This window comes from Dama dama, chromosome 24, assembly GCF_033118175.1.
Source record: "Dama dama isolate Ldn47 chromosome 24, ASM3311817v1, whole genome shotgun sequence".
Lineage (NCBI taxonomy): Eukaryota > Metazoa > Chordata > Mammalia > Artiodactyla > Cervidae > Dama > Dama dama.
The window spans coordinates 62,979,459-63,046,812 of record NC_083704.1 but is presented as its reverse complement, the minus strand read 5'-3'; the positions used below and the strand labels follow the sequence as shown (position 1 = coordinate 63,046,812).

Sequence of the window (67,354 nt, the reverse complement as noted above, 5' to 3'; positions counted from 1 at the left end):
GAAACATAGCTAGTTAATTTCTGCCTCAGTGAGTTAACCTTAATTTAAATTAGCAACTTTTTATTCTTTTGCTCAACCCCTATTAGTTGAAGGTAAGGTTTTGAGGGTCTTAAAGAGATGAATTAAGAGGTTGTTCCTACCTCTAAGACTTTTTCCCTCTCTGCAAAGCAATTACTTTCAAATACTTCTTAATAATTACTGTGGTCATGGCTTAATCAAACACCTACATCAATCATGGATTGATGCTGTTGTAGTTTGTTGAGCCTGATTCTTGTTTAGGAGGAGCTCTTTGTACTGGAATGTAAAAGGGATTTATTATATTCCCAAGGGCTGAATAAAGAACTTAAAGTTTTTTCCAAGTTGTAACTCTTGGCAACAATTAAAAAAAAAAAAAACAAGGTATATATTTATGTAGTTATCTAATGTGTCACAGAGAACTTGGATAAGTTTTTCTTAGCAACCAAAGGTCCACAGTCCTTTTCCTCTTGACAACAAACTAGGTATTTTAAATGTGCAGTTTAAGGGACATTTATTACACTTATATTTGAACATCTGTAACAGGCAGAATATCTCTTTTAAGGTACTATAAATGAGGATTCTTTTTGAAATCTTAAAGTATATGGCATCTACGTGGAAAGCTTAAAGACAAGAGAACCACAGTTTTAACTACTTGAGGTGATTGGTCTCTTGTCTAAATGCTTGACCATGAGAGAGATTCTGCTTCCCTTCTGTGCCTGCAGGAATGAGTTTCTTTTTTAAAAAGTTGTTGGCTTCTTTCCTTTTCTAGCCTTCTGACAGTAAGTGGAGAGCGAAAGGCTGGTGCCAAGGCCTCCTGGCCTGCTCTGTGGAGGGCACCCTTTCTGTTCTGGCCGGTTTCATAGAACTCCTCTGCTGGCAGTGTCAGATGCTCCTGCAGTCAAGGCCTGGTCCTGAGAGATTCCAGGAAAGTGTGCACCGTTTTCATGTTAAAAAGACGCTGGTCTAATTCAGTAAAGATTGTAGCCACCAGCATTCACTTTGTGAGTGGGTGGGCTCTGTTAAAGGGGACTGAAGATGCAGTATGGTGTTCACTTGGAGTGGCTTGTTAATTACAGATAAGGGTGTTAACCGGAGAGGTCAGGTTGCCAGTCTTTGCCACTCCTAAATTCTGCCTTGAGGAAGGTTAAAATCTAAGATGACTTTAAATTCTTTCATGGGTGTGGGTTTTTCAAAAAACGTGTCAGTTCTGTTCTTTTATTTTGACTTATCTAATTTGGTATACTTTTCTGATAGCATTTTCATGAACTTTATCACTTAACCCTAACAAAAACCTCTGCAGAGAACTTGGATCGCACTGTTGAAATCCTGACTCGAACTTTCTAGTTGTGTGGCTTTGGGTGAGTTACTTGTTCTCAGATCCTCAGTTTCCTTATCAGTGAAATGGGAACAAGGTTACAGAACTTGCACAGTTGCAGGGATTATAGATAATATGTATGTTAACCCTTGACTCATGGTGGATATTTAGCTACTAATTAAAGCCTTTCCAGATATGCAGAAATGGATGTAAGTAACAAGACCGCACAGTAGATGCAGGATGAGAAGCCAGAACTGCTCCTGGTGTTGCAGTCTGTTCTTCATCCTTCTGAGCAGAATGCGGTAGTACACAATGTCACTCACTGAAGTGTTTGGGCCCCACGCTGGCGCTCCGACCTGACGTAGGCGTAAACTGACTCACCTTAGTAGAGGGTGAGCGCCTTCGGAGGGCAGAGGCCCCTCTGGGCTCGGGGACAGGAGTGGCGAGGCAGCAGTCTCGCGTGCCCCCAGCCTCTGAGCCCGCTCTCGCCTCCCCCTTGGCTGCTGCTTATTTTAGATGTGTTTATAGACTGTTACTGGCTCCTGCTCATTGGAACTCAGTGTTAGTGTTGACCAGGTACTGTTAAGGCTTAGTCAAAGCAGTTTACTGGCTTGGTTGTTAGTATCAAAAATGCAGTAGATTTACTTCAATGAAGACAAATTTGTGTGACCATTAGTGTTTTGTTACTAGTTCCAGGCGTTAAGCCTCACAGCCTGGATGAGTGCAGAACCGGAATAGTTGGACCTCCCAGTTCAGCTCACGTGGCCGCTGACAGTAGCCCTTCTCAGGTCGCATCTTGACTGCACCAGGCGTGCTCTGGGCCCTGCCACATCTTAAGTGTGACTTGTGTCATAAAAATTGAGTTCACTGTGGTCGAAGGGAAACATACTGCTTCCTGGGGTTGGAAATGTGAGCTCATTTGGAATCGACCCTTTTGCTTCTCAAGAAGGAGACGTTATAGACCGGGAAACTGGAGTGTAAGCGGAGTTAGGCCCACTCTAAGCCTGCTGTGTAGATTGGCTGTGTTGCAAGGCTCGTGGGCTAAATCCCCGACCGGAGAAAGAACCGGGGCCCTGGCAGTGAAGGCCCGGAATCCTGACCAGCAGGCTGCCAGGGAACTCCTCGGAGTGAGTTCTGCCTGTCTGCACTTTAACCTCAGCAGGGGAGGAGTGGAAAGGAAAGAGGAACTGTGAGCAGTAGACAGAAATACTTAGAAGTTTAATTGAGCGTGTGTGAAGCACGAGGTACCTGGTAACAATTACGGTTACAGATCAGACAGGAGACGCGTCAGGTGTCCTGAGGTAACACAGCAAGCAGTTCCGTGGTTAACCGTGTGGCTCCCAGATCTTTCCTCGTCGTGAGAATACAAGGGTGTAGATCGCAGCGAGGAGAAAAACATGCTCTTACTGCCAAATGACAGTGAAAATACAGTATTTGCTTTTTAAATTAGTATGTATATGTTTTGCAGCATTCCGTAAAAGATTCCTGGGGTCCCGTTGAATTCTTGGAGTAATAAGAGTCTGGGTGGCAAGCAGAGGTCCTGGCTTGGCTACTGACTTTAGTGACCTGGGGTGAAAATTCCTCAGTTACATGTGGGAGTTGTAATAGACAATCTGAAATGCATACTGAATCGAGACTGTAGTCAGTCCTTAATGAGGATGTAAAATTCACTGTTACTGTTTGTTTTTTGGCCGTTCTGCATTGCTTGTGAGATCTTAGTCCCTTGACCAGGGACTGAACCTGGGCCCTGGCAGTGAAAGGATGAGTCCTAGCTGCTGGACCATCAGGGAATTTCCAGCATCGGTCTTTTAAATGAATAGTGCAGCCACTCATCTGATAGCAGAAATTTAGGTGGTTTTTTTTTTTTTTTTTTTTGGTCAGGACTTACTGGATTGGGTTGGGTCTGTACAAGAAACACAAGTTTATTTCATTCAGCAAATGACTGTTGGTCACCCCCCCCCCCCAAAAAAAAAAAAACCTCAGCAGTTAAAATCCTGAGTTATATAACTGCTACTAAAAGGGTGATTGTATGGGGTATTATTCAAAGGTAAATAACTTGGTCTGTACCATCAAGGAGTATGATAAAAAGCAAAATGGTAGAGCAGGCAAAGTGCCCTGAGTCTTAGTAGGAAAAAGGAGAGTTCCAGGCTGGTGATGTGGTTAGGTTCTTTTATAGAGCTGGCATTTATCTGAGTTGGCCCTTGAAGGTTGGAGAACGTTGTGACAGGTGCGAGAGGCGGAGGCAGACAGTGCAGCAAGACTCCCAGCCAAGAGTGGTGGGAATCGTAGAGCCGTAATTAACTCAGCTCCGGCTTCCCTTACTGCCTCTAGTTTTCCTAAGGAACGGCATGAGACTCTCTAAAGACCTTGTGGCTTAATGTGTTCACATGTAAGATCAGTACTAGGAGAGCGGCCTGTCCCCTAGGATGGGTAGCGGCCTTTAAAACAGCAGGAGGCTGTTGGAATAATGTTCATTACCTAAGAGCACTCAGTAAAAATGTAGAACAGCTCACTGAGATTAGCTTGGCCAAACAGAAAGAAACAGTTCATGAAAAATCCGCACAAGGGTTAATCACTTTTTAGGAAGCTAAATTTTTTAAACTATTTTTTGTAGGCTGAAAGTGAACCTAAAGGTTTCACTGTTAACTTTCTTCCACTGATAAACATCTGATGATTCATTATAATGTATTTCCCTTGTACTTTACCATTATGAAGTAATAAGCAAGAGGTCTTATTAAAGCAGCGGCGTAAAAGTGAGATTGCCCAGAACTGTCATGTACTTTAGCTTTGAAAATGCATGTTGAATGTTGGGTTGTCATTTTTCTAGAAGATGAATATCTCATTGAAATAAAAAATTATAAAATGCTTAGAGCCTGTCAAATTGCCTGGATTGCCTTGTGAAAAAAAAGAACTCCTTGGGACCAAGAGTTAAAGTGCTCAAATTTGCATGCGTGCTCAGTAGTGTCTGACCTACTGACTGTAGGACACAGTAGCCCCCCAGGCTCCTCTGTCCATGGGACTTTGAGGCAAGAATACTAGAGTGGGTTGCTATTTCCTACTCCAGGGCATCTTCCCAACCCAGGGAGTGAACCTGTGTCTCTTGAATCTCCTGCATTGGCAGGCAGATTTTTTTACCATTGGGCCGCCTGGGTACACCCATCTGTGCTCAGATTGGTCCTCAGTAAACCAGAGAAGACGCAGGATGGAAGTGGGATTGAGGGGAGGATGAAGTGCTGTAAGCTGCGTTTTCCTGTGATGGTTTTATGTGCTGTTCAGTTTTTAATCTCGAGTATTTTCTCTGGAAACCAGCCCTCCACTTGACTTAAAATGCCAGCACCCGTATAGGAAAGCAGATGTAATTTTGCCAGATGCCTTTTTACTCTTCACAGCCTGGTTTCTTCTGACTGGAAATGTGCACTGGGATGCCGCGGAGTATGAGGGCCTGTTAGGTGCGCTGTCCTCCCCGCTGTTGGTGATCAGTGCACAGGGCGAGCATGCGAGTTGGTAGAAAGCGTCCTCTGAAGGTTTATCCCGGCTCTGATTTCAGACGCCTGGGACAGCTATGGGTTCTTTCGGATATATGACTGTGGAAACTTTTGAAACTAAACTTCAGCATAATTTTAGTCACTAGGTTTTGCTCCATCAAGTTTAAAAAACTTTGTGCACCATTCTCTGACACTGGAATTAAGGACAAAACATGTTTAGATACAGGGAAGTGTGGAAATGGAAAGGTCACATTGTTTTTAGCTAGTTTTTTAAAGGCCAGTTTAATGGGAGTTTGTCCTGCAACATTCCATTCTGTTCTATTCCATTCTTTTCTAGGAATAGCCCCTACTTATTTTTAGATTGTTAGGTAATAAGTATAAAATGCATTTGCTTTAGTGGAGTTTCGCTTTTATTTTGAAACAATACCCAATAAAGCAAGGAATTCCAAGTAACCTTGTTTTAGATGTAAAATTACAGAAGAAAATTTGGAAGCAGGAGAATAGAAGAGGGGAAATGGCCCCAGTGCTACCGGGACTGTCCTTCGGAGTTTCTCTGTCATTTTCCTACTGTTTTTAACAAACCTGCTGCCCCTGGTGTGGCGGCAGGGCTACAGGGTCATCAGGTGCCCGCTAGGTGCTCTGCTGCGGGGAGGGGGGCGTCCCTCTGCTCTGTCGGTGCTACAGATCACGGGCTCCTTCCGGGTGTATAACCAGTATGTGACCTCCAGTTGCGCACAATCAAGTTTTATTTCTAATGATGGATATTCACTTACACTAGCCCTGTAAGTCCCCTTAGTAACTGGGTTAACACATATGCATAATCTTAATGATTATGCAAAGTGTTTCTGTTTCATTTTTTAATATATTTCATAATCATAATGCCTAAGTATATAGGCATCTGACTGTTTTTCTAAGCAATATATTGGTTGGCTTTTGTTCCTCAAGAATAATTATCCAGAAATACACTAATAGGGAATAAAAGCTGTAAGTAGTGCTGAGTGGTTTCATGTTGTCGTTTTTAATGTTTTGAAGATCTGACTGCAGCCATGAGCAGCAATGAGTGCTTCAAGTGTGGACGGTCTGGCCACTGGGCCCGGGAGTGCCCCGCTGGCGGGGGCCGCGGTCGTGGGATGAGAAGCCGCGGCAGAGGTGGTTTTACCTCGGATAGAGGTATTTTTGTCGAATAAAAAATTCTTAAGTACTTCAGTATTCATGAGTATCAAGACTGGTCTAATTAGCCACGTATGTTTTGTTTTTGTTCAAAATAGGTTTCCAGTTTGTTTCCTCGTCTCTTCCAGACATCTGTTACCGCTGTGGTGAGTCTGGTCACCTTGCCAAGGACTGTGACCTTCAGGAGGATGGTAAGTGTTTAACCCTTCCTGTCCCGCCTTCCAGAGCCGGGCGAGGGGAGCGTGCTGGAGGCGGCCCCCCGGGTGCGGCGCGCAGCGGGCCGGCACCTGTGAGGTGTTACAGTCTGGCTCTGCCCTTTGCCTACCGCTGAAGCCTGCTATAACTGCGGCCGAGGCGGCCACATCGCCAAGGACTGCAAGGAGCCCAAGCGGGAGCGGGAGCAGTGCTGCTACAACTGCGGCAAGCCCGGCCACCTGGCCCGCGACTGCGACCACGCGGACGAGCAGAAGTGCTACTCCTGCGGCGAGTTCGGGCACATTCAGAAAGACTGCACCAAAGTGAAGTGCTACAGGTGAGCGGCCGGGGGCTGCAGGAGCCCGGCGTGGCCGTCGGGAAGGGCCCGGGGGCCGCTGCGGCCCCGACCACACAGGGGTTTGCGTGCATGAAAGAACGTTAGGGTGTAATAATTTGGCACCTTCAGAGACTTTGTAGAAAACGACAAAGTGTATGTTTTGTGTGTGTAGTTCATACACAGATGTTTTGTCATGAAATTAGAAGTCTCTGCTTGTGAATGTGACATCATATGTACATGTTAAAGCATAAAATTTCATAAGTATCGATATGTACGTACTTGTGAAATCTTAGGGGTTAATTTGGCCAGTGCTTTGGTGGTGGTGATGGATGATCTCCTATGGCACAATCTTTTATTCGACGCTGTGGATTGCTCAGTTGAGTAGCTTTGCTGTCAGGCTCCTCCTCCTTGGTCTCAGTGTAGGGTTAATAAGACTTACTGTCTGAAAACACAAATGTACACTTCACTCATCATTGCCTTTTGTGTTGCAGTGACTAATCCTTCAGTACATTGACGTTTTCTGAGCGCTGTTGTGAAAGCTGTTTTAATTTCCTCTCTTAGGTGTGGCGAGACTGGTCACGTAGCCATCAACTGCAGCAAGACGAGTGAAGTCAACTGTTACCGCTGTGGCGAGTCGGGGCACCTGGCGCGGGAATGCACGATCGAGGCCACGGCTTAATTACTTTCCTTTGTCGCCCCTCCTTTTCTGATTGATGGTTGTATTATTTTCTCTGAATCCTCTTCACTGGCCAAAGGTTGGCAGATAGAGGCTACTCCCAGGCCAGTGAGCTTTACTTGCCGTGTAAAAGGAGGAAAGGGGTGGAAAAAAAATCGACTTTCTGCATTTAACTACAAAAAAAAGTTTATGTTTAGTTTGGTAGAGGTGTTAATGTATAATGCTTTGTTAAAGAACCCCCTTTCCACGCCACTGGTGAATAGGGATTGATGAATGGGAAGAGTTGAGTCAGACCAGGAAGCCCGTTCTGGGTTTCTCGAATATGTTCCCATGTAGGAGGTAAAACCAATCCTGGAAGTGTCTGTGAGCTTCCATAAATAACTTTAATTTTAGCATAATGACTGCCTTGGATTGTCTGACCTCAGTAGCTATTAAATAACATCAAGTAACATCTGTATCAGGCCCTACATAGAACATACAGTTGAGTGGGAGTAAACAAAATAAAAAGATAAACATGCGTGTTAATGGTTGTGCGAGAACACTCGGGATAAAAGCCTGAGCAGGAACAACCTCACCACAGCGTCGATGCTGGGTAAATATGGTGATGGCAATGGTGTAGAACACACGTTTTCAAAGACTAAATCTAAAACCCAGAGTAAAACATCTATGCTCAGAGTTAGCATAATTTGGAGCTATTCAGGAATTGCAGAGAAATGCATTTTCACAGAAATCAAGATGTTATTTTTGTATACTATATCACTTAGACAACTGTGTTTCATTTGCTGTAATCAGTTTTTAAAAGTCAGATGGAAAAAGCAACTGAAGTCCTAGAAAATAGAAATGTAATTTTAAACTATCCAATAAAGCTGGAGGAGGAAGGGGAGTTTGACTAAAGTTCTTTTTGTTTGTTTCAACTTTTCATTAATGTATATAGTGCAAAATGCCATATTAAAGAGGGGAGTGGAGGACTGGAAGCTGACAGTTTGGAGTTTTCTTTTTGTACTGACTCAGTCTCGTCTTCCGTAAGGAAACATAGCTGTTAGAGGGAGCACAGGCTTCAGATGCTTTGTCAGATGCTTTTTTTTTTCCCCTTCAGGGTTTTGAGGATTCTGGTAAATAATGAGTATCATCTACTAAGGAAGAGTTGATTTTTTTAGATAGAAATAGATTTCTGTTGCAGTTGTAGGGAAAACAGTGCCTTGAAGGATTTTGTCTGGGATGTTGGTAGCTGTTGTGCTTGAGTTATTTTGACTATTTTATATGTTATATTATTCATGGAACAGGCTGTCCTTAACTTACGGCAGTTCCACAGTCAGTAGGTGAGGTACCTGACTTGTAATGAGACATTGTTGTCTACTCAAGTGTCAGAGGCAAGATCTTGAGAATTCGGGGCTGTCAGAGAAGACAGTAGCATATACTTGTACCATCTGTTCTCTGTTCCCTGTTTCGGGATCCGTTTCCCTTAATTACGTATTAGTACTGGTTGTGACAATCCTTGTTAACCTTAACTCATTTTTAAAACCTGATAGAAATTCTAGTTGTCCAAAAGATTTTGAGCACATTGTTCATTGGGCTCATGTAACTGCTGCAGCCATTTAAAACATTTAACAACAGTTTGCTGCTGCTGCTGCTAAGTCACTTCAGTCCAACTCTGTGCGACCCCACAGACGTCAGCCCACCAGGCTCCCCTGTCCCTGGGATTCTCCAGGCAAGAACACTGGAGTGGGTTGCCATTTCCTTCTCCAGTTTTATAGAGTAGGTGTTAAAGAACATCTCTGTTAGAATTAAAGAGGCTAGCGTTTAGCATGACTTTCTCAGGGTGGGTACTGAGCAGTATTTTGTAAGCTGCTCGGTGACTCTAGGGCCCCGCCGGATTGCAAACTCCTGGGATAAGGAGGCAGGGTCACGGCCCCAGTGGTGTGGTTATAATTTGAGAACTCAGTCCAGAGCTTGTGCTCTGAATTACAAAGGTTCATGTACATTTAATTATCCTTATTACTTGCCTTAGAATTGAAAGATTACATTGAACATAACAGCTTCCCATCTGTTCATTTCCACCTCTGCTACGAACCTTGGCAATGAACTTGACTACTAGTAATCTCGGTAAAGGTTTGGTAGCAAGCTGTGGTGTCAGGCCAGTCTCCTGAGCAGGCTGATGATGTACGTGATGGTAATGAGGGTCGGAGTGGTGTCTCCAATGTCACAAGCGTGCTGTTTTCACACTTGGGTTTCTGCTCTTGTGCTCGTGAAAACACACCTTCCTAGACGGGCCTGAGTGACTGAGGCAGCTGCAGTGAGTGAAACGCGTGCACTTCAGCTGGTTGGGGTGCTTTTGTGTTCCTCATCTCCTTTTCCATGGAGGGTACTTTGCGGTATGAACCACGAACCCTGGCCTGGAACCTGACCGCTCTGGTCTCCCCCGGAGAACACTGCTGTGTGACCGCCGTTGGGCAAAGAGCATTTGGTGGCCGAGGTATCAACTTCAGTGCCTCCTTGGTAGGTGCCCCCCAGTTCACCGAGACTGGCTTCTCTCACAAGCAGGGCTACCTGCACTTGTCACCACCCTCCCTCGCGGCCCTTCCTTCCCAGCCGCGACCTTCACTTCCTGCAGGTTGTGAAGCAGCTGCGGTTTGCTTGCCCTCTCGTGCCCTGTCACAATAGTTGCCGCAGCAAGATGAACCCAGGTCTCCTGCGTTGCAGGCAGATTCTTTACCATCTGAGGCTTGTCACAGTCTGGGAGATGGGAACGACGTCTGTATTTCCTGGTCAGGCCACAGGTGTGTGCATTAGGCCCGGTTTTTTCAGCACTCCCAAGTCTGAGGCAGCCTTATTTAATCACTGGAGCTTTAGGGAGCCTTCCAACCAAGGATTGATTATAGCCAGATGAGTGTGTCATGGTCTAGAGAAGACTTGCAGCTGATTTATTAGAGGGATGGGCATTTCTTTTCGGGGGTGCTGTGCTGGGCCTTCGTTATGTGAAGCAGAGGCCCCTCCATAGCTGTGGGGTGTGGGCTGTTCGTTGCAGGGGCTTCTGTTTGGAAGCAACGGCTCTAGGGTGTGTGAACTTCAGCAGTTTGGGCTCCCGGGCACTCCAGCACAGGCTCAGTAGTTGAGGCGCATGGGCTTCGTTGCTCCGAGGCGTGAGGGATCCCAGCTCAGGAATCAAACTCGACTGGGAGACTGACTCTGCAGCTGAGCCACCAGGGGAGCCTGGGATGGGCCTTTCTTTCAGTGCCTCCTTGTGTTATTTTCAGTTTGGGTAAGTGAAACTGTGCAAATGATGTGGTCTGTGTAAACGCAGATGAGGTGACACTTGTCCAAGCTGAGGCCATTTGCTTATTCACTAATACTCTGGGCGAGATATTCGACAACAGGAACCTGGACAGATACAGCAGAGGTCAGAGCTGGCGGTCACTGACGGTGAGAGTTGTGTGTGTGACTTCTAAAACCTAGCTAAGTCAGTTCTCACCTCCCCCAAGGGCCATCTCAGTACCTCTGTACCCGGATCTCCAAAACTCTCCTGGTTTTAGCAGCAGAGCCCTGCTGTGTCTGAAGCTGTGTAGTACCATGCAGGCAGCAGACCACACTGAAGTGTCTGCCCAGGCTCAGCCAGTAGCTCTGAGCTCGATCTGTAAAGTGAAGAAAAGCTATCTTGCAGAATCACTGTATAGTGATTGGGTGACGAGACATCGTTGGTAAAGGGTCGAATAATCAATTGTTTTCAAACTTCCTGCAGTGCCACCACACTGCATCCTGCTGAGAGGAACACCTCTCAGTGTTTGGCAACCCTGAAATGGGGCGGGATGAGCCAGTTATCAAATGCTTAAGTGTCTGGCCACTAACTCCAGACTCCGGGAGGCAGCGGGTCATGCGGGTGAAGCTGGTCAGCTGGCAGACGAAGGAGCTGGTGCTGCAGGAAACAGGTTGAGGGCCCTGCCCCTCTGGGGACGACAGCAGAAGCACTACCAGTGTAATGGACTAAAGTCTTACTAATAACTGAAATTTTTCTTAAAATGTTGGGATGCTCCAATCACCCCTTCCCAAGGATTCTGCATGCGCGAAAGTTGCTCAGTTGTGTCCGACTTTTTGTAACCCACGGACTATAGTGATTGGGTGACAAGACATCGTTGGTAAAGGGTCGAATAATCCCATGGAATTCTCCAGGCCAGAATACTTAAGTGGGTAGCCTTTCCCTTCTCCAGGGGACCTTCCCAACCCAGGTCTCCCACATTGCAGGCGGATTCTTTACCAGCTGAGCTACCAGGGAAGCCCCCCAAGGATTCTACCGTAACTCATTTTTACTCTTTTCTTGGGTGTTAATTCTATTAGACCCAACAGAATACCATCCCCTCAACGAGCATGGGAGTTTCTGGTCTATTCGGCTAGTTAACTGTAATTTGGACCAAAGAAGCCCAAAGTTGATTAAAAGCTGCAACACGACCTGTGAGATGCAATCCTCTTTCGGGAGAGTTGTTATTTTAGTCTCATACTGGCATATCTTTATTGTCCACTGAGAACACAATGCTCCAGGATCCATTCAGATCACAAGGAGTCTGTATTAACCTCCAGGTCTTGGGGGACCAGGACATGTACATGAAGGGAGGGTATGCTTCTGCCTCGGATGGACCCTGTCACCATCTCATCCTAACATCACTAAAAGCGTCATCCCATTAAAGATACAAGTCTGCTCTAAGTTTGGTCGGCTACAGAGGCCCCAGTCTGTCCTAAATCAGGTATGGGTGAGATCTCGGTATGATCCAGCCTGGGGCATCACTCCTATCAGTAGCTTTGTGACTTGCTCCCCAAGATGAGTGGGAGAGGTATAGGGCCCCAGTAAAAAGACATAGGACACTGCCTGTCAGGATGGGAGACTGGAAGGAAGAGGCCTCACTGGTTTCAACCAGTCACAGGGCAAGTGTGTTAGGTTTCAGGGCCTGAAACCTCAAGCCTCAAGCCCACATCCTTTGGGCTTGAGCTGCCTCCCCAGGAGCCATCGGCTCCTCTCCATGAAGGGTAGCACCTGTGCATGGCTACACGTTGATCAGCCCACGTCCTGCCCCTAGAATTTTTGGGGGTTAACAGCCCTCTTTTGTACCCTCTGTCCCATGCCGTCCAAGCTGGCAGTGGTTCTGCTGGTGTGAAATATTCAACCTTGCGGGTCTCCTGTGTGTGTCATGGGAATTCACTCCATCTGACAAGAGGTTTCTCTGCACATCTCTCCTGGATGACCCATCTGTATTCCTGGCTTCTGCTGAGATGGTTGAAAGCGGGCATCAGCCTGGGAGAGCGCCCCCTAAGGCTCACAGTACTAAAGCAGCTAAGGGGAAAGGGCAAGGTACATCCACACTTCTCAGGGCACCACCTAAGTGGCACACATTCCTTCCATTCCATTCTCATGGGCCAGGGTTTCCTGGCAAGCCCACGCCTAGCTGTCAGGGAGGCGGACGATGGACTGTGGCAGGACAGCCTGAACTTTTTAAGAGAAAACTTGTCACGGTTCAGGCCCGAGCCCCTCGTGTCTGTCCCAAGCACTCGTAGGTCCTGTCTGAACCACAAACGTTGGCTGCGTCCCCCGATGGCCTGTGCTTCCCGGCTACAGCCGGAGCACCCAGCAAAGATTAGGCCCCGTGTCGCAGGAAGTCGCTTCCGCAAAGCACCATGCTGGCCGAAGCGGTCACCGGGGCCCTGCGGGAGGAGTCAACAGCTCCATCCCTAGCGGCGGCCTCTTCCCTGACTCCCTGGTCCTGGGCTAAGGCCCTTCTGATGCCCGCGACGTGCCCAGTACCCACCGACTGAGCTCCTGCAGTAACGGTCCTTTTCTCCCCCGGGCCTTACGTTTACTTTTAAAGGGTGATCTCAAGCCTGGGTCAAGCTCGAACAGACCCCGCAATTCCAGGAGAAAATCTCAGAAGCACAGACCCGAAATAAACGACTGAGAGGGGAGGGGGAACTGGCGAGGCGAGGCAACCTCCCGCCCCTGACGAGCACGCGGGCCGCGGGAGGGCCCCCCGTCCACTCAGAGGGCTGAGGACGAGAAATTTCCAACGGCGTGTCTCTGCTCCCAGGACCTGATGGGGTAGCACGGACGCGAACCTCCAGGAGCAGCCACGGCCCAAGCAGACTCACCGCGAGTTATCACGGGAAATCTCGCCGTTGTTATCGCGAGAGCAATACCAGCACCAGCACCACCCCACCTCCCCGGTCCTAGTCGAAGACGCTTCCGTTCCATTGCGCAAGCGCAGTTCTGCCACGCCCCTAATTTTCGTGCGCACACGTCTGTGCGACGTCCTGACGCCCAGGGAAGGCTGCCAACGGGAGCGCGCCTGCACTTCCTTCCCGTCCCCAGGTCAATTCTGAGTTTCGCTTCCGGTTTCTCACTTCCGGTTCCCGTAGTTATCCTTCCGACTGGGAAGCCGGTGGTTCCGGAAGGCTAAAACCTTCAGTTCCCGTCCGGATTGGCCGCTCCCGGGGCGGCAGAAGTCCGTAGGCTGGTGCCGCGCGGCCTGAGGGCGGCGCGCTCCCTCTCAGCATGGTGAGCGGGGCGGGGAGCGAGGGAGGAGAGTGGCGGGCCGGGGCCGGGGAGCCCGGGGGCTCGGGCGCCCGCGTTCGGGACATAGGGCCTTCCCGCCGCGTGAGGCCGGAGGAGGCGAGCGCAGCCCCCCGAGGGCAGGGTCCAGGGACGGGAGGATGCGCGGGTCCGTTGGTGACCGTGACGTTCTCACCAAGCGAAGCGCCGGTGGGAGGCGCGAGGCGCCGTAGCGAGTTATCGAAGGCGTCATGGAAGTCCGTCGGTTGATGAGAAACCAGGGTGCAGAAAGCAGCCTTCTCCGCTCTCCAGCCCTCGGAGAATATGCCCCTCGCCCCCCATTACTCCTTCACACTGGCCGCCTCAGCCCGCAGGCTCTCGTTTCCGAACTCTGACAAGCGTAGGGGTCTCCTCTCTCCATTCCCTAGCAGAGGAGAAGCTTTGGATGTTTCTGGCAAACTGTGGCCATCACACACACTCCTTTTTGTGGGTTTCCATAACCCTGGATTTCGTTGTTGTTCGCTTGCTCAGTCGTGTCCAACTCTTTGCACACCCGTGGACCGCAGCACTCCGGGCTACCCTGTCCTCCACTCTCTCCCTGAGTTTGCCCGAATTCATGTCCCTTGAAAGTGTTGGCCTCTCAGCCCTATCCTACCCTTTGTGTCCCTGCGGACTGTAGTCCGCCGTGGGATTCTCTAGGCAAGAATACCGCAGTGGGTAGCTATTCCCTTCTCCAGGGCATCTCCCCGACTCAGGGAAGGAACCTAGGTCTCCTGCATTGCAGGCAGATTCTCTACTGTCTGAGCTACAGGGAAGCTCTGAAAGATTGAGGGTAGGAGGAGAAGGGGCGACCGGGGATGAGATGGTTGGATGGCATCGCAGACTCAATGGGCATGAGTTAGAGCAAACTCTGAGATAGTGAAGGACAGGGAAGCCTGGCGTGCTGCAGTCGATGGAATCGCAGAGTCGCACACGACTGGGTGACCAAACAGCAGCAACAGATGTCCACTGCGTTGTAATCCTGTTTACCTGCCCTTGTCACATGACTCACTGTGCTGGGGACTGAAGTTCCTCTGACTTCCCTCAAAAGGAAGGACCATGGCCAGATCCGTAGTACCCAGCATGGTGTTTCACGAATTACATTAAATACTGAGAATCTATAGGCTTTAATGAAGTAGGTAGGACACAACCTCAGCCTTCAAGAAGATGGCTTCTTCTGGGAGAGCCTCTGTTTCCTTCCTTAGTAGATATCGTGTCCATTTATCTACCGAGCACTTAGCAAGCTTATTTCTGTGTCAGTTGGAAGAAAGAGTCAGAAAGACATAAGTGGAGCTCACTCTTGCTGAGCACCTGTAAACTGCATCACTGACGTCTTCACATATTTATCTGATTGCACCATCCTGACGCCTATGTGAGGTAAAAAGTGCGGTCCTTGCCTAGAGATGGGGAAGCCGAGCCTGAGAGAGAGTTTCTCAGGGATGCTAAGTGGGAGAGTGGAGAGTAACGCTCAGATCCTGGACTCAACAAGTACTCTGCTTACACTGCAACCCAGAAAACGTGTTCCCTGCCTGAAGCTGTGTTTCAGGGATAAGTGACTTGCCCTCAGTGCAACAATCTTTCCATAAAACTCACTTGTAAAAGCCAGTCTTTCCTTCCTCAAGTTCTACTGGCACAGAACAGACAGTTGTGATGCTGGGTGGAAAGTGCCTGGTAGGTATAGACCCAGACAAAGGGGAGCAGCCTAGCTGGGAAGAAGGGGTGACGGAAGAATTGTCTGGGATGATGATGACACAGGTGGATTCTGAAGGAGGAGTGGCCAGATCCAAGGGAGTGGTCACGGGGAGGAGTAGAGCTTAGGGAGAGCTGCTAAGTCAAGTCACAGGATTTGGACAAGTCAAGTCACAGGATTTGGACATCTTTTGATTTTTGTTGTCATTGCTGTGCCCATGCTTCTGACTGTGTCCTAGTGAAGCTTTTCTTCAAATAAAACCTTTTTCTAAAAAGTAAAAGAAAAAGCTCTTTTAAACATGGACATTTTTCTTCCCCTCTTTTCCTTTTAGGCCCGGAATGCAGAAAAGGCCATGTGAGTATCAAGTCCCTTTTGCCTGTAAATTTTATGCTGCTTAATTGCCACCTGGGAGCTTTTTTTCTGTTTGGTCTTTGGGTACCCGTTTCTTCCTCTCCCTGTGTTGAAGTAGTGTGCTTATATCTGCCCATGTAGTTATCTCCCCCGAAGTGTTTTCTCACTGCTCCCAGAACTTAACTGCGGCCGGCAGGGGGTGGGGGGGGAGGTGGCGGGGCTGTGAGAGTGGCGGCCCATCACATCAGTATCTTTAACACTGCAGCAGGTTGCTGAGTTTCCCACAGTCCTTAGCTGCCATGTGGGTAGAGGGGGTACGGGGGTGTTCACAAACACAAGTCCTCATGAGCCCTGCTCTTGGGAACATGGAAACCCATGATGTCTCTGGTTTCTTGACAGCAGTGTGTGTGTGTGTATATGAGTGAGGAGTGACAGCTAACGTGCTCATGAGCAGATTCACCCATCCAGGAACGTGGGTGATGAGAGACCTGTAAGTGGGATCTAACGGTCTTCTCTCTTCCCGGTAGGACGGCCTTAGCAAGATTTCGCCAGGCTCAGCTGGAAGAGGGGAAAGTAAAGGTTGGTTTAAACCTTCCTCGTGAGTTTTCCAGTAGGAAGGACGAGCGCCGGCAGGCTCCAGACTCCAGACCCTCCTCCTCTTGCTGGCGCTTCCCTGTGTCCTGAGGGTCTGTTCACCTGCAGCACGGGTGAAGCTCCCTGTCTCGGGGGCCGGGTGATGATCTGTCACCTCGGTGATGTGACGCTGGGGTCTCCCTGTCATGCCAGCCCGGGCTCATGCTCAGTACTAGAAAGTGGGGTGTGCTCTGGGAAGCAGCTCTAACCTGAGACCAGCGGATGACCTCCACTCATGGAGACTCAGCCAGGTTAGGGCTAATACATGCTGTTCTTTGAGTATTTTTGTTTTGTTTTTTAAAAGTATCCACTCACCCTGCACCTGCACCCATACATACACCTGTGTACACACAGACACACATTTGTTCTCAACACTGATCGCTGTCGTCGCTTACGGTAGCATGAATATGCCGTGCAGTGGGTACAGCCAGCTGCACTTTCCCTTTCTCTTTGACACTTGACCCTGAACAGCACAAGTTTGAACTCTGTGGATTCACTCATACACAGATGCTTTTCAACAATAACTACCATGGAGCTACATGGTTGTGGTCGGTTGAATCTGTGGCTGCAGAGGAACCACGGATCCTGGGGGCTGACACAGTTAGACTCGGATTAACCCCCGCATTGCTCATGGCCAGGTGCAGTGGATGTTTCCGTTGTGTGTTGGCTCCCGTCCCAGGTACGATGCAGTGAGCGTTTCTGCCTGTGCGGTTATTTCCTGAGGAGAGATTGCAGAGTGAGCCTTAAGGCTTGGCGAAGCCTGTCGGGAGCTGGAGCTGCAGGTGTCTGTAGACTGTTAGACACTTGAGGCTTCAGGCCTGAGTCAATTGTGACTGTTGCACGAAGCTTGTAATTTCGTACAAGATGGTGGCAACGTGTGTATTTTGCTTTTCCTTAGGAGCGAAGACCCTTCCTTGCCTCAGAATGTACTGAACTGCCTAAAGCCGAGAAGTGGAGACGACAGGTGCGGTTGGGCAAATTCGATCTTAGCAGAAATAGCGAGTCTCTGATTTTCATTGTCTGCATGACCCTTAAACCATGTTTCTAAGAATTTTTAATTAGATATTTCTTATGCTCTAAGACTTATTCAAAGTCATAAAAATGTATTACCTTTTTTTTTTTTTTTAATAGATCATTGGAGAGATCTCAAAAAAAGTGGCTCAGATTCAGAATGGTAAGCTAGCCCCTCTTTAAAGTGCTTGATTCTCACATCCACAGCTAGGCATGGGGACGTCAGCCCCTCTCAGTGGTCAGTAGAACCGAAAGGTAGAACTTGAGTAAGGACAGAGAAGAACTGAGACTACTGTCCATCGCACATGGAATATTCACCAAAATAGAGCGCATTTTGGATTGTAAAATAAATGCTAGCAAACAGAAAATAATTAAAATTTTACAAAGTATAATTCACTGATTAAAACACAGTTAATGTAGAAATCGGTAACAGATACCTGGAAACGTCCTAATTATTTAGAAATTAAACATACTTCTAAACAACCCATATACCTAAAGGAAGACCTCAAGAAAATCAGAAAATATTTTTAATCGAATGATAATGAAAATGTAATGTCAGAATTCAGGGTATGGAAACAGCAGTGCTTAGACTAAAATTTATAGCATTAAAGTAAAATAAAAAAAGAAAGGTCTCAAGTCAGTGATCCAAGCTTCTCCCCTAAGAAACCAAAAAGGAAGACGAGCAAATTAATTCCAAACTAAGCAGAAGGAAGGAAATAAACAGAAGATGAGTAGAGAAAATAGATCAAAAGTGGGTTCAGTAAAATCGATTAACTTCTAGTCCAGTTAGACTGATCAAGAGAAAAAGACACAGATTAGTAACAGCAGGAATGAAATTGGGAATGTCGCTACATTCTCACCATTGAAAGGACCAGGGAATATTAGACGCAAGCTTAGGGCTGTCACTCAGCAACTTGGATGAAACGGGCCGCTCCTTAGAAGACACACGGTCACAAAGGAGTGGTTCCTGACCGTTGGCGGCGTTCCTCCCTCCAACCCCACCCCCTGGACATTTCATGGTATCTGGAGGGGGCTTTATTTATTAGAGAAATTGAATTCATAGTTTAAAACTTCCCAGCAAAGAAGATTCCAGACCACTGGCCAGTTCAGATATTTAAGGAGTACAACTCTACAGTTTCTTCCGGAAGATCGAAGAAGGAACACTTCCCAGTTTGCTTTTTGTATATTTTAGTATGTGTTCCCTTGATCCTGAAATCAGAAAAAGACAGTACAAGAAAAGAAAAAAGCTACAGGCCAATATTCCTTACTGAATTTGGCCATAAAAATCTCAACAAAGGATTGCATGGTTGATTCAGCATTCAAAAATTGATTCACTGTGTCATCATTTTAAAGAAGAAAAACCATATCATCTCAGTAGATGCAGAAGTATTTGACAGAGTTTCTCATGCATTCATAAAAACTCAGGTAGCTAACTGGGAATAAACAGGAACTTTTTTCTTTCCCTGATGAAACAGTTCTACCAAAAAGCCTATAGTGAACATCATGCTTAATGCTGCAAGATTGGATGCTGTCCTCCCAAGATCGGGAACAAGGTGAAGAGATCCAGTCTCACCTGGTCCATTCAACATTGTACTGGAACTCCTGGCTAGTACTGTAAAGTGAGGAAAGGAAATAAAGACCCAAAGACTGGAAGGGAAGAAAAATGCTCTGTTCCGAGATGACCTAGTTTTCTGTGTAGTTTTCCCAAGGAATCCACAGAAGGATTTCCACAGTGAATAACTGGGTTTAGCCAGATGACAGACTAGAGAGTCCATACAAAGAAAGTAAGTCCGATTTCTGTGTACTAGCAGTAACGTTTGGAACTAGAGCATTTTTAAAAGTGTTATTTACAGAAGCATCAAAAGGCAAGAGATACTTAGATATAAATTTAGTAAGATACGCACATGGTCTGTATCGTGAAAACTATGAAGCAGTGATGCCAGGTAGTAAAGAACCAGTGAAATAGAGACCTAGTATTTGTGAAGGGGAAGACTCAACATCGGAAAGAGGTCAGTTCTTTTCCTTTTTAAAATCTATCACAGAAACCCAGCATGGTATTTCAGTTTATGTTGACGAACTGTAAAATTTATAACTTTGCCTTTCCGTGTGAAATTGTTTGTAGCCAAAAGAACTTTGAAGAACAAAATTGGAGTATCCATAATCCCTAATTTCAAGATTCAGTGTAAGGCGAAAGGCATCAGGATAACATGGTGGTGAGAGGCAGACAGACCGACCAGGGGAGCAGAGCAAGGGGTCCAGACATAGGGGCACAGGCGAGTGGTCCAGCGACCTGACGCGGGAACAGAAGCGATTCAGTGGGGGAAAGGAGGGCTTCTCCCTCTCAGTGGGCACAGGGCGCTTCCCTTGAGCACGTCAGGGATCCCTGACCGTCTTCCCGCCTCTGGTGGGAGGCCCCTGTCGCCAGTGACAGCGCCGCAGCAGACTCCTGTGCTGTCCCCTTAAATCCGCCCCGGGGGCTCCCTGGCAGAGGTGTCCCCGGGACCGGCAGCCTGCTTTCCCGGAAGGACAGAGCCGTCACAGGCCGCCCGCCCCGGGGCTGACGCTGCCTCCCTGCGTCCTGGCCGACACTGGACGCCGAGTGCCCCGCGGCTGGGCTGTGGCGTGTTGGAGCTGGTGTGAGTGGAGCCGCAGGGCAGCTTCAGTCTGTGTCTCTGGCTGCTGAGGAGGGAGGTTTTCCCAGAGCTTTTCTGCTGCTGCTGGAGCTCTGTTCACGGTCGCCACCCTCCCGTGATTTCGGTGCGGATGGTTTTTCTCGTGAGCTGAAGTAGTGTTTCTGCGTTGCCCACCTCTGTCGGTGTTGACACTCACTCTTACGGGTATGACGTGAAGCGGTATCTTCAGGAAATGATACGACATTACTGTTTTCTTAGCTGGCTTAGGTGAATTCCGGATTCGCGACCTGAATGATGAAATTAACAAGCTGCTGCGAGAGAAAGGACACTGGGAGGTCCGGATCAAGGAGCTGGGCGGTCCTGACTACGGGGTAAGTAAGCAGCGGCCCAGGGTCAGCTCAGGAGCTTTGTGCAGGCAGCGTGGGTCTGTCTCACTGCAGCCCCCGCAGGCCGGCCATAGACGAGGCCCTAGAGAAAGGAAAGGAGCCTTGAAAGGGCCTGGGGTGTGCACGGGAACCGTGAAAGCGCAGGGCCAGTGGGGTAGAAGGTCCCCGCGCGGGCTCCTGAGTGTGCACCGGCCAGGCGTCCAGTGAGCCGCTCGGTCTCCCCGGGCCCCTGGTGGAGACGACCTTGGCACCGCACGTGCGTCTCTGAGCCTCCTGAGGACTGGGACAGCCCTTCCACCGCGGCTTCTGTGCTCGAGGGGGCCTGGAGACAGGCTGCTCTGTGCTTCCTTTGGATTATTTTATTCCCTCTGGATTCCTTAAGGCAGTATTTTAGAACGGTAACTTTCAGGCTTTTAGGACTGTGACCGGCTGTATAAAACACACGCAGTCACTGTGTCACAACGCAGTACCCACGAAGATGTGCTGAAAAGATACCTGGTGTATCAAACTGCATTGTTGCTGCAGTTTGATATTTCCTACTCTGTTCTATTTTGATTTTTAAAAAGTTGGTAATTGTGACCCATGTAGTGGAGTTCATGACCCAGACCTGCCCCATTTGCCCAGGTCTTTGAACCAATTGTATCTGGTCTGGTCAGTGGCCTGTCTTGTAGTTATGTAAGAAACATGGGCAGTGTTTCTGTGTGTTAGTCTGGCCCCCTCTTAACACAGAGCCAAAATTCTCGGGTCAGTGCCTGGCCTAAACCGAGGCATTTATCTTCACATTCCTTGAGCACGTGTGCTGGGAACATTGCCTCCGCATCCTCGTTATTTCTGTGACACTGGTTTTGCTCCCTGTCGGATGGCGGGAGTGCCCCTTGTTACCCATCCTGGAAGGGTTGCAAAAGCGCCCAAAGTCAGTAGTGATGTTTCTGTCTATTTCCTTCTGGAGTTTTTTAATGTTAAAGAAATTGATATTTATTTCCTGGGTGTAATAGTAACACACTTAGGGGCGTTCACCTTTGGTTCGGTCATCTGGCTGTTTCACCGTGTTCCATGCTTCATGGCCTCTCCCCTGCAGTACAGAGCCTCGTCCAGACTCACATCCTGTGGCCTGCAGGTGTTACCATCATCGCTTTTAATGGAGAGAATTCCATCTTCTGGATATTTCATTTGTCCTCTTCTACTAGTTGTCATGTAGATTTTTTGCAACTTTTTAAAGCTTTTTTTTCTTCACTTAACATTGTGTTACAAGCGGTTTCTAAGCCAGTATAAGTTGTCCTACGAACTGTCATTTGTCAGCTATAGAATATGTTCCACTCGTGAACATGCTATAATTTACTTAAATCATCCATTTAGGTTGATTTTTAAAAGGATTAAAGAAAGTACTGAAGTGTATTTCTGTGTCCATTAATGTTTGCTACTTTTAGCATCCCTGTCTTCAACTATGTCTGGAAACATGGAAATAGTGGGTTTACGGATCAGATCCATTTTCTCTTCTTCCTTCCCCCTAAGAAAGTTGGCCCTAAAATGCTGGACCACGAAGGGAAGGAAGTCCCAGGAAATCGAGGTTACAAGTACTTCGGAGCAGCAAAAGACCTGCCTGGCGTCAGAGAGCTGTTTGAGAAAGAGCGTGAGTAGCCAGTGTTTGCGAGGGCGTCAGCCTAGGTCGTGGTTCTGGTTGTAAGCGGCCCCCGCTGCGCGGCAGCCCCGTGTCGTCGGCGGGTCACCGCTCCCAGGTGTGAATGGGAACCTCCCAGGCGTGTTGGGCCTTGGAGGGGCAAGCTCGGGGCACACCTTGGGCGGGAGCGGGAACCAGAGCTGCGGGGCGCCGGGTTGCAGGCCCCGCACAGACTTGTCTCTGAGTGAACACACAGACGCTGTGAACGCAGAGTCTCCCAGTTGGCGTTTGTCGGGGCAGCTCTGAGGTCCATCGCTCACGTTCATGTTTCAGTTACTTGTTGGGCTGAAAAACCTCTTAACTGAAGGACAGAAGACACCTCGGGCCCACCCCGCTGTGCACCAGTGGAGACGCGCGGTTCCGAGCCGGACACCTGGCTCTGGGCACCTCCAGAATGCCACCGGTCTGGAGTTTGCCTGCATCTTAATTTTCACTTTTCGAAACGCAGTCCAAGCATTACATAGGAAAGTGTGGAAAGCAGAGAAGGGCGAGACCAGGATTCCTCCCCCTGCTGACGTTCTGCTGACCCCTTCCGATTCCGCCTTCATGAAACCCCACTTGTTCTCTTTTTTGGCCTCCCTGGGAGGCTTTTGGGATCTCAGTTCCCTTACCAGGAATTGAACCCGGGCCCTGTCAGTGATAGCCTGGAATCCTAACCACTGGACCAGCAGGGAACTCCCAAGCCCTGCTTCTTCTTAAATTCATTATGTGTGCAAACTAGTTTTGCATGTGTCATTGACATTGCTTAAAATAATTCATAATGTAAATATCATATCATTTGTTATGAAAGCAATAAAATTCTATTATAGACATGTAAAATACAGAAAATCAGAAAAAACACCCGCATTTTCACATCCTACAGTTGATGGTTGTTGACATGTTGGGGTGTATTCCCTTTCTGATTTTTAAGGCTCCTAAAGTGAGGTGGTGCTATGTTTGTGTTTTTGTTTTTGCATTTACTTTGACTTTAGATTTATTCTTATGTTTTCCAGGCATCAATTTTTTTCTTTTTTAAGAAGAAAGTGCCCAAGTTAGTCTTCAGGGTGTAATTTAAATGCCAGCACAGCCCCCTCTCCCGCCGTCCCGGTGCTCTGCGAGGGCTGCCCCGTCGCCATTACTGTCTGTCTGGAGTGCTCCCTTCCAGGCCTCCCCTGCTCTTCGCTGCCTGTCTCATCAACTGAGTCACGTCCAGCCCGGCTCCCTTGAGGCAGAGAAGCCCGTTTCCTGGCTCCTGTGACTGACGCGTTTGTCCTCAGGCATGGCTGGTCCCAGAGCCCTTGCCCCTGCTGCCGTTGTGGCTTCCGTCCTGCGAGCGCTTCTCTGTCTCCTTTGGGGTGGCGGGCTGTCCGTTATCCACTTAGAGCTTGTCCTCTCTCAGCGACAGTTTACCACCATCCCGCACCCCAAAGACGCTTCAAGCATGGGCCCCAGGGCGAGCCCCGGCGGCATTGGTTGGATCCCAGCTCCCTCCTGCGGCCGGAGTGCACGCAGAGCTCCGAGCCCGTCCTGGGCGCGGCCCTCGGAGCGCAGGGCTGGGCAGGGTCGCTGGCACTTGCATGGCCGATGGAAGGGGGCTTCCCCGTACCTTCGCCCGTCGTGTGTGGGCCGTCCGTGTGCCCCCCAGTTCTCTTTACAAAGACGAGCGACGCGAAGGATGAGAGTCTCAGGGGTGGCCCATGCTGGCTGTGACCACCCCTCCTGTGTAGACTTTTAGTTACTTCCGCATCTTCACAACTATAACATCGTTGCTGTTACTTGAAACAGTATGTTACTTCTATTTTTTGTTTCCCTGATTACTGATGAAATTGACAGTTGGATTCAGTTACTACTAATCATTGAAACTTTCATACCTACGGGTTTCTTCTCCTTCAGTTAATCAGCTTTTATTCTTCAGCCAGTCAGCTGGACTTTCATTTCCCTTTTGATTTTCCAGAATTACTACATATTCTGAACAGTAATACTTAGTCTGAATGTATTTTCTTCAGGAATTTCTCATGGATCTTTTTTGCTTGTAGTTTCTTTTGTCTTCATTAGCCATTATGGCATTTCCTGTGAAAACACCCCGTGAAGCCGTGGTCGGGGGGTCACAGGACACCCTCCCCCTGCCGGGGCAGTTCATAGTCCTCGGTGGGGGGGGGTCCAAGTTTTCACTGTTGTATAAACAACGCCGTGTCGCTCATCTCCATAAAGCTTTGCTAGCGTTTGTTTTTGGTTTTTAAGTTACGATAGATTCCTTCTAAGCGCTGGTTTAAAAGGGGTGTCGTGTGTGGCCCCGTTCCTAGTGGGGCGGAGTGCCTGTCTCCTGGCGTTTTCAGGAACACGCATGCTCTGTTCCTGCGTAGCGCTGTGTGGGGTGGAGGCGTGAGTGTGACTGAGGGGAACCCGGCTAAGCTGATGAATTCTTTCTTCCAGCACTTCCTCCTCCACGAAAGACACGCGCCGAGCTCATGAAGGCAATCGACTTTGAGTACTACGGGTACCTCGATGAGGACGACGGCGTCATTGTGCCCTTGGAGCAGGAGTATGAGAAGAAGTGTAGGTGTGCGGGCATCGCTGCGTGACTGCTGGCGGCTGGTTTCTGCTCTCGCCTTTGAAAAAGGAGGTTTTATTTTTCTGAGGAATTTATTTTCTATTAGGACTTTGGAAAGAATTGAAGTATAGTTGATGTACAACATTATATACAGGTGCTCCGTATGATGATTCACAATTTTTAAAGGTATATTCCACTAGCAAGTTATTGGAAGAATATTTTCTATATTCCCTGTGTTGCACAATATATCCCGTTGTATTCTTTAGATTCCACAAGTAAGTGATAGCTTTCAGTGTCTGTCTTTCTCTGGCTTGCGTCACTTAGTACGATAATCTCTAGGCCCGTCCTCGTTGCTGCGAGTGGCACAGCGTCATTCCTTGTTGAGCAGGGTTCCCTGATGCGTCTATCTTCATTCATCTGTTGGTGGACCCTTCTGTTGCTTCCACACCTTGGCTGTTGTAAATGGTGCTGCTCGGGACGTTGGGATGCTGTATCTTTTCTAATTAGTACCTCTGTTTATTTCGTGTGTGAACTCAGGAATGGAATTGCTGGATCATGTGTTAGTCCTGATTTTGTTTTTTTGAGGAACCTCAGGGTGTTGAACCAGGGATGATCTGGGCGTGTCCCCCTGCCAGCCTCCCTGGAGCTCCCGTGGGACCCTGCCCTTCCGTCTGATGCCTGCCTGCTGGGGCCGGAGCAGGGTCACCCTTTGCAGGGGGGCAGGCGTTGGTCACCTTTGCCCCGCGTGGCATGTAGCTTTCTCGGAGGCCAGAGTGACTGACGCCTGCTGTCCCTCGTCTGCAGACAGAGCCGAACTAGTGGAGAAGTGGAAAGCGGAGCGAGAGGCCCGCCTGGCCAGAGGAGAGAAGGAGGAGGAGGAGGAGGAGGAGGAGGTGAACATCTACGCCGTGGCTGAGGAGGAGGTACGGGCGGCCACCGCTGCGCCGTGGGGGGCGGTGGGGGAGGGCGCCCAGGCCGGGGTCGGGGTCAAGGTCTGGTCTGCCCCGGACGGAGGGTGAAGGTCCCCTCGGGGTCCCAGTGAGGACCGCTGAGGGCACTCGGGGGCCTGCGCTCCACGTCGGGGTGGCTTACCTGCGCTTCAGAGCTGGGCCCTCTGGACCTGCTGGGCCTGGATTTGTAGGCACCTTTGAAGCCCCTGACCTCACTGAGCTTCAGCGGCGGAGCCGGTAACGCGTCTGTGGGTCCTAACCCCCCACGCCCACCTTACCGTGGGAAACCGGAGCAGAGGCTCCCTCGGGAGTCCCCGGGGGGGTGGAGCTGCGGCCCCGCAGGCAGAGCCCCCTGCTCCCAGCTCCCCCGTCGGGCCGGCCCAGGGTGAAGTGGATTTCTGGACTGGGCCGAGGGAGGGCGGTCAGCCAGGCCGGGGCGACGGGTGAGTCCCCGCGAGATGCCGCGTGGCATGCCCGCACAGCAGCGGCAAGGACGGGGCTCAGAGGAGCTTGGCGACTCGGGCACGGTTGCACGGGATCCGGCAGAGCTGCGGGGCGTTCCCTCGGGCAGGCGTTTGAAGCAGGATGGCAGCGTGCCCTGCCAGGATTTCTCTGGGTGCAAACGACCCGTTCACTTTTTCAAGGGACGTTGGCTTACTTGGTGGCCAGTAATGAGTGAGTGAGGCCCACTCGAGGGGCCTCGCAGCGACACGCTCCGTCGGTAGCTCAAGATCCCAGGGCCAGCCAGGTCAGCAGGCCCTGTAGGAAAACGGCAGGTGTGACAGGAACTCTGGGGAGTGACACGGGGCGGGCGGGGCCGTGAGCGCTTGCTGGGGAGGTGGCCCTCCAGTGGAGCTCAGAAGCCGGGGCAGCGGCAGGGGACAGCGCGTCCGGACGGCCCGGGGGAGCGTCGGGCGGAGGACCGGCTGCGGCTAGAGCCCAGAGCGGCTCGGCGTGAGCAGGGACTGCGGGAGGCGAGCTGGGGCCAGCAGGGGCCCCGACCCCCGGGGACTGCCCGCTGTGACCGGTGTGTGCGGGGCTGCGTCTGCCATCACTGGTGTGGATCCCGGGGCCACAGCGGCCTTTCTTGTTTGCGTCCACCCACTGGTGGGGTGGGGGTGGATGGGACAGTCCGGCCCTGAGACTGGTGGCCAGCGGACCCAGCTCTGCATGGGCCTCCTCTGCCCTCGGGCCCCCAGGGCCGTTCCTTAGTCGTGAGTGAGCGCTGCTGACTCAGGCAGCTTCTGAGTGATGCTTCTGTGCATGTGGTCTGTTTTTACGAGTTTAGTTTTAAAAATAGATAATATATTCGGGGCTTCCCTGGTGACTCAGATGGTAAAGAATCTACCTGCAAGTTGGATCCCTGGGTCAGGAAGATCCCCTGGAGAAGGAAATGGCAACCCACTCCAGTATTCTGGCCTGGAGAATCCCACAGACAGAGGAGCCTGGAGGGCTACAGTCCACGGGGTCACAAAGATAATATGTTCACATGACTCACAACCCGAGAAACACATAAAGGTTTCACACAGCTCCCCGTTCGCAGCCTCGGCCTCCGGGCCCGGCTCTCGCTGAGGTTGCCGGCCTCTGTGCTGCTTTTCCTCCTCGGGCGGGAGGCCGCACGGCCCACGGTGCTGTGTTTGCTCTTGCACTTGGCGCTGCTGAGGAGAGCGCGTCCCGGGCCTGTTTCCCCTGTTACACGGCTGCCGGCGGGGGCCTCTCGCAGTCCCCTCCGCACAGCCTCTGGTTGCCGCCTCTTGCAGTCTGATGAGGAGGGCGGCCCGGAGAACGGCGGGGAGGACGGGCAGCAGAAGTTCATCGCGCACGTGCCGGTGCCGTCGCAGCAGGAGGTAGGACGCCGGGCCGCCACGTGCTTTTCTGGGTTTTTCCCGTCCCTGCGGGCAGCTCTGACTTGGGGAGGAGGGGGCCGGGGCCGTGGACGCAGGGCCGGCCGCTGCCCCAGCCCACCCCTGCCGCCCGCAGATCGAGGAGGCGCTGGTGCGCAGAAAGAAGATGGAGCTGCTGCAGAAGTACGCCAGCGAGACGCTGCAGGCCCAGAGCGAGGAGGCCCGGCGGCTCCTGGGCTGCTAGGCGCCCTGCCGCGGCCTCCCCGCCCTGCTCACTCACACCTGCGCCCCCGAGGGCCGCTGGCTGGACCCCTTGGCGTCGCCCCGGCCACGTGCAGCTGACATGAGAGCCCGCGCACGCGTGTCCTGAGCATGTAGGACAGGCTGCTCCCGCGGCCTGCGAGTGTCAGTGGCCGCCCCCCTGTTGGTAGTGGGGGTGGCCAGCCGGGGATGCCCCTGAGAGCACAGATGTCTGTGACGCCTCCTGCGCGCTGGGAAGATGCCCCCGCCACCCTCGGGCCACCCTGCCACCCGTCTCGCCCCCAGCCGGCAGGAGGGCGCGTTTGCTGCTTCCGTCTGGGAGTGGTTTTGCACAGAGCTATTTTTATTAAAGACTTTTGTACGAAAGGCAGCCTCGGGTTTCGGGCTTTCTGTGTGAGTCCTCGTCCACGGTAGGAGCTGAGGGGGCTCGCCGGGTGGGGACCATGTGGGGGGCTGGGCACGTCTGGGTGTTGAGGGTGCGGGGCGTCCGGCCCAGCCCGAGCCTACGGCCCTGGGTCAGCGCTGAGGTGGGGCCCACGTTTCCGGCCCGTGGGAGCGCCGAGGGTGCCCCAGGGTGGTCCAGATCTGTCGATCCCGCCTAGTCTCTCCTTCCCAGTGGGGAGAACCCACCACAAGGGCCCCAGCTTGCGGCAGGTGAACCTGGGGGGGGTCCCCACCCTCAGGAGGGGTCCTGGGCATGTCGGCAGAGCCCTGTGGGCCTCGTGAAGCAGGCTGTGCCAGCCTGAGTGAGGGGCGGCCTTCAGCCTGGGACCTGCCTGACAGAAGTTCTGAGCCGGGGACGGGGGACGGAGGGCGTTGGGCGGGTGGGCAGCGACCATAGGGAGACTGCCCAGGGCTTCAGGGCTGTGAGGAGGTGGGGAGGGACCGCCCTGGGAGCCCCTCAGCCGAGCCCCTGGACAGGTGTGTGCGGAGAGCTGGGAGGGGTCGAGGCCGGAGGGCTGGGGGCCGGGGGATGTACAAGGCCAGACCTGGCCCCGGGGACCCAGCTCCCACCCGGGCCTGGCCCGGACGGGGCTCAGAAGCGAACGCGGGGTGCTTGGAACAGGCCTTTCTGGGCCCGGGGTTCCGCGTCCCCATCTGAAAGGCTGGACTGGACCTGCTGCCTGTGCGTTCACCCCACGACGGGCAGCCCCACGGGGCAGGCAGAGGGGCAGCAAGCCCCAAGACCGCCTGGCCTGGGTCCCAGCCAGGCGGCAGGTGGGGCCCAGCACAGATGGCCCAGCGAGGGGTTTCCCTCCCCACCCCTGGATGCCCAGGGCCTCGCAGTGGCTCCCAGGACGGGTGCAGACAGCGTGGGCACCAGCGTCCCTGGTGAGAGCACCGGGCCCTGATGTGGATGCGGCTTGCCGAGGACCCACAGGCATCCCCGGTGGAGACGGGCCCAGCCCAGGTTTCTTCCTGCCCCGCGGGCCCTGGCGCTTTTGTCCGGGAGCACTCCGCAGGGGTCCCCCCAGGCCTGGACCTTCGGGGCGTGGTCACTGTGGTCACGGAAGCTCATGCCCAGAGGCAGCAGAACCCGTCCCAGGAAACGTTGGTTGATGAAATCTCTCTTGTGGCTCAGACAAGCTTTGGCTCTGCCCGCAATTTCCAAAACAGATGTGTCCACCTTGCTCTCCGCTCTCCCCTCCTCCCCACGCCCGCCCCAGCCACCCGCCCAGTGCCCTCCCCCCCGAGCCGCTGCCCCCGACACCGTGGGCCAGCCTGCAGTGAGCAGGCACTGGGGTCAGCCTTGTTTGCCCGAGAAGGCCGCACCCCATTTCTGCCGGCATCAGCGTCTCGCTGCTTCCTCCTAGAGCCCTGCAAGAGGACGGTGGGGATGCCCCTCACTCTCTTCGAAGCTCTGACAGCAGCATCCACCTGGGGCTTGGGCGGTGTCAGGGCCCCCAAAGAGCAGATGGTCCACAGCGGGGGTCACAGCTGCCCCACCCACTGCCTCACCATCTGGTTCCCTCCCTCACAAATAGAGCAGCCTGTGGAGGGAAGGTCCCCTGAGGGCTGCCTGGCTCTTCTCTGCACCAAGCCTGGGCTTCCGTCCTGGAAGGATGAACTATTCCCCCCGCCCCCGGTCCCCCTGTGGGGCCAGACAGCCGTGAGGGGCCTCAGGGCAGGGGAGCAGGGCAGGGGGAGAGGTGCGTGGGGGTCCCCAGCGTCTAGCTTGTCCTGGCATCTGTCTGGCAGGCCCGCTAGGCGGGGACTGGGGGCGGTGAGAAGCTGCGAGGGGAGGAAGCCAGGGCGGTTCTCCCCGGGGGGCACAGCCTGGGGTGGGGCCGCAGCGGCTGTCCTGAAGTTGCCCTGGCCACCAGGGGCTGCCCTGAGGGGCCCTCCCAGCCCTCAGCCAGCACCAGCCCAGGGCTCCTCGGTCAGCAGCTGCTGCTGCTGCAGCATATTATTGCGTTCTTGCAGCTCTTATTTTCTGGTGTTCTGCAGCAGGCACGCTTCGGCATTAGGAGGACGGTGTCATGGCTGGTGTCGGGTCTTCGTGGTGTTTTTCCACCTTTATTTCTGATCCGGGGCACATTTTCAACCCTAGCCTGGTCTCTGCCCATGAAAGAAAACTCGGATGGTGTTGTTCGAGGCTGTATATTTTAACAGCGGTGACTGTAAACGGGAAAAGGTGGGAAAAGAAGGGAGGAAGGAAGGGGAGAAAGGCTGCCTCTCCTCTTGGCGGAGTTCTGAACCCGGGGACGCGGGGGTCACAACAGATGCTTCCGTCTGCCGGCGAGCCTGGCGCCCCCGTGTGGCAGGGCACACACAGTGCCGGTTCATCCCGCCAACCCTCCGCTCGCTTGTAAGAATATTAAATTCTTTTCGGCTCTGCGGGTCTTCGTTGCTGCCGCGGCTTGTCTGCAGTCGCGGTGCACGAGCTTCTCATCGCGGTGGGGAGCAGAGGCTGTGCGGTTGAGGCACGTGTGCTGAGTGGCTGTGGAGCACACGCCTAGTTGCTCCACAGCACGTGGGATCTTCCTGGACCAGGGATCAAACCCGTGTCTCCTGCATTGACAGGCAGACTCTTTACCGCTGAGCCACCATGGAAGCCCAAGAATGTTAAATTCCTGACACATTTTTAAAAAATACATTTTTATTGATTGATTTGCTGCATTGAGTCTTAGCTGCGTCACGTGAGGGCTTTCATTACTGTACATGGGCCCTCTAGCATGGCGCAGTAGTTGGAGCAGGCAGACTTAGTTGCTCCGTGGCATGTGGAATCTTAGTTCCTGGACCAGCCTCCCCTGCATTGCAAGATGGATTCTTAACTACTGAACCACCAGCGAAGTCTCTCGACACATTGTGAAAAATTTGGGGGATGTGCGTTACTTATCTAAGATTTGGGGCATTAGGTGAGATCAAGATTTTTGCATTACTGCAGTTCAAAGGAGTATAATTCAGATAAAATGCCACTCAGGAATTTGCCTCCAAAGAGAGGAAATGCAGGCATTTTTTTTAACAACATGACTGAGATACACTTGACAGACCTTAAAAAACCTATTGCTAGCGTACAACTGAATGATTTTAATAAACCTGGGTCATGCAGCCCTCTCGACAGTCCAGTTTTACAACCGCCTCATCACACCACAAATGCAAATGGTGGCTGGGTTTTCTGGCAAAATCCATACCCTGGTCAGCGTTCCTCCCCCTGCAAACCAGTTCCAGGAAAGGCCAGTTCAGCTAGCCAGCCGCGTGTCCAGGGCACCCACAGCTGTCCAGCTTCCTTCCTTCCTCTCCCCCTGCCTCCAGTGGCAGGACCTTGGCCTGGCCTGTCTCCTGGACACACCTTTCCCTCTCCTCTCTCCACCTGGTGCTGTGGGAGGCCACTCAGCTGAAGGCAGATGTTGCTTTCTGGGGCCCGGGGCTGTGAGTGTCCCAGAGCTAGCCGGAGCTAGCCCAGTGCGTGGAAGCCTTCTGTCCCAGGCCCTTCAGTCTGCTTCTGCCCTGGGTAGAGGCTGTGTCCTGTGGCCCCAACCTGATGCACCAGAGCCGGGCCCCCAGACCTGCTCTCCCTGGCACCTGGGGGGCCTGCCTGGTGCCGCTGGGCGTCTCCCATGGGACTGGAGCGTGTAGCTCTTGCCCCTCCTCTGTGGGCCTGCCTCGTCTCCTGGCCTGGGCCCTTTTACCAGCTCAGCCAGTGAAGGTGGTCCGGGCGTCCTGGTGGACTTCCTCTCTGTGGTCTCCGTAAGCTACAGGAAGTCCCTCTTCCTTTGTCTGCTGGGGAGGGCATGGATGTTTCTCTGCCTTCTTCACTTAAATATTCCAAAGTCTTAGAAGCATACCTGACCCATAACAGGCATTAACCAAAATGTAAAATTCCATGGATTTGGAGTTCTGTAGGAGGCCCTGACAAAGGCCAGGAGTGTTCTCAGTTCCTTTCCATCCGGATGACTGTGGAGACTCTGGGGGAATGGGTCCCACTTGATCTAGGAGCCCCATGGACAGCAAAGACATCCAACCAGTCAATCCTAAAGGAAATCAGTCCTGGGTGTTCATTGGAAGGACTGATGCTGAAGCTGAAGCTCCAATACTTTGGCCATCTGATGCAAAGAACTGACTCATTGGAAAAGACCCTGATGCTGGGAAAGATTGAAGGCAGGAGGAGAAGGGGACAGGGATGAGATGGGTGGATGGCATCACCGACTCAATGGACATGAGTTTGAGCAAACTCTGGGAGATAGTGAAGGACAGGGAGGCCTGGTATGTTGCAGTCCATGGGGTTGCAGAGTCAGAAACGACTGGGCAACTAACAACAAAGCCCCTTATAGACAATTGGGTCTCATTTCTCTGAAGAGCCCTGTTGGACCAGACCATCTGAGGAGCTGGTCCGCCCTTCCACAGAACTCCCCACAACCCTCCCTCGTTCCTCAGCTCAGGTAAGTCTTATCAGGTGGGTCAGTTCCCTCAACTGGACTCAAGTTCCCAACTGAGCCAGCCCATTTGGGCAGCTGCTTCCACCACTGTAAAGCATCTGCCTACAATGTGGGAGACCCGAGTTCAATCCCTGGGTCGGGAAGCTCTCCTGGAGAAGGAAACAGCAACCCACTCCAGTATTCTTGCCTGGAAAATCCCACGGACGGAGGAGCCTGGTGGGCTACAGTCCACTGGGTCGCAAAGAGTCGGACACGACTGAGCAACTTTCACTTTTCACTTTCCACCACTGCTACGCAGCCTTTTGCGCTGGGATCACCCAGCCCTTTGGCTCCCCCAAAACTAGCCCCCACCAAACAGGCCTCCCCAATCCCACTGTCCCAGCTTTCTGGGGCTCACCTTGAGCACATGTTCCCACAAGTTCTCCTCTCAGTTCTGTAGCCAGCTTGGATTTGGGGCCCTTTTCTCTCTCCCTCCTCGCAGCGTGTCGCAGGCCTCTCCCTTTTCCAATACAGGGAAATGCACTGTCGGCCGCCCTGCTGTGAGCCCCGCAGTGACACTGCCGAGCGCGTCCACGCTAGATCCATTCTGGAGGAGGCCATTCTGGGCCCAGGGGCTGAATCAACAGTCCCGGAGACCCTCCCCTGCCCTCGAAGCCGCTCCAGACTGAGTTTGGGACGGCCCAGGTAGGAGATCCCTGGGCGTCAATAGGCGGTGGGGGTGCGGCGGGTGTGGGGGCGCTGTGGGCGGGCTTAGGGGCGGGGCCGGGTGCTGACCTACCGAGGGCTGCTCTCAGGGACTGGGCGGGGCCGAGGACAGTGCTGGGGGCGGGGCCCGGCCGGGGCGGGCCTGAGGTTGGATTCTGATTGGGTCCAGCCTGGGGGCGGGGCCTCGATGGGCGGGGCCGAGGGGGTCGCGCAGGGGGCGGGGCCCGGCCGGGGGCGGGGCCCGGCGCGGGCCGCAGGGCCGGACTGGCCTGGCGCGGCGCGGAGGGCCGGACCCGGCGCGTCCCGGGCGGAGTCGCGGCCCCGGGGCCTGGCCGGCGGGGCGGGCCGGGGCGGGGCGGCCGGCGGGCGGTGGCGCCCCTTCCCCAGGTGTTGCGGCCCTTCCACGTCGCCAGGCGGCCCGCGGCTTGCGCGAGCCCAGGCCGCCCCAGCGTCCGGAGCGCCGGCCTTTGGGCTCCCGCGCCATGGCCGGGCCGGGCCCCGGGGACCCGGACGAGCAGTACGACTTCCTGTTCAAGCTGGTGCTGGTGGGCGACGCGAGCGTGGGCAAGACGTGCGTGGTGCAGCGCTTCAAGACCGGCGCCTTCTCGGAGCGCCAGGGCAGCACCATCGGCGTGGACTTCACCATGAAGACGCTGGAGATCCAGGGCCAACGAGTCAAGGTGGGAGGCCGGGCCCGGGGCCCCCACGGCTCTAGGGGTCGGCCCCCGCCCTGGAGGGTCTCCCCTGCGGCGGCGGGGGCCGCGGCGAGCGCCTGACCGCTCCGCGGCGGCTGGGCCCCCTGCCCTTCCTCCGGTCGGAGCAGGCCTGGGCCTTGGCGTCGGGGCCGGCCTCCGTGCGCAGATCGCGGGCCTCGGGGCGTAGGGGTGTGCGTGCTTGGGGGTGCGGAGAGAAGGCCCTGCCCTCCGAGCTACACCCCCACCCCCGGGGACTTTGCTCCAGTCTCCAGTCCCCGGCGGTGGGGAGCCTCGGGTACAGGCCCCGGGGGTGTCGGGCCGGCTTGTCCCTGCCCCACCGCGGTCGAGCCCCCCAGCTCGACCCTCAGTGGGGACCCCAGGCCACAAGGGACACCCTCCCCCCCTCAACCCCGCACGGCTAGGAGGGAGCAGGAAGTAGTTGATTCTGGGACCGGAGGGCCAAAACTTTTTTGTCAGAATTTCCGGCCTGGCCACGCCTCCCTGCAGTGTCTTTGTGGACCGGGTGGTGGAACTTGACTCGGCCGGGCGGCCCGGGTCCCCTCCCCCAGCTGCCGCCCGACGGGAACTGAAAACTCGGCCCGGAAGGTGGGGGCGAGCCCCGGGCCTCTTCGGTGGCTCCCCAGAACCGGCAGGATGTAGTTGCCCAAGCGTCCTGGCGTTGGTCTGACGACTAGCGTTTGTCATTCGCCCGTCAGTCTCTTAACCTGGGTGTCAGCCCTCCCTGGTGGATTGAGAGACCATTATTCTTGCTCGGTAGCTTCGCTGAACCGCGCCGGACTGACATCCTTTCCTCTCTTTCATGGTTTTGCATTCCCACTGGCTCTGGCCTGGCTCCCAGGAGCCCTGGGCAGGGGCTCCCCGCCTTACCTCCGTGTTTTCTGGTTGAGCCCCCATACCGTGGGCCCGGCTTTGCTGGACTGCCTGGGTCTGCTACTGGTTGCCTTTTGCCAGAAAGCTCAGCTCTTTGTTTCTGCAAAATAGGGATGATTTCTGGGTGTCTCCTCCCGCTTGCCTCACCATGGAGAAGTCAGCCAACTGCGGTTACAAGCCCTCAGCAAGCCTTTGGAGTAGAGACAGGGAAAGCAGAAACTCCCTGCCCCCAGGGTTCCCTTCTCTTTTTTTAATAGTCTTTTGAGTTTGTGTATGATGGATCTCCTTAGGATAGAAAAAAGAACGAGGTGTGGCAGGCAGCTCTGAGTCATTCTTCAGGACCACCCTGTGGGGCAGGTGGAGGGAAGAGCTGTGGGCTGGGTGGAGTGTGTCCGGGATGAGTTGTGCCTTGAGGCGCCGCCAGCAGCCCGGGACGTGGCCAGCTGAAGGATGGGTGTGAAGGATCCCGTGCTGACTGTGGTCAGGGAGGGGGGCAGGGTGTCCTGTTTACCTGGCGAGATTACAGCCTGGGCAGAGCCCCGGGTGCCCCGTGTACCTGTGCAGGTTGTGCAATGCAGGGCAGAGCTCCGCAGTTCCCTTTCCTGCTGGTCACCACCAGGGTGTTCTTCCCAGGGGGCAAGCGGGTGTGGGTCTGGGATGGGGAAGCGGTGTAGGCAAGGCAGCCCCCCTTGGGTCACGGCGGCTGACCCTCCCCAGAGCCTGCGGTGTACCAGCAGTTGCACAGATGTGCCCTGGTGCTCAGCCCCACCTCACACGGGCCGGGCCTCCCCAGGCACACAGCTGGGAGGCAACAGACAAGGAAGTTTTCTTCCAGTGTTTCTGACTCCACCGCACTGGGGTCTTTCCCATACACTCGACTGCTGCTTCCGTTTGCGTGCAGTGGGAAAGCATGTTGTAAAAACAGGCAATGTAAAAATAGGCAATTATTTACATTTTGCAGCCAGAGAAACCTGAAGCCTCAGCACTGAAGACTGTGACCCGAATCTGGGAGGTGGGGGTTGGCGGCGGGGAGACAGTCTTCCGATTCCTGGATTCTGGGCTCTTGGACTCAGCAGGTCCTTTCTCCTCACCCATAGATATCTTTGGGGTGTCTTCAAGCCATGTGACTTTAAAAAAAAAAATCAAAAGTTTATCGAAGTTCCGCTTACACACAGCAAGCTTCCCTCCCTTCGGGTGCCCAGGTCTGTGATCTTGACAAATGCGGGCAGCCGTCAGAAGCACCAGCACGTACGGGGGGCCGATTCCTCCCATCCACCCAGAACGTTCCTGGGTGTCCCTTTGTGTCAGCGTCCTCCCCGACCCTGGGCCCTGGCAGCTGCCCATCCGTTTTCTCTCTGGTTTCAGCAGTGTGACTTTAACTGAAACCCTTGACGAGCCAGATTTCATGGTTGTTTCTGCAGAAGGCTCTTCCACATCAGAGATTTAGTTTAAAACCTTCCCAGGCCTGTCTGGGGTCCAGCGAGTATCCAGTGTGATCTCCTAAGCTGCCTCGCCTGTGCTGGCCGGCTCTCGTTAGCACTCAAGGAGCCTCAGAGAGAGGTCACCCAGTGCTCTTCTAGCTCCTTTGGGCCGCAGTGTTTGGGGGTGCTGTGGGCTGAAGCGGGGAGGCCAAGAGGCTGCCGGGTCAGAAGGGCCTTAACTCTTTTCTCACCCAGTAGAGCAATGCTAGTACTTGTGTCTAGTTTTATATTTAGGTTCTACTTGTCTTTATTTGGATAAAGAGTTCTGCTTTCCAAGAAATAGAAAGTCAGGACCATCACAGATTGAATTCAATCCCTTTATTTCAATAGTCACTTTCTCTTGCAACCATAATGCCATCCCAGCTCCTTTCCGAGAGGGCTGGGCCTCTGTCTGCCTCGCCCACGTCATCTCCCTGCCTCAAACAAACTCTCCAGCCTCACTAGCCCTCTCGGTCCCCCCAACATGCCTGCCTCAGGCCTTTTGCACCTGCTGCCTCGCCTGCCCACATTCTGCCCCCAGATCTCCGTGTAACAGCTGCTTCATCATTCGGTTGCCGTTGCCCCGGGCGCCTCTTTAGAGAGGCCTTTCCTGACCTCCGAGGCCCTCCACCCCACTGCAGGGTAAGTTCAAGGGTATGTTCACATCACTTACCAGGACTTGACCTTGCCTTGTTCGTGGATCCAGTCTGCCCTGCGTGCCCCACACCTGCCACAGTGTTAGGTGTACAGTGCTCGCTACATGCGTGGCCCTTAGTTTTTATTTAATGGGAGGAAGCTGAGGCCAAAATAAGGGAAGTGACCAGCACGTCCAAGGCCCCACACACATCAATGGCAGAACCAGGCTTTGGGCCCAGGATCTCCCTGGCTCCAAGTCCAGCGCCCACTTTTACACTTGACTGCCCCTCAGCCCTTCTGAGTCCATGACGATGCCCCCGAGATTCCGGGGCATCACTAGTGACTAGTGAAGAGGCAGTTGTGGCCACCACACTTGGAGAGTAGCGTGTGGACTTGGGCATGTCTGAGATTTTTAGGAATGAGGGCTGAAGTTGAAACCCCAAGGACTTCTCAGGGTGTTGTCAGCTAACAGAACAGCAGCGCCCAGGGCTCCTGGAGCGCTCTGCTCGGGGGAGGCTCTGGCCATGGATGCATTCACCAGGCCCCGGCCTGCATGCTGAACCTGGAGGGGGGCTCTGGGGGCTGCAGGCCTCTAAGCAGTGAGGGTCTAGAGGTCTGGGTCTCTCGTCTGGCTCCGTTCAGCCTCTTCCCAACCCTGGCCAGTTCAATGCCCTGCTTGGAGCCCTGGGCCTCCTCCTTCCTGAAACAGGACGACTCGCTCTGCCTACCTGTCAGGGGTGCTGGACAACAATGAACCCACTCAACATAGTTAAAAATTCCCCTTGTGTTTCTTTGGATAATCCATCCCCATGGGTCAGAATTCCATAGACATAAAAGGCTATGCAGTTAAAAACTCTCTTCCATTTCTGTGCCCCTTCAAGAAGGCAGGCAGGGTAGCCCGTCTCTTGTCTATCCTGAAGGTGCTGTTGTGGATAAACCAAGGAACTCCGAACATGAGGGATTATATTATTGTTGCTGCTGTTAGCATTTTCCTCCGTAGGATTATTATTAAGACTATTTCTTAACCAGCCCGGCCCCCCCACCTCACGTCCCTCAGGAGATCTCGGCCGGTTCTAAATCCCGGACGCAGCCCGAGCGCCGCTCTCCCAGCTTATCTGGGACGACACAGAGGCCTGTTACGTAAACCGGTCTGCACCTCACCGGGGATGCGCAGGCGGGCCGGCCCCGGGGGGCTGCGCCCCTGTATTGGGCTCTGCCGGGGTCACTGTCCGCGTGCACCGCGGAGCTCAATCTCTGCCCCGGGGCCCCGGGCCCCACGCCTAGGACCTTGAGCCCGGCAGCAGTCCTAATCTGCGAGGGGCAGGGCTGGGGTGGAAGGCACAGGCTTCTGTTTGAAGTTTGCTTCCTCAGCCCTTCCCGCCAGTGGTCTGGCCTTGCTCACGTGCTTTTTCCTATTTGGATAAAATTAGTGACTTTGGTAATTTTGATCACAAATAGCAAAAGGACTGTTGGGTAAGAGAGGAGTTCTGGGCCCTGCTGGTGGTCTGAGGAAGTGTGTTCCGGGCGCTGTGACGGCCACCCTCAAGGCAGAGTGACCTTGCCTCCCAGGGGTCCACCAGTCCTGAGGCAGCAGGTCTGGTGGGGAGACGCCAGAAGGGGGGCTTTGCTGCCTGGTCTGTTCCCCGGTCACCCCAGAGCTGAAGGACCCAACGCACAGCAGAGCGTCAGCGGTGGGAGCTCAGGCCGGCTTGGGTCAGCTGTGAGGCGTGGTTTCAGCCCGTCCGGGTCTTCTCTGCTCCCCTCGCCCCGTGTGACCCTCACAGAGCTGGTTCTCTTCAGAGGCTCTGGGCGTGAGGGATCGTGGGGTGCCCGGCAGCCCTCCTCCCCTGCCCCCATCTCCCCAGCGCCCACCTCTGTTCTCATGCTCTGCTCCACGTGGTCCTTGCCACCCTGTGAGACCCCATTTCGCAGACGGGGAGACGAAGGCCGTGCGGGCAGGCCTGAACCAGAAGCTCGTCTGACACCTTCTCCTCATTGCTGTTTGCACGCCCTGTACCGCTGCCAAAGACACTCAGCACCACAAAAAGCTTTGGGACCAGTGGAACATCTAGGCCGCCGCGCATCACTTGCGTTTTACGTTTTCTTAGATTTTGATCAGCGGTGTCACGTCGGCATCCTGATGCCTTCTGCTTGTTAAACCAATCCTGATGAATTCAGATGAGCTGGGAGAAGGGGCGCCCATGGCCAGTGTGGACAGAAGAACGTGCCTGCCTTCTAGCACGGCCTGCGAGATGCTGTCGTGTTGAACGCGCAGCAGCAGAACCGAGCCAGTGCTGGGAGTCAGGGGCCTCTCAGCATGCTTTGCGGGCAGTGAGCCAGGCCCATCTCTGCGTCACAGACTTGTCACCTCCCTGCCTGGCCTCGCTGGCCTCCTCTGCTACCCCGGGCAGAGGCCAGAGTAGCCGCGGACCAGGTGTGTGACTCTGCACACAGCTTGTGTAAAAGGCGGCAACCGGGGACTTAGGTGTGTCTCCAGGATCGGCCCCGCTTGAAGTGGTCTCCTGGGGAAACCGTGCCCGTGTCTCCCGATGTTGGGTCACGGGGTGGGTCTGATGACCCTGGAGGGTCAGAAGCCGCTGGAGCGGAGCCTCCCGTGCCGTCAGGAGGCCTTTGGTCCCAGAAGAGGCCCGACTGGAAAAGCAGAGTCCTGGCTCTCGGCAGGCTGGGCCCTCACGAGGACACGAGGGCAGTCGCTGTGTGTAGGGGACAAGGTTCATCCCCGAGGCCTGCAGAAGCGGCCTCTGGCAGATGGTGGGCGGATCACTTCCGGCGCCCAAGTCAGTTCCCTGGGCCCCTGTGTGAGGAGGCTGGACCAGATCACTGAGGGGTTCCTTTTGCTTTTTTAAATTTATTTGGCCGCACCAGGACTTAGTTGCGGCGTGTGGGGTCTTTAGTTGCAGCATGCGAACTCTTAGTGTGGCCCATGGACCTAGTTCCCTGACCAGGGATGGAACCTGGGCCGCCTGCGCTGAGGTCGTGGAGTCCCAGCCACTGGGCCACCAGGGAAGTCCCCGTCTTCCTCGAGGCCACGAGCTCCTGGCCGTGCACCTGCTCTGGGCTGAGGTCTGTTTTCGAGCCGGGGCCGAGTTCTGCCTTGGGGACTGAGGCAGGAGAAGGTCAGCGGCCGGCTGGGGGGGCCTGCAGACCGCCCCCTGGCTCAGGCCCCCAGCGGCCCGAGACGCCACGGCCAGCAGCGCGGGGACTCGCGTTTGGGTCCGTCTGACCAGTTTTCAGAGTTTTGGCTTGAGAACTAATTTTTCCAAGGTCGCCTTCTGCTGTGAAGCAGCAAGGAACTTCCCCCTGCCCGCCTCGTCCTGCAGGGGAAAGCCTGTCGGGATAGAGCCCTCCTGCGTGTCCACCGGGAGGCACGGCGCTGGACACGGGCTCCGGTGCAGCTGACTTTGCTCTTAGGTTTCTGTAACCTCGTAGGTGGAGCTGACGTCCCCCCGCAGCTCGTGGGAAGCCTCCCTGGAGGGCAGCACCTGGCCCGCCGGCTTGACCACAGGACCTGCCTGCAGAGGGCTTCCTTCTCGGCCGGGCACCAGCTCTGTGCCAGGTTAGAGGGATGAGACGGGTCCGTCCTCTCCAGAACCCGTTCTCGGTGGCGAGGGGCAGACTGGCAAACAGGAGCCCGCGCACTCAGCCCTGTCCTGTTCGTCCGCCATGAGGCCCATTTCGTTTGGCCTGTACAGTGGCGATTTGCTGACTCTTTTATTGAATGTGCGTTAGGCAGGGTATCCTTTTTGGTCATCTTACTGCATTTCACGGTCCCTGCCTGGCCCCCAGGGGCAACCGAATTTTCGGCAGTCAGCATCCTCCGTGTTGTGTGCTGTTACTGAGTCGAGAGCAGAGGGCTGAGGACCATGGAGAAGACAGGTCCGCTCGGCGGGGGGCCCAGGGGGAGCTCCGCTGACCAGGGGACCCTGAACCGGGGCCCAGAAGGTTCGGTAGGAGTTCACCAAAGGTCAAGGTGAATGCAGTCTCTCCTGGAAAAGGAAATATGACAATGATAATTCTCATCACGGGAGTGCGGACCCAGAGGGACAGTGGGAACCGGGAGTCCTTAGAGGTGGTGCTTCGAAGGGAAAATAGGCTGATCCCTCACCTTGAGGCTGTCCTTTCCCTTGAATTCCCCACCTGCCTGTTTGAGACTCTCTGACTGGCCCCTGGTGACCTGGAGTGGGCAACTCCCCCGCCCGGGGCTGTCTTCCATCCTGAGCCGGCCTCACTCCAACCCTCTGTGCCTCGGAGATGCCTCTGGCCTTCACTCCGGGTATCAGCAACCCAGAGAAGTCCCCCGAAGTCAGCTGGGAGACTGGCTGGGAGGGTGGGGATGGGGGCTCGCTGTGACTCACAGCCCGAGGCGTTGGTCCATGCGTCCAGTGAGCGCAGGTGGAGGACGCCCGGCGGGTGGGGGTGCCCGGCGGGTGGTTTCAGCTCGGCAGGTGCTTCTCAGTAGCTTAGCTCTGGCTCTGCACTCTGAGTAGTGAAACTCTCCGTGGTCGTGAGGATGCAAACGACCCGACTGGGAGCTGGGCTGCTGGAGGGGGCGAGGCTCGAAGGGCAGACAGGTGCCCCTCAGCCGACGGGCTGTGTTTATCCAGCACCTTCTGCATGCCAGGTGCTGGGCACACGCAGGAAGCCAGGCAGACACGGCGCCGGCCCCCAGGAGACCCACGTGCAGGAGGGCCAGAGACTGTGGCGGAGGGCTGAGTGCCTGTGTCAGGGCGGCAGTGGAGACACTGAGGAGGGGGTGCGGGGCGCGGGGTGGGTGGCGAGGGTCTGGAGAGGAGCGTTTCAGGCGGGGATCTGGACGCGGGCGGATGCTGCGGGCGTTAGGGCCAGTGGGGCACAGACACGCCAGGTGGGCACGGCCTGCGGGCGATGGGGAGGCCTGGGTGCCCTCGGGGGTGGAGGGCCTGCAGGGCCTTCACCGGGTTCATCTGGCTCCCTGGTAGCGCTGCGTGGGCAGTGGACCGGGCGCCGGCAGGTCCAGGCCATCGTCTGCAGGGAGCCTGGCGCCTGCCCCGTGGGGGACCCCCGTGAAGGGGCAGGAGCTGCCAAGGCAGAGGGGACCCCGCTCCCAGAGTGCCTTCGTGCTGGGCCCTGCGGAGGGCTGGGCGGACGGGCCCAGACTCAGCGCGAGGCTGAGATGCCTCCCCTGGCCGGCTGCTGCACCCGCAGAGCCGCCCGTGTCCTCTGAGCCATGGGGCTGGGGTCTCTGCCCACGCCCCCGAGGCCCCATGTGATGTCCCCCACACGCCCCCCCAGGTACCCCCGCGCTGCATCCAGGAGGCGCGTCTCGTCTGGCCTCAGGCCACCTGGTGGCTCAGACCCATGACCCTTCTCACAGCCCCCCGGGGCCGGCCTGCCGGGCTGTACTTCGCTGTCTGGAGGGCAGGGCACTCTGGGCCTGGCTTCTCCCAGCTCCTGGAGCGCCGAGGGTGCTGGGGCCCAGTGATGGATCGGGCGCCTCCGCCATCCCACTGCAGAGCCTCGGGGCACCTTTTCTGATGCCGAAGCCTGAGACTCCAAGCTGGGGAGGGCGGGGCTGGCCCTGCTGCGTCCTGACCTGGCTCTTCCCTCCCGCGGCTCTGATGCGGAGAACTAGGATGGCAAGATCACCACGGCGGGAAGGACCTACTTTCCAAAAATACCTCCTCCAGCCCTGCCCAGGTTTCACGAGTGGGCTGACCCAGATCCCGTGACCTGTAGCTGGTTGTGCTGGTTTTTCACTCATTTGTAATTGTCGTCAGTCATACCTGCATGTGATGCTTCCAAAGGCTTCTTACGAAAAGGTCTCTGATCACTTCTGGCTCGTCTCCCTCTCGCTTCTGTTGCTGCCCCTCCTCCCCCACGCACAGGCGTCTTCTATTGACTTCCTGCTTTGGGACACGAGGCTTTAACTCCCAGCACAGCCCTTGCCCCCATCTCACATACTCACACACACTCACACACACACACACTTTGCATCCTCCCAGTAGAGGCGTGTGGCAGCGTTGATTACATCAGCATTAAGTTCCTTTCAGTTCTCTTCTCAAAGTATAGCCCAAATTGACCACTTCTCCCTACCTTCACTGCTACCCGAATTACGGCCACAACCTCCCAGCTGTCCCCCATCCCTGTTCTCTCTCTCTCTCTTCATCTGAGCTGCACAGATGCTTGTGGGACCTTGGTGGCCCAACCAGGGATCGAACCCAGACCATTGGCAGTAAAAGCCCCAAATTCCTAACCCCTGGACCACCAGGGACGTCCCATATCCGTGCTCTCCTCTGATCTGCCTCCATGCAGTAATCAGAGTGATCTTGTTAAAAAGCAGGTCTGATTGCCTTCAGAGCCGCTGGCTGTCCCCGACCCGCAGGGGAGGCCAGAGTCCTTGCTCCGCACACGCCAGCCCCTCACGCTTCTCGGTCATGCCGTTTTCCCTCCCTCTTCACTCTGCTCCAGACACTGATGTTCTTGCTTCTCACACCAGTCATGCCCCCGCCTCAGGGCCTTTGCACTCACCGCGCTCTCCCTGGAATGCGTGTCTCCCAGGCATCCGCACAGCTAGCTAACTTTCTTCAGATCTTGACTCAACAGCTATCTCAATGAGGGCTTTCCTCCCTAAAAGGCCATTCCTCATTGCATTTCATGACTTCTTCCCCTGCTTCTTTCCCTCTTATCACTGTCTGGCATACTGATTATTTTATTACTCATTTTATAATAACTGTTTTGTTTACATTCTGTGTTTCTGTGTAAGCAACAGCGTCTGTCTCCTGCACGAGACGGCAGGCTTGACCACAGGAATCTGCGTCTGCTTCCGGTGGCACCTAGGGCAGAGAGCAGGTGTCTGCTCAGTGCTTGCTGGAACGACTGAGTGCACGCACTTTAATTAGTCGGAGCCGTTCAGGGCTAGGCCGTGTGGCGTGTGGACTGTGCCGTGATGATTTTCTGCTTCCCGGGTTCACGAGCTCTCCCTGGCAGCCCCGATCGTCTTGTTTTGGCTTGGGTGTCTGTTTACCACTAATTCAGCTCCAGACTCTCCCCTCATTGGTGTGACTCTCCTCCCCTCATCTGTCCAACACACTGTGTGATTTTTCTCCTCACTGTCTCGCTTCCTCTCAGTTCCATCTTCTGGAAGAAGTCTGTCCCAGAGCGTTCTTGATTTCTGTTTTAGATTGTTTGTGGTTAGAGGAATATTCTATGAGAATACAGTCTTTGGAGATTTAGTGAGGCTTATCTTATGGCCCAACATATCATTTTATCTTGGTCAATATTCTGTTCATTTTTCTTCCATTTTTTTTCTCTTTGCTCTTCAGAGTAAGTAGTTTCTGTTGATATTTCTTCAAGCCCACTGATTCTCTTTTGTGTCCATCCTGCTGTTACATTCAGCAGATGAATTTTCCACTTCACTTACTGTACTTTTAAGCTCTAGAATTTTGACCCTTTTAAAATATGTTTTTACAAATATTTTGTAAAATAGTTCATTTCTGTACTGAAACCCCCTGTTTGCCCACTCAGACTGATATTTTCCTTTAATTCTCAGATTACACCGAAAATAATGGCTTTAATTCTTTGTGTACCCAACCCAATATGGGGTCCATTTTGGCCTCAATTTATATTGACCACTCTTCTCTTTAGGGAGTCCAATCTCCCTTATGATTTATTTATTTTTGCACATTTAGTAATTTTTTTTTTACTGTATATTAGAGATACTGGTTTACACCTTGTTTGACTCTGGGTTGTGTCATCTTCTTTTGAAGAGCACGGATTCTGGTCCTTGTAGTCAACTCAGCGACTGGCTGATCACCTAGAACGTGTGTCTGGCCTTGTCTTTGGTTAGGGCCGATGGTGCAAGCCCGATGGTATTTCTCTAGCCTCTTACCTTGGTGGAATTTGGCCTCCAAACCTCGAGCTTAGCTTTAGGCTTTGTTGGGCAGCTGTCAGAAGGCCAGCCTCTCGCCGTGGTCCTCACGTCGGCTGCAGGCTTCCTGACGTCTCAGCTTCACACCTCGGTCACTCCGAGGGGCCAAGGTGGCCGCCTCCCCGCGGCTGTGTCGGAAGGCCCCCCAGCACGGCTCAGCCTCCACGTCTGGTCTGTTTTTACCCCTGGAGGAGCCGCTGTCTGGTTAGAGCCGGTGCACGGGGCCGCGGGCCAGGACCCCCCAGGGACGCCCCTCCCCTGACACAGGCTCTGGGCTCCCACCCCCGCATCACTCTTCATCCCAGTGACGTCAGCCGCTTGGCACTGCGCTCTGCCTCCCGGGCTCAGCAGGACCACCGTGTTCTGCTTGGACGCTCACCCCTGTCCTGCGGCCAGTCAGCCACCAGGACAGCCCCGCGAAGGTTCCCTGGTGGTCAAGGCGGGCTCCGTGAGCTTCGCTTCTTTCAGGGATCATGGACTCGTGCTGCTTGCTGTTTATGGCCTGAGAACCAGCCTCTGCATTTTCTCTGTCTGCCGGTTGTCTAGGGAGTGGGGCTTCGTCTGCCACTAGTGACCCTGCCCGCACTGGGGGCCCTGGGGAGCTCCCTCCCGCCGTGGGGGCCCTCCACCTCTCTTTCTTTTGTGTTCAGTCCTCTGTTTGCTGGGTCCCCGTTTTCTTCATTCTGGTTGGTTTCAGCAGCTTCCTGAGAAAGGGTGGCAGGTAAATTTTCTGTGTGTCTGAAAACACCTTTGTTAAACCATCGCACTTGACTCGTAGGGATTAGGGGAGAATTCTGGACTGGAGGTCATCTCCCTCCATAATTCTAGGCATCATTTCATTGAATGTCTAATGGGATGTGGCTCTTTTGTGCAAAACCTCGAGACCCGTTTTTCCTTCCTTTTTCTTCCCTTAAGTGTAAGGGTCGCGGAGTTCCCGCAGCCAAGATTTTGTGTGGGTCCATCTTCCTCCACTGTGTCTGCGTGGGGGGCCCTTTCAATCAGTTCCAAGGAGATTTCTTGAAGTATTTTTTTTAATTTACTGTTCTTTTTTTTTTCCCCCAAACCTCTTACTATCTTGATGGTGGACCATCTAGGCGCTTCCACAACTTCTTTTCTCTCTTTTCCATCTCTTTGCATTTTTTTGTTTTTCCTTTACTTGGAAGGAGTTCTTCTGGTTTGTCTTCCAACCCTTACATCACATTTTTCATTAATATTTTTAACTTTCAAGATCTCTTTCTTTCCTTTCCAAATGCTCCGTCTACTGAAAATAAAGGTGTTCTCTTAGCGTTTCATGGATCTTTTCTAATGAAAACACTGCTGATTGCTTCTGAGACTGTGAGACACTCTGCCGGGTCTTCCGCCCAGGTTGCTTTTCCCGTGTCTCCTTGGCCCCTGTCTTTGTGATCTGCGCTCGCCTCTGGGGTGTGGAGGGGAGTCCTTGACCATCTGGGTCCTGGGCTGGCGTGGTGCTGAGGGTCCTGCCTTTTGCTTCACCCCCACGTGAGCTGTGCCCGGGGTCTGCTTCCTGGAGCCCCTCACCCTGCGGAACACACGGCAGGTCTCGGACGGGGGGTCTGGTTTGGCGAGTCGCGGCCCAGAGCGGGCGCATCAGCTGCCAGACGACCCTCGTGGGGCCAGGACGAGGTGGTCATTGCACAGTGCCCGGGCTAGGGGCGCTGCCCGCAGGGCTGTGCCAGGCCTCAGGGTCTGCCCTGCCCGGGACACGCCTTGAGAACCCGGCAGAGAGGCCCCAGCGTGCCTGTGCCTGCCGAGGACAGCAGATGGCCTGCGGCTCGGGAAAGACCAGAGCCGGTGTGTTCCTCAGGGCCCGGGGCCTGTGGTTTGTGCAGCAGGGAAGACCCCCGCCCTGGGGTCCCTCCTACCAGCCCGCTGCTCCTGCTGGGAGCCAGAGATGATCTTGCCACGTGGGCCCCTGTCCTGCAGCGCTGCGGGGTGCTGGGGCAGCGAGGACCTGCACGGGAGGGGCGTTGCGCTTGGCGTTGCGGTTAGAATTGGGATTGGGGTTAACAGGCTGGGTCAGCTGATGACCGAGGCTCCAGGAGCAGACTCTGCCCAGCGCCTCCCCCAGCCCCCCACCCCAGTGTCGGCCTCTTCCCCAGCCCCGCTGAGGCCGAGCAGAGAGCCTCAGGGCTGGGGGCCTCCCCACAGTGGGGGAGGCGCTGGACGTGGCCCCACAGCAAGCCCGGTGTCCAGGGCAGAGGGGGCGTGACGTGGGTCCAGCATACGTCCTGCCTCCGCGTGGAGCCCACCCTTTCACCCCCGGGGACGCTCCTTGGTCCCCCCGTCCTGCTCAGGCTGCGGAGCTGCCTTCCAAGAGGTCAGGAGGCCTCTGCGCCCTGCCCACCTCCCGGCCCGTCCTGTCTGGTACCTGCTGGCGGTCTGCCCTGCAGAAGCAGCGCTTTGGGTGTGGGGCTGGGGGCCCGGCCTCGCAGTCCCCTGCACCCCCAGGTTCACAGGGCCCCTGTTCCTCCAGCTGCAGATCTGGGACACGGCCGGCCAGGAGCGCTTCCGCACCATCACGCAGAGCTACTACCGCAGCGCCAACGGGGCCATCCTGGCCTACGACATCACCAAGAGGAGCTCCTTCCTGTCGGTGCCCCACTGGATCGAGGACGTGCGCAAGTACGCGGGCTCCAACATCGTGCAGCTGCTCATCGGTGAGGCCGGCCGCACGGCCGTCTGTCCCTCTCCTTTGTGAACGGAGGGTGGGCGGGGCTTGGCCAGGCCGGCGCAGAGCCAGGACCTGAATGTGATCTTGGAAGGCGCAGTTGCTGCTGGTCACCTGTAAAGTTGCATATCCCAAAGCGGGAACCAGGGGCGGGGCCTGGAGGCAGTCACCACGTGGCCGCACCCTGGCCGACGCTGGTTCCCTCTTCGTCAGGAGTCTTCTCAGAACCCTGCCCACTCCTCCTGTGTCAGGGTCGGGCTGAGAAATAAGAAGTAACTTCTCCCTAATCCACGCAGCCCCTGAGCACCTGAAGGAGGCTGGTCATGACTCAGGGGCTCACTCTGTCATCCGCCGCAGAGGGGCATCTCACGCGTCTGTCCACCTCCAGGCCTCTCTGAAGTCGGACACCCCTCAGGCGTCTGACTGGGACGTCTGGGTGGGCGTCTGTCCACCTCCAGGCCTCTCTGAAGTCGGACACCCTCGGGCATCTGGCTGGGACGTCTGGGTGGGCGTCTGACTGGGAGGTCCAGGTGGGCCCGTGAGTGTGTTTCTAGCAGGTTCCAGGTGACGGTGGCGAGCCCACCGTGAAGCACTGCTGCAGGGCGCACTCTGACCCCCTTCTGCCTTTTCCTCCTGCATCAGCTTCCCAGACCTGGACTCAGGAAGCTGTGGCCTACACGTGTGCCCCGGGGCCCTTGTCACAGGCCTCAGGCTGGTTCCTCTTAGCGGGCTTGTACAGATGGGCCTGGGCTGGAGCATGGGTGCGCTGGGCCAGACGGTTCCCCACCCCCCGGCCGGAAGGGAGCCCTCCCCACCTGCCCGGACGCCTCCCTTTCATCCGGGACTTAGAACAAAACCTTCCCCGGAGAGCGTCTCACACAAGCAGGAGAAGGGGCTAGCAGGACGAGCCCAGGTCAGCAGACACCACAGGTCCACCCGCAAGTCCCATCTGCAGTCATCTCAGCCCTCTGTCCCTGCCCCGCACAGTCCTCTGGGGCAGACCCAACACACCCATTTCACTTCCGGGTGTTGTAGCACAGAGCTACAAGACACACATGCTTTAAAACGTATGATAATGGTGCTGTTTTCACGTCTGAAAAGTACTGACCTCTCCTACCAGTGAGCTAGCCAATCTGGGTCAGGTCATATACGTCACATGTGCTTTTCGTTCCAGTCTGTTGAAATCAGGAGCCAAGTTGCGCCCCCCCCCCCCGCCCCCGGGAAACTGGCTGCCGCACTGTTTACAGTTCCCAAATGAGTCGTAGGGCTTTCCTTCAAGGCGTCTGTGTGTGTTTTTTGGCCATACCATGCAGCTTGGAGGATCTTAGTCCCCCGACCTGGAGCTGAACCCTGGCCCCAGCAGTGAAAGCGCTGAGCCCTAACCACTGGCCCGCCAGGGAGTTCCCTAGAACTTTATGATGCCTCTCTTTGTCATTGTCCCCATGAACACATTATGAAAGTCAATCACTTGCTTTAGTCGCTAAGTCGTGTCCAACCCTTGCGACCCCACGGACTGGAGCCTACGAGGCTCCTCTGTCCATTGGATTTTCCAAGCGAGAATACTGGAGGGGGTTGCCCTTTCCTTCTCCAAGATGCATTAAAAAAGTCTAGCATAAAGTGGGCCAAGGAGCAGCTGACCAGATTACCTAAAATATAACGAATCCCCTTACACCTCAGAGGAGAAGCCGAGGCGTGCTCTCAGAGCAGCTGTGGACTACACTGTTCTTATCAGAAGAGCAAAATCATCAAAACCCATGATCTTACAGAGAATTAAAAAATCCCCCTCTAAAATAGGAGAGGGTTAATAATAAACATAATAACAAGATTTTATCAAAAAAAAAAAAAGCAAGACCAGATTTCTTTGACTTCATGCCCGCAGTAGACAATCTGTCTGCAATGAGGGAGGCCTGGGTTCCATCCCTGGGTCGGGAAGATCCCCTGGAGGAGGCAACCCACACCAGTGTTCTTGCCTGGAGGGTCCCACGGACAGAGGGGCCTGGCGGGCTACAGTCCACGGGGTCACAGAGTTGACGGAGGGCCTGCCAGGGGCCAGCTCACCGTGTCCGTCCTCCTGCTCTGCAGAAGGCGGCGTCCCGGGTGGGCAGGCCGAGTCTCAGAGACGGACTGAGTCACCCCAGGGTCACACAGCAGGCGGCTGGAAGCCAGGGTCTCTACCCGCGGCTGTTTCCAGCTCTAAGGGCCCCCGTTCTCTTTGCCCAACTCTGCTGTTTCTATTTCGTAGAGAAAATTCAGTAAAATAGACAAGCCTCTGGCACAGAGAAGGAAGAGGTTAGATGAGGGAGTGTGAAAGCGATAGTTGCTCTGTTGTGTCTGATTCTTTGAGACCTCGTGGACCATAGCCCGCCAGGCCCCTCTGTCCATGGCATTCTCCAGGCAAGAACACTGGAGTGGGGAGCCTTTCCCTTCTCCAGGGGATCTTCCCAGCCCAGGGATCGAACCTGGGCTTCGCATTGCAGGCAGATTCTTTACCATTGAGCCCCAAGGATGGGGTAAGGGAATTAAAATCGAGAGGGAGCCCCAGGCTCGCGTGCCTCACCGCTGCCCCCGCTTGCCCGCAGGGAACAAGTCGGACCTCGGGGAGCTGCGGGAGGTGCCGCTGGCGGAGGCGCAGGGCCTGGCGAAGCACTACGACATCCTGTGCGCCATCGAGACGTCGGCCAAGGACTCGAGCAACGTGGAGGAGGCCTTCGTGAGGGTGGCCACCGAGCTGGTCGTGCGGCACGGCGGCCCGCGGCTCAGCGAGAAGGGTGCCGACCACATCCAGCTGGACAGCAAGGACGTCGCGGAGAGCTGGGGCTGCGGCTGCTGACGGGGCGCCCGCGGGGGAGGCCGGGTCACCGTCCGCAGGCCTGGGCGTGCGACGGCAGCGCCAGCCTCCGCGGGGGAAGAGGCAGGGGAGGCCTGGTGGCCTGAGTCCGGGTGTGGACCCTGGCGGGCGTCCCCCCAGCTCTGCGCTTCCTGGTTTGGCCCGTGTCACCCCGAGGCTGCTGCACCTGGCAGTGGCCCCGGGTCCTCCCAGGTCCCTCCAGGGCCTCCTGTGCGGCCACGGACCAGGGGTGATGGCCTGAGTTCGGCCCAGGGCCGCCGGGCTGCCTTCCCTCCCTCGCTGCCAGCCCTCACCTGGCTCTGGCCAGCTCCTCCCCAGAGGGCCCTGCCTCTCCCATACCCCCAGGACCAGTGGGGGCACAGAACCCAGCCACTGGTCTGGGGGCCGGAGCGTCTCCACTCAGGCTACTGAAGCCGAGGCTCCTCTGGCCCTGGCTCTCAGCAGGTCGGGGGAGCGGGCGCGAGGTGGGGGGACGGGCATTTCAGGGGCGAGTGGAGGCCACCCCGGCTCACCCTCTGTGCGGAGATCCCCACTGCCACGGTCAGAGCACCAGCGGCCCTGCCCTGCCAGTCTAGCTTAGGGAAAGGGCCCAGCCGCCCGGGGTCTGGGCCCAGCACCCTCGTGGCCTTCGGCTGGGGCTGAGGTCAGAGCGACAGCGGGGCCCTCGGAAGGAGCACCGTCCCCTGGGCTGGGGGGCGAGTGGTCTCCCCTGGCGGCCCCCAGCCCCTCCCCCCTCCCTCCTGCCAAGCGTGTCCTCTCTGCGGTCAGGCTGCCGGCTCTGGTCCCTGAGGAACGGATACTGGCTCGGTCGGGCCGGGAGCTGCTGGCAGGGGTCTTCCCTGGGGGGTCAGCCCACTATCAGCCGGGTGGGCTGGGAACTGGGAGTGAGAAGGCTGCCCACTTCCCTCCTCTGTCCCGCTGCTGGGTGGGGCCTGGCCCCTCGGCCTGTGCCAGAGAAAGCGCCTGCGCTGAGGTCTCAGAAGGGCCCCTCGGGCCAAGGGCGGAGGTCCTCCAACCCCAGGACCGCTCTGCTCAGGGCTGATGTTTGGGCGGAGAGAGAAGGCTGCCTTGCAGAGGGCAGCTGCTCCGCTCCGGGGGCAGGCAGGGCAGCCCAGTTCCGGGAAGCACAGGTGCTGAGCCCGGGCCCAGGGCTGCCTCAGCGTGGGCTGCAGGGACCACCCAGGGGGACAGCTGTCTGGCGCCGCGGGCCATGCCCGCTGCAGCCTGGAACACGGGGTCGCCTCGGGCTCCCCGCTTTCTTTCCCCACCCCACTGCCACGTCCCTGCTGCCCCCTCCGCCCAGAGCGGCCCTCCCTCCCCGGACGCCTCCCTGAGCTCCTTGGCCTGAGCTTCCGCTGCAGGCGGACACCCCCGCATCCCCCCCACCGCTGATGTCAGGGGCGCTGTGAAAGGTCCTTCCCCCACCCGACACCTTCCGGCCCCGGCACCCTGGGATGCAGTCCACCCTCACGTCTGCCCCAGGAGCAGCCTCTGCAGGTGGGCCCCGCCCCGCCCCCTGCTAGCCCCGCTCCCCCGCCCCGCCCTTGAGTCGGTGTCAGTCAGCCCACGGTGAGAATGCGTTCCTGCGAGGTTCCCGGTCCTCGGACGCCCATGCCGGTGCTCCGGGTGTGGCCTGGGCATGCTGCTGGGGGCCTGCTTGGGGGTGCCCGGCAGGTGGGGCCCTCACTGCCTCTGGGCCCTGGGCCTCTGTAAGAAGGCCCTGGACTTGGATGAGAGTTAATGGGGAAGTGTCTGAGACCACACGGCCCGCCTCTTCCCAACAGTGCAATCACTTCCTTTGTTTATAAATTACCCGAGATCGGGAGCAGGTGGGGTCCCCCCACCCCCCACCCCCCGGGGCTGCAGGAGAGGAAGTGTCCCAGCCGCCAGCCACCCCCGCGGAGGAGGCGGTCTGTGGTCTGGGCTGAAGGAGGACCAGGGGATGGTGGGGTTTATATTCACGGGAGGAGGGCTGGCAGGCCAGGGACCCCCGAGCCAGAGCGGTGGGTCCCTGTCCCAGAAGCAGGGTGGGGATTGACCCCAAGGACACAGGCCCCAGCCGGCCCGGAGCTGGAGGAAGCTCCTAATTCATATTGAATTCAGTTACTTCTCCAGGGAAGGCAGCGGGGCTGGGGCCTCAGGGACCCCGGAGCCTGCATTGGATTGGGGCTGGGGAGGGCCTGAGCCCAAGGATGCTGTTGCATTTGGAAATTTTTCTCATTGCCTATTTATGAATATATGAATCTTTATAGCAAATCTATTTTTTAAAACATGGAAAAAAGTTGCCTTTATGGAGACTTATCAGAGCCAGAGTGTACACATTCCTAAACCATTAAACGTTTCTCTAACGAGCCATCCGTGCCCAGATTGGTTCTCTTGCTTGAAACTTGGAGATGGCCCAGCGGCCACACGCCCAGAGACCCCTGGCGGCCCTTGCTGGCCAGAGGGCATGGCTGCTGAGCCACGCTGCCCCTACCTGCCCTGGCTCCCCTCTGAGACACACTGGGGGCCACATGGGCCTCCACTCACACCCCATTCAGCCTGGGCTGGTTCTGACCTTGGACGAGGCAGCCTCTGTCGGAGCCCTGGTTTCCTCCGATGGGGGACGCGTGCTTCAAGCATCCATCCCAGTGTGTGCTGTCACGTGGCCCGTGTGGGGCGAGGGTGCCAGCAGCCAGGAGGGCGTGAGAACCGGGTGGGACCTGGGAAAGGGCCCTGGGGTGTCCAGAGACGGTGGGGTTGCGGTATATGGAGGGCGGGAGGTGGAGGTGGACCCAGCCATTTTACTAGGAACTTGGGGGATAGGGGAGCCCGGATCAGCGTCTGTCCGAACACAGGGACGCGGGTTTGCAGGACGCCAAGAGGGAAGCATCTCCGAGCCTGGATAAGGGCTGGCTGGGCGGCGGGTTTCTTCTGAGCTACCGGGGACTGGCCCGGGGCACCGGGACGGTGCACAGCAGGCTCACCAGGAGAGCCAGGCCCAGAGCGGCCACGACGACCAGCGCCGCGTCCCCCCAGGGCCGCGGGTGGGCCCAGGACTCGCGCAGACTCCAGCCGCAGCCGCCCAGCTCGGAGCCGCTGAGCAGGGCGGGCGCGCGGCCCGCGGCGTGGGCGGGGCCGGCGCAGCGCAGGCGCCGCAGCTGCTCGGGCGCGCGGTCCTCCAGCCAGAGGCGCAGGTAGACGAGCCCGCAGTCGCAGCGCCAGGGGTTGTGCTCCAGGTCCAGGTCCTGCAGCTGCGGCAGGTGGTCGAAGGCGCCGGGGGGCACGGTCCGCAGGCTGTTGTTGGTCAGCAGGAGCTGGCGCGTGGGCGCCGGCAGGGCGGGGAGCGCCTCGAGCCCGCGGCCGCTGCAGTCCACCTGCAGCCCCATGGTGTTCAGCGCGCGGCAGGCGCAGGCGGCCGGGCAGTCCTCGGAGGCCTCGGCGGCCGCCCAGAGCAACAGCAGCAGCATCCACGCGGGCATCGGGCGGGAGGGCTGCGGGGACAGTGGCAGTGAGGTCCCGGCCGCCTGCCCCCCGCCCCGGCCCGAGGGCCAGCGGGGCCGACTGGACAAGGGACCGCTCACCTCCGTCTCAGGCCTCCGCTTTCTCCTCCGTGAAATGGGTGGTGGGGAGGTGGGCGTGAAGCTCCCTGGACCCAGGCCCGCTGGCCCTCCCCGATGCTCAGAAGGCCTGACAGCTACTGTGAGGGGGGTGAGGAGTGGACTCAGTCCCTTCTTAGGAGGGGTGGGCCCACCTGCCCCCTGGGAGAGACACCAGCCCCTGCTCAGGGCCGGGGGCAGCAGGTGCCAGCTGAATGACGGCAGGCCAGGTTAGGACCTCTCCCCAAGGCTCCACACACCTGAGCCTGGGTCTGGTGGATGGCGTGCACACCACCGACCACCCCTTGGCCCATGAGTTCAAACCCCTCTGCCCAGTTCACGGCAGAGTGAACTTTCTCAGGGTCCCTGGTATGCAGAGCAGCTGGCTGAGGTTGCTTGGTTGGGGGTAGGGTGGGGAAGGGGGCCCAGACCGGGCTCCATCTGGAAAGCCCTAGATCGAGGCTCATGCTTGGAGTTGGGAGAGAGGCCCAGAGAAGGAGACTGCCTTCTCCAGGGCTGCCCAGCGCTGTCAGAGACCAGGCTTGCGCTCGGTTCTTAGGAACCCCAGTCCTCTGCCCGGCTCACTGCCCCTCCAGGACCTGGTGGAAGCTACCTCCCCTTCCGAAGGTGGGCTCCCACCAGGGCCCGTGGCAGGCTTCCAGGGAATGTCTGTTTAATAAACCAATGAATCTTGACTCAACCAAGCACCCGGTGTCTCAGAGGGAATGCCTGGCTGTGCCCCTGCCCCCCACCCCAGCCAGGAGGGGCAGAGGCTGGACTCGCCACAAGTCTGCCTCTCTCTGCCAGGCCTGGACGCAGAGCCCCCCAACCCCCAGGAGGGGCCCGCGCGGTGGGAGGTGGTGCTGGGTGATGAGGGCCACTTACCTGACCGGCCTGCCCTCGGGGCGCCCCGTCTGTGGCCTGAAGGGTCCTGGCTGAAGCCACGGTGGCTGGCCGCGCTGTGTGAGGCAGCCGACGGTGGCCCCTGCCTCAGTGGGAGGAAGGAAACGGTGAAAACAGCCTGGCTTATCCCCGTGTGCAGCCCCGGAGGGCCTCTCTCCAGAAGCGGCGGCCCTCGGGGTTCCCGGAAGTTGTACCCAGAACCGCGGGTCAGCCCCAGTTTATCAGAGGGTGCAGTGCATCCCGGGGCTTCCTGGTGGCTCAGCTGGTAAAGAATCCGCCTGCAACGCGGGAGACCCCGGTTCCATTCCTAGGTCGGGAGGATCGCCTGGAGAAGGGATAGGCTACCCCCTCCAGTATTCTCAGGCTTCCCTGGGGCTCAGACAGTAAAGAATCTGCCTGCAGTGCGGGAGACTCAGGTTCGATCCCTGTGTTGGGAAGATCCCCTGGAGGAAGGCATGGCAACCCAGTCCAGTATTCTTACCTGGAGAGTCCCCATGGGCAGAGGAGCCTGGTGGGCTACAGTCCACAGGGTCACAGAGTCGGACATGACTGAATGACTAACACACACTTTATTATGTTACAAAAATGTCAGTAATATGAAATATCAACTTAGTACGGGGTTTGCAGAGATGGGAAAACGTATACCCGTGGCGGTGGGGGAGCTGGGGTGTGGTAACCGCGGGGTACAGCAGTGCTTGGGAACGGGTGGAAGGGGTCCCAGCAACCAGAGGGATGCAGGAGAAGAGCCCAGAGTGGGGGCGGCCGGGAGAGGTGCCGCCGGCCTCCCACGTGGCCGTGGTCAGCGTCAGCCAAGGACGGCGGGCTGAGGCGGGTCTCAGGCCCCCAGTTTGGGGGGCGTTCCAAACCCTCTCAAACCCAGATAGTGCGGGCTCGAAAGGAACACTGAGGCCCAGAGCAGCCAGGCTGCTGGCCGAGGGGCCACTGGACAGTGAGCAGGGGTCGCCCCGGCGGGGAGGCAAGGAGCCGCACCCCCTGCAGCTGAGCCTGTTCTCAAAGCAGGTGACGCGGCACCAAGGCCGTGGGTAGGAGTCGTCAAGGGCGGGGGCCGGGGGCACTCGACCCCGCTGCCCCCAGACCCACAGGAGCGTCCCTCCGGTTGGGGGGGGGGGCCGGTGTGCATCCTGACCTGACCCCCCGGTCAGGCCCACGCTCTCTCCTCTCGTGCCTCTGAGGCTTCCTTCTTGCTGGGGTCCAGCCTCGGCAGGATCCAGGGGGTACCCTCGGGATGAAGGGCGTTGGCGAAAGAGAGAGAGAAGACATGTGAGACCAGCCTTGATGGGGCCAAGTCTGCGAGGGAGAGAGAGAGAGAGAGAGAGTGACCAGACGGGGGTGCGGAGAGTCTGGAAGAGTCTGGCAATGCTTTATTTTTTACCGTGGCTTTTATACCCTAAATTAGTACATTTCTGAGGGGCGGATAGTTTAACATTACATCAGCTTGTCCTTCACGAAACCAGGGTGTTTTCTGCATACTTCTTTGTTTATGAGGGTCTTGTACATTATCTTCTGGCCTTGGAGCCTATTAACATTTTATGCAGGTCAGGTGAATGTAAACCTATTTTATCTTTCTATGGTGACCTTAACTGGAAGGTAGCAGTCTCACAGGGCAACAGTGCAGAGTAGAAGTATAACCTTGTTAACATAAAAATTAATCCTTCTGCAGAAGTTGTCAGTTGCGTTTATCTAAGAAGTTTACCCCACACAGACTCTGCGGCTTCGGTGAGGCAGCTTCTGCCTAGCCCTCCTGGCTGACAATTAGCAACCATCTCATTGTTACCACACTAGGGCTGAGTTCTTATTTCTCTAGATCTTCAACTATATTAACAATGGTTTCTATAACACAACCTTAGCACATTAAAAACAAAAACACAGCAAGCAAATGTTAACCCAATAGCTACTTTTAAAATAATTTTTCTTGTGTTTTCTAATAGGGCTTCCTCACCCCCCGAAGGGCTCTATGTCTATTAGGGGCTTTATATGATCAGGTTCTTTATGCTGTTTTATAATTAGGGTATTATAAGCAATCATGCATATTAGTACCAAGGGCATAAATGCATTTGCCAAACAAACTAAAATACCAGCAAAGGAGTTTAAATTAAAACACTCCTTTCACCCTGGATAATCTCATAAAATACCACCACCCGGGAAACTTATTGACTAAAGTTCTAAATTGATTCTTATTTGGAAAGAGATCGGGGAAGGCCTTCTGCCTGTGTCACAGAAATTAGGGAGTAGTCTACTGAAGCAGGCATCAGAAAGACAGATATCATCTTTAAGGTGAGCGCCGGGGCAGCTTTTTGGAATCCTTGAAAACCTGATCCGCCTTGCCCGTCAGGTTTTCTCCCTCGTGACCTTGTCATGGGTCGGATCTCGTGTGCCGGCTCCCGGCACCTTCTTATCTCAACACGGACGGCTTAAAAAAGGACAGAGACAAATAATTCCCGTGGAAAAACCGGACTCTGCCGATGATCAGGAAGATGATAAACACGGTCCTCAATCCCAATATCCAGCAAGACTGCCTTTCCTTTCCTCCTGTGAGCATAGTTTTCTCACCCACACAGGGCCAGACGGGGCCCACGCCCTTGGGGGTCCACCCACAGGTCACCAGCATCTGCGGGCTCCATTGTGGTGTGGCGTCTTTCATTCGGGGATCCCAGACGTGAAGGGCCCCTAGGCCACCCGTTATCTCCCCACAACAGGCCTCCGTGGACTCAGGGCGGGGGCACCCCTGGGCTTCCTGAGGGCCTCCCCCTTCCAGAGCTGCCTGGGCGGCCAGCCCAGCTGACCACAGGCTTTTCCTGGGGGGAGACGGGGGCATTTTGCTCCCCGACCCGTCAGGCTCCCTGCCAGGCCCCCAACCCGTGCCCACAGAGGCCCCTCTCGGGCTCCTTCCATCTGTGAATGTGCTCATGCCCGCTTTACCCTGTAAAATCCCCGTGTGCGTGCGAGTGCGTGCGTGTGAGTGTGTGTGTCTGTGCATGTGTGTGACTGCGTGCACGTGTGTGACTGCATGTGTGCATGTGTGTGCATGTGTGTGACTGTGTGTGTGTGTGTGAGTGCATGTGAGTGTGTGCATGTGTGTGCGCGCACATGTGCGAGTGTGAGTGCATATGTGTATATGTGAGTGCGTGTGTGATTGCATGTGTGTGTGCAAGTGCACACATGCGAGTGCCTGTGTGAGCACGTGTGCGTGTGTGTGCGTGTGAGTGTGTGTGTGAGTGTGTGTGAGTGTGTGTGTGTGAGTGCGTGTGTGCATGCATCAGCCCTGCTACTGCACAAGGGCTTCCTGCTCCTGGAGGAATTCCTAGGACGGCCCCCACCAGCCCGCAGCCCGATCCCTGGACCTGGGGAGCCCACTGCGCCCGTGCCGGCTTTCACGGACAGCTGACCCTGCAAGAGCCAGGTTTCCCGGGAGGCCCGAGGGGCACATGGGAGCCTGTAAGTTGCTGTCGCCCCTACTTTTGCAGGGTTTCGTGACAGCAGCGAGAGGAAACCTGAGCTCTGAACCAGTTCACGGTCACGGCTCCTGCAGCCAGCTACCCCCATCCCTCTGCCCCTTTCTCCCGACCCTCTCCATAGGTGACAGATGCCTAGAACCAGCCCTTTTGGAAAGCCCACCCCACGTCCACAACTGCCCACACGTGCCATCGCTCTTTCTGCCTCTTCCACCAGGACGCACTTTGCAGGACCTAAAATAATGTTCACGTTTTGTCTGCAACCTAGACAGCGTATTAAAAAGCAGAGACATTACTTTGCTAACAAAGGTCCGTCTAGTGAAGGCTATGGTTTTTCCAGTGGTCATGGATGGATGTGAGAGTTGGACTATAAAGAGAGCTGAGCGCCGAAGAATGGATGCTTTTGAACTGTGGTGTTGGAGAAGACTCTTGAGAGTCCCTTGGACTGCAAGGAGATCCAACCAGTCCATCCTAAAGGAGATCAGTCCTGAATATTCATTGGAAGGACTGATGTTGAAGCTCAAACTCCACCTTTGGCCACCTGATGTGAAGAGTTGGCTCATTGGAAAAGACCCTGATGCTGGGAAAGACTGAAGGCGGGAGGAGAAGGGGAAGACAGAGGATGAGATGGTTGGATGGCATCACCGACTCCATGGAGATGAGTTTGAGTCAACTCCAGGAGTTGGTGATGGACAGGGAGGCCTGGCGTGCTGCAGTCCATGGAGCCGCAAAGAGTTGGACACGCCTGAGCGACTGAACTGAACCGAACGGATGACATGTCTCCTTGCAGGTCGGTAGGAACTTCTGAAGGGCGGGGGCTGGGTGCTGTTGACGCTGCTAAGACACAGCTGCGCTTGCTCGTCGCAGGTGCAGGAAGCGTCTGCAAGGTTTGCAGTCCAGCTCTCCTCCCGCCCCGGTCAGTCCCCTCCTCTCTGGACCGTCCTCTCCCAGGCACCCGCTTCTGCCTCTGGCGACAAAGGTCTGACCGCCTCCTGGAGTCTTGAGGTTAAAGCGTCGCCCTCTGCAGCACGCCGCCGCCACCTCGTGACCACTGGCTTTACGGTGGGTCAGCCTCGGCCCCTCTCCCCACCGCACGCCTCTCCTTCTGGCGCCTCCATCCTTCCAGGTCCGCCCAGGGCAGGGCCTCTTCCAGGAAGCCCTCCTGGAACGGCTCCCCCACTTCCAGCAGACCGAGAGGCACTGCTGTCTGCCATGTGTCTGCCCCCTTGCCCCCCAGGCTAAGTGTCCTGGGCGCTGTTTGCAGAGCAGGCGTGGCTGAAACTTGAGCAGGGCTGTTAGGTGGCTCCAAGCCTGGTGGGAGAGCCTTCGTTTTTTCACTTTCGTAAGGCAGGGTGCTTAGGAAGCCCTTTATCTTGCGGCCCAGGACCCTGCGTTATCACCTGGAGCAGTCTTCCCGTCTCTGGAAGCAGGGATTAAGGCGCTGTGACCCCCAGCTTCTCAGCTGTCACTTTTAGCCTGTGCGCCCCACCCCAGAAGCCCTCCTAGAGTCCCAGGGCGATCTTCACCTAAACCCATCACACCTGTGACCTGCGCCCACGGATTCACCGGAACCCTGACGCGTCCTCCAGGCCGCTAGAAGCCTTAACAGGGGTCACCTGAGTTGTTTGGCAGGAACTTGTAATCAGGGACTCAATGGACATGAGTCTGAGTAAACTCGGGGAGCTGGTGATGGACAGGGAGGCCTGGCGTGCTGCAGTCCATGGGCTTGCAGACAGTCGGACACGACTGAGCCACTGAACTGAACTGAACTGGAGTCACTTAAGGCTGGCTGGGACCTTAGACCCTCCAACAGGGCTTCCCCGAAGGTCCGCTCAGTGACCTTTGACATCAGAGGCCCCCAAACCCCATCCTCCGAAGATGCTGACTAGGCCTAAAGAAGCCTGGAGCGGAAGTCTTGTCTGCAATCCCAGTTCTCTCCTCCGCGTCTCGGGCTTCAGCGGGTGAATCCCCCCGACCTTCGCGTTCGCGGAGCCGGTCGGAAACTTGCTCTCCCGCGGCGTCTAAGCATTGCGCTGGTTGCGTGGCAGGGCGCACGCCCTTCTACCCACGCGGGTGTGTGTCGCGGGCCGCGCGGGGCTTCGGCGTCCGGCTTGCTTCGTGCTGGCTCTGCGGCCCGGGGCGGGGGTAGTCTTAGCCCCGCTCTGCCTCAGTTTGCTCGTCTGTAAAATGGGGGAGAATGAAGCGTGGGCTCGGAGTGTGGCTGGCGTGGACCGAGGGCGCCGCCCTCCGGCTCAGCAGACACACCTGGTCGGAACCCGTCTCTGCAGGGCAGGTAGGGCTGCCGCCTCCGCTAACTTAGAACGGGCATTTCCTTTTCAAAGTCCTTGACATAGACTCTAGAAGGGAGCTGATTCCAAGGAAAGGGTAGAGCCGCTCTGAGTACCGGAGGTGGGGAGACCCCGTGCATCCCCGAGGAGGGGCTGGGCCGGGGCTTTGGACGCCTGGGCTCCGCACCTCAGCGTCGCCATCTGCTGCCCAGACTGTGAAATACGCGCTGTTCCCTTGGCCTGGCGGGTGCGTGGGTGGGGGCAATTCAGGCCAACAGGGTGCTTTTTGTTGCCAGGAGGTGAGAGAGAGCGTTAGTCAGAATTTCCTAGAAAACCTTTTTTAAGGAGTCGCAGACCATTTGAAGAATCCCAAAGAAGCTTTGCTAGAAAAAGGCAAAAGGAAAGTGGTGGACGCGGATGCCGTTTATAAATATCCCTTCCTCCTGTTTTTCCTGAAGTCAAGGCTGTGGTTTTTCCAGTGGTCATGTATGGGTGTGAGAGTTGGACCGTAAAGAAAGCTGAGCACCGAAAAATTGATGCTTTTGAACTGTGGTGTTGGAGAAGACTCTTGAGAGTCCCGTGGACTGCAAGGAGATCCAACCAGTCCATCCTGAAGGAAATCAGTCCTGAGTGTTCCTTGGAAGGACTGGTGTTGAAGCTCAAACTCCAATCCTTTGGTCACCTGATGTGAAGAGCTGACTCACTGGAAAAGACCCTGATGCTGGGAGGGATTGGGGGCAGGAGGAGAAGGGGACGACAGAGGATGAGATGGTTGGATGGCATCACCGACTCAATGGGCATGAATCTGAGTAAGCTCTGGGAGTTGGTGATGGACAGGGAGGCCTGGCGTGCTGCAGTCCATGGGGTCACAAAGATCGGACACGACTGAGCGACTGAACTGACCTGTCCAGCCCCTTCCCGCCTCTGCCCACCCAGGGCAGCTTCAGGGCCTGCCGCCAGGGCCGCTGCCCAGGGCCTGCTCAGAGCCGCCCTGCGCTTGGGCCGCTGCTCTCCGGCCCTGAAACTCTCAATGGTGGTGCCTTCCACTGTCCTCTCAGTGACGTCCGGGCGGACAGTGGCCCCACTGGCCCTCAGGGCCTTGGCTGCGCACCGTCACCCCTGAGCCCTGGCTGCCTGCCCCTCCGGCCCCAGGCTGCCCTCGGCCGGGTGTCGCGTCAGCCCGCGGCTGCTGGCCGGGGACTCCGTCAGGCCTGCTGCTTCCCGAAGCACGGCGGTGCTGGAGCGACCCTCCAGTTTGCTGAGAGTCCCGGGCCTTGTCCTCCTTCCAGCCTGCTGGCTGTTGTTGTCAGGCCTCAGATGGTTGCTCGTAGACCTCAACACCCTCCAGCACACTCCTGAGTCACCCTGTGAATGGGGCAGCGTGATTTTTCACTAGAAATGTTTTTGTTAGCTGCTGAGCAAAACCGCGTTCCCCAAGCTGGCAGCTTTAAGCAGTAACGTGCATTCACTTATTCTCTCAGTTGCTGGGGGGTCAGGACCTTGGGAGTAGCTTTGCTGAGCGGGTCCGGTTCCGGATACTGCAGTCAGATCGGCCTGAAGACCTGACCCAGGCTGCGGCTCCTGATTCTGAGGTGTGAGCCGGGCTGATGGCTGGAGGCCTTGGTTCTTGCTGGCCCTTGACGGGGGGACGCTGTCACATGGCCTTTGTTGTAGGGAGCCTGGATGTCCTCCTGGCTTGGGGAGGAAGGCGGCCGCCCACGCCTTTCACGACTCGCGTCCGGGGTCACATCATCAAGTCCTCTGTTCTCTGTTAGACCTGAGTGGCTAAGTGTAGCTCACACTCAGAGCAAAGGGAACTGGCTTTATATCTCAAAGGGAGAGTATTGAAGACTGTGTGCATTTTACAAGGAAATTTTCAAATAGCTGCAAGGCCTCTGTCAGGAAACTTTACAGCCTTATTGCGAGGCATCGGCAAAAGGATTAATTGGTTAATAGAGTTCCCAGGAGCCTCAGGGAAGGAGAAACTTCTGGGTCGGGATCATGGCTTGAGTGTCAGGCCCGGATATCAGGGAGGCTCTGCTTTTGGTGAAGCAGTGGCAGCCCACTCCAGTACTCTTGCCTGGAAAATCCCATGGATGGAGGAGCCTGGTAGGCTGCAGTCCATGGGGTCGCGAAGAGTCAGACACGACTGAGTGACTTCACTTTCACTTTTCACTTTTATGCATTGGAGAAGGAAATGGCAACCCACTCCAGTGTTCTTGCCTGGAGAATCCCAGGGACGGGGTCGCACAGAGTCGGACACGACTGAAGTGACTTAGCAGCAGCAGTAGCTGCTTTTGGTGAGGGCTTCCTTGAAACTGCACTTTTCTGCTTCTTCCTCTTTTTAAAAAAGAATATGTATTTGGCTTTGCCAGGTCTTAGTTGTGGCATGTGGGATCCAGTTCCCCAAGCAGGGATCAAACCCGGGCCCCCTGCGTTGGAGCCTGGAGTCTTAGCCTCTGGACCCCCAGGAAGTTCCCCAGCCTGAGGTTTATATACGGCAATCTGTATATGTGTGATGAAGTTGCTGGTCTTTTTTAAAAAATTACTTGCTTTTGGCCCTGCTGGGTCTTCGTTGCCGGGTGGGCTTTTTCTGTGGAGGATGGGGGCAGCTCTCTAGGTGATGGATTCCCCTGCCACCAGCCACGGACAGACACAAGACGCCCAGGCCAAGGGCAGCTGGCTTCTTGCTGCGGTGACTTCTCTCGTGGAGCACAGGCCGTCGGGCAAGTGGGTTCAGTAGTTGTGACTCGCAGACTCTGGAGGCTCAATAGTTGGCGCACAGTCTTGGTTGTTCTGCTGCGTGTGGAATTTTCCCAGGCCGGGGATCGAACCCGGGTCTCCTGCGTTGGCAGGCCGACCCACCTAGGAAGCCCTGTTGCTGCTCTCTTAATTTCAAACACATGTTAACATCCCTGCATTTTTGCTCCCCTCCCCTGATAACGACTGTGATGTTTCTGACAGCACCTTTGATGTCTTTTGTGTATCCCTTAACTGCGTATTGTGGATACCGATTTTCTCCTTCTGTCTTTTAATCTGCCTGCTAGCTTTGTGTGTGGTTAACCTGCTCCCTTTAGTGGGTATTTGCTTTACCAATGAGTGTTTTCCTTTCATAATTTTCAAGTTTCTGGTTGTAGCCGCTGGTTTTTTTTTTTTTTTTTTTTTGCTTAGAGACATCTCTTGAACATCTCTTATAAAGCTGGTTTGGTGGTGCTGTAAAACTTTTGCTCTCTCCATCATATCTGAATGAGAGTCTTGCCAGGAAAAGTATCCTTGGGTGGGTGTAGGTTTTTCCCTTTCATCACTTGCTGAGAAGCCAGCCTTTGTATGTAACTCGTTGCTTTTCCCTTGCTTTTTCTTTGTGTGTGTGTGTGTGTGTTTCGTCGCATCATGTGGCGTGAGGGGTCCTAGTTCTCCAACCAGGGGTCAAACCCACGCCCCCTGCAGTGCGAACCACGGGGCCGCCAGGGACGTCCCTCCCTTGCTGTTTTTAATGTTCTCTCTTCATCTTTAGTTTTTGCCATTTTACTTACAGTGTGTCTTGGGGTTGCTCCCGTTGGAATTCTCTGTGCTTCCAGCACCTGAATGTCTGCTTGCTTTCCCAGATTAGGGGAGTTTTCAGCTACAATATCTTCAAAGAAATTCTCTGTCCCTTTTCTTTCTTTTCTTCTAGGACCCCTACAGTGCTAACGTGAGAATACTTGATGTGATCGCAGAGATCTCTGAGACTGTCCTCGTTTCTCTTTTTTCTTTTCAGTTCAGTGATTTCCACTTCTGTCTGCCGGTTCACTGATCCACCTCTCTGCATCATTCAGCCTACTGTTGATTCCTTCCAGTGTCTTTTTAAATATTCAGTTACTACATTTTTCACCTGTGTCTGGGGGTTCTTTTACATTTTCTAACTCTTGTTTAAAATGTCTTAACTGCTCACTCTGTTTCTCTCTTCTTTTCATGAGTTCTTTGATCGTCTTTATGATCATTACCTTGAACTCTTTCTGGGGTAGGTTGCCTGTTTCTGCTTCTCTTCGCTCTCCTGGGCTGTATCTTCTCTTGGTGGGGAAACGGGGAGCGGCTGTTTTCGTTTTTCGCTTGCTTTTGCTCTGACTGTGCCGGGTCTTTGCTGCGGCACGCGTGGGCTTTCTCTAGTTGCAGTGTGTGGGCTTCTCCAGCTGTCTCACGGGCCCAGCTGCCAGCCAGGTCCTGACCCTGCACTGGAAGGCAGAGTCTCTCCCGCTAGGCCATCGGGGAGGTCCGACCTGGGATTCCGTCTTGTTCCTTTGTGCGAACATGCTGCTCTGCCACCTCATCTGCCTCATTTGCGCTTCTTGCTGTCTTGTGGGTTGGTTGTTAGCCGACCTTGGAGACGTGGCCTTTTGTAGGAGAAGGGCCGTGGGTCCTCCAGCAGGGTGCTCTCCTCCGGCCGTGGTGTGCGCTGTAGGGGTGCCCCGTACGTGGGCCGCTCGGCCCCTTCTGCTGGGGCAGGCTGACCACTGTGAGTGGCCTGGTGGGTGTGGCTGGCCCCCGGTCCAGTTGGTCACCCTCTTTCTTTTAATGATGTTAACATTAGCTGGTCCCATGGTTGCCCAGCTACAGATGACATTTCCCAGCATCCCTTGCAGCTAGGTACGGCCAATGGGATGAGCTTAGAGGACCTGGGAGCCTCCCCTCCCTGTCTCCTCCTTCCTGGGGGCCGGAGGGCAGACGCGATGCTGGTCATTAGCTTCTGCCAGGGACGGCGCCTTAGGGGATAACAGAGCAACACGGGGAAGGAACCTGGGCCCCTGGGTGACCACGTGGAGCAGAGCTGCTGTCATCCACTCCCCTCTAAACCGCTACAGGACAGAAAGTTCTGTCTTTGACCCAGAGTATTGTGGGAGCTCGTTTATCAAGGCGGTTTAGCCTGTGCTGTAACTGACCCAGACCCCAAGCCCTGGGGTCCCTAATCAGACACAGGTGGCAGCGGTGTGAGACGTGGGCTCGGGAAGCAGGCCTCAGCCCAGGCGTGGGTGCTGATCTGCCGTGTGGTGCTGGGTCGTCCCCGCGCCTGTCTGGGCAGCGCTGCATGCTAGGCCATCTCATAAATTCGCCTCCAGTGAGATGAGGGCCGTACAAGCGAAGATGCACCTTTGCTTGCCAGGCTGAGGTCAGAGAAGAGTTTTATTAGGAAGCTCCCGAGGGTGAACCTTAGTGTGGTTGGAATCTACAGGAACCCTGCCCGCCTGCTGTCGGCCGATTCCAGGGGCCAGAGCAGGGGCGGGGGCTGCTTCAGGAACGTCTCTTCTGGTCCCGTTTAGTATCACTATCATTATTTTTAAAATATGTGTTTCTCTGCTTGCTTTGGGTCTCAGCGGCGGCACGCAGGGTCTTCACCGTGTCACGCGGGCTCTTTGGCTGCGGTTTATGAACTCACTGGTTTGCGGCTCGTGGGCTTAGCTGTGGCATTTGGGATCTTAGTTCCCCAACCAGGGATTGAACCCACGTCCCCAGTGTTGGAAGGCAGATTCTTCACCACTGGACTGCAGGGAAGTCCCTGCCCCTTTTATTTTTCGTTGACATACAGTAAAGCTGAGGTTTTGAGGGGAACGCCCACTTCCATGATCTTACTCCACAGAGTAGACTCCTGCGGCCCCACACGCAGCGGCTCTTGTCCTGCAGCCCTCCCTGTGGCCCCGCCCGGGACTGCCTGCTGGACCCCCGGGTCCTCCTTTCCCCGTGGTCTCTCTTCTGTGTCCCCCAGGTGGCCCTTGTTCCCGAGTCCTGCATCCTCCCGTCTGCTACCTCCCCCTCACCTCCGGGAGGCAGGTCAGCACCCCTGCAAGGCGCCCATTGCCTGGGAGATGGCGTCATCAGGGCCCCATCCCCTGCCCGTCCCTGCCGGGCACCTGCCCTCACTCTGCCCTCTGCAGGGCTCCATCCTCCTAGGCTCGGACTGGCCCCTCTCGTCTGGACTCTGGCCCCTCTCGTCGGCCGCAGTTTAGCACTGATTCCACATGCCCTGTGGTGCTCGCCAGCGTGTCTTTCTCTCCCACGAGGGTTTAAGGTTGATGAACCAGGCGGCTTGTCTTGCTCCTGCCTGTGACCCGTGGGGCCCGGTACCTACTGGGTGCTCAGGAAAAAGGGGCTCTGGGGTCTGTACTCATGGGGCGCTTTACGGCAGCACACTTGGGCGCTCCCTGTTCCCTTGGATTAAATGCCCTTCCCTCCTCTCTGCCCGTCTAAATCTAACCGCTCTTCTAGAGCTAGTTCAAGGCCACCTCCACCAGGAAGCCTGCTGTGATCACTGGCTCCTCCCTGGGAGTTCCCCCAGGCCAGTGTCCAGCCGTCAGCACTTCCGGGGGCAGGGGTGGTGTCCTCAGCGGAGTGTGGGGCATGAGGTTCCTGGAGCAGTCACGCTGTGTGGACAGGGAGGACACTGCTCGGAAGGGGAGAGATCCTGGGAGCCCAGGGAAGGGATTCTGGGCTGAAGTGGGCAGAAAAGCGGGCATCTCGACGCCAAGGGCAGGGGGCGGGCAGCAGGTACAGGCTGATCCAGCAACCGTCGGCCACGTGGATGCTGGCCGCAGGAACGTAGGCCAGGAATGAGGAGCCCAGGGAAGGCGTGGCTGCCGGGCTCTGAGCTTGGACCCGTCTGAGAAGGAGCCGGTGACCCCAGG

The 67,354-nt window shown here is 55.7% G+C and overlaps 5 protein-coding genes across 7 annotated transcripts in view; 3 read left to right on the top strand and 2 right to left on the bottom strand.

Moving 5' to 3' along the window:
- The window catches only part of CNBP (CCHC-type zinc finger nucleic acid binding protein), a 9,544-nt gene extending 1,369 nt beyond the window's left edge, over positions 1-8,175 (top strand). The window contains exons 2-5 of one of the 2 annotated variants that reach the window (XM_061128989.1): positions 5,851-5,967; positions 6,087-6,179; positions 6,322-6,520; positions 7,082-8,175. In XM_061128989.1, coding sequence (XP_060984972.1) covers positions 5,865-5,967; positions 6,087-6,179; positions 6,322-6,520; positions 7,082-7,199 — 513 coding nt within the window. In that variant the 5' untranslated portion in view covers positions 5,851-5,864 and the 3' untranslated portion in view covers positions 7,200-8,175. Of the gene's footprint in view, positions 1-5,850; positions 5,989-6,086; positions 6,180-6,321; positions 6,521-7,081 lie in introns of both variants that reach the window. The other variant, XM_061128988.1, reaches the window with a different exon arrangement.
- A 5,395-nt stretch (positions 8,176-13,570) lies between these two features.
- ISY1 (ISY1 splicing factor homolog) lies at positions 13,571-28,098 on the top strand. Its single transcript, XM_061128985.1, has 11 exons — positions 13,571-13,728; positions 15,783-15,805; positions 16,330-16,381; positions 17,334-17,399; positions 17,567-17,609; positions 20,338-20,450; positions 21,978-22,095; positions 24,556-24,678; positions 25,478-25,596; positions 27,384-27,470; positions 27,604-28,098. The coding sequence occupies exons 1-11, from the start codon at positions 13,726-13,728 to the stop codon at positions 27,709-27,711; spliced, it is 855 nt and encodes a 284-aa protein (XP_060984968.1). The 5' UTR covers positions 13,571-13,725; the 3' UTR covers positions 27,712-28,098.
- A 5,572-nt stretch (positions 28,099-33,670) lies between these two features.
- RAB43 (RAB43, member RAS oncogene family) lies at positions 33,671-52,812 on the top strand. 2 transcript variants are annotated; one of them, XM_061128987.1, is made up of 3 exons: positions 33,671-33,993; positions 47,423-47,600; positions 50,191-52,812. In XM_061128987.1, the coding sequence occupies exons 1-3, from the start codon at positions 33,796-33,798 to the stop codon at positions 50,439-50,441; spliced, it is 627 nt and encodes a 208-aa protein (XP_060984970.1). In that variant the 5' UTR covers positions 33,671-33,795; the 3' UTR covers positions 50,442-52,812. The 2 variants fall into 2 exon arrangements, with proteins under 2 accessions (XP_060984970.1, XP_060984969.1); XM_061128986.1 differs by having other exon boundaries at positions 33,712-33,993; positions 47,417-47,600.
- Positions 52,813-53,377: 565 nt separating this feature from the next.
- GP9 (glycoprotein IX platelet) lies at positions 53,378-54,077 on the bottom strand. The gene is made up of 2 exons (XM_061127788.1): positions 54,023-54,077; positions 53,378-53,932 (listed from the first exon to the last, which is right to left on the bottom strand). Exon 2 carries the CDS (start codon positions 53,918-53,920, stop codon positions 53,378-53,380), a length of 543 nt encoding a protein of 180 aa, XP_060983771.1. The 5' UTR covers positions 53,921-53,932; positions 54,023-54,077.
- An 11,420-nt stretch (positions 54,078-65,497) lies between these two features.
- EFCC1 (EF-hand and coiled-coil domain containing 1) overlaps positions 65,498-67,354 on the bottom strand; it is a 34,172-nt gene continuing 32,315 nt past the window's right edge. Inside the window, exon 10 of the mRNA XM_061127787.1 lies at positions 65,498-67,354. This exon is cut by the window's right edge and continues 188 nt beyond it. The gene's annotated coding sequence lies outside the window, so the exon portion shown is untranslated.

Excerpts from the sequence above, each read along its gene's own strand:
- RAB43 (XM_061128986.1), top strand. The coding sequence starts at position 33,796 with ATGGCCGGGCCGGGCCCCGGGGACCCGGACGAGCAGTACGACTTCCTG. Across the intron at positions 33,994-47,416 it reads TCCAGGGCCAACGAGTCAAG|CTGCAGATCTGGGACACGGC; the intron begins GTGGGAGGCCGG and ends CTGTTCCTCCAG. Across the intron at positions 47,601-50,190 it reads CATCGTGCAGCTGCTCATCG|GGAACAAGTCGGACCTCGGG; the intron begins GTGAGGCCGGCC and ends GCTTGCCCGCAG.
- ISY1 (XM_061128985.1), top strand. Across the intron at positions 15,806-16,329 it reads CGGAATGCAGAAAAGGCCAT|GACGGCCTTAGCAAGATTTC; the intron begins GTGAGTATCAAG and ends TCTTCCCGGTAG. Across the intron at positions 25,597-27,383 it reads ACGCCGTGGCTGAGGAGGAG|TCTGATGAGGAGGGCGGCCC; the intron begins GTACGGGCGGCC and ends CGCCTCTTGCAG.
- GP9 (XM_061127788.1), bottom strand. The coding sequence starts at position 53,920 with ATGCCCGCGTGGATGCTGCTGCTGTTGCTCTGGGCGGCCGCCGAGGCC.